The 72,089-nt window shown below is 42.1% G+C and overlaps 1 long non-coding RNA gene across 1 annotated transcript; it reads left to right on the top strand.

The window, feature by feature from the left end:
• The first annotated feature begins 31,932 nt into the window (after positions 1–31,932).
• Positions 31,933–54,204, top strand: LOC115646352. The gene is made up of 3 exons (XR_003999001.1): positions 31,933–31,944; positions 47,478–47,483; positions 54,014–54,204. It is a non-coding gene; the product is annotated as an uncharacterized LOC115646352 (long non-coding RNA).
• The last annotated feature ends 17,885 nt before the right edge of the window (positions 54,205–72,089 follow it).

The raw sequence follows: 72,089 nt of genomic DNA, 5'->3' as shown, positions 1-72,089 counted from the left end.
GGGTGGGAGGGGCAGGAAGTATAAATGGTAGCCCAGAAAGCTCAGTCGGGAGGCAACCACTGGAGAGACCTGTGGCCTCCTGTGGCTTCCAGAGCTGGGAAGCAGTGGACGGTTCTGAGGGACAAGAGGACTGGCCTGAGCCAGTGGGGCCACTAGCTGATTCAGACATAGAAGAAGCAGACAACTGGCCCAGACTGCCCAGACTGCCAACGGAGGGAGAAGATGACTGTCCCAGACCACCAACAGACCAGACCCCCAAATACTTGCTCGTGGTCCCAGAAGCCGATGTCCACTTTGACAATTCCTCACAGCAACAGGTACACCAAGAAGGGGAGTGTGGAAGTGGACTGGGGTAGCAGACCCTTCTCTGGCCACAACTCTGATAGAGGGTGAGTCAGCATGTTGCAGCGTGGATCCCCGCTGATCCAGTGACAAAGTGTTTTCTCACTGTTAGGGCCCTGGGCCAGGATGCAGTTAAGTGGGTGGGCCTGTGTCCCCCCTGCCACCCTAACCCAGGATGGGAGTCTCCCCTTCCCCAAGCCAGAAGCCTGAGCCCCAGGCTCATTGTTGCCCCACCTTGATCCAGGGCTGGGGCCAAATGACTGTTTGTTTCCCACCCAGCCTAAGCACAGGCCTGGGCCCCAGCTGCAAAGGGAGGCCACTTTGTTCCCCATGTATCAGTGACATAGTGTGGCCAATGTATCAGTGACATAGTGAGGCAGGGTGGCCTCCCGAGGACCCTGAGTGGGATGGCTCCCACAGTGAGCCACTAGAGCAGCAAAATGGCAGAGGAAGTTCAGTGTTGATAAATGCAAAGTAATGCACACTGGAAAACATAATCCCAATTATGCCTATAAATGACGGGGTCAAAATTAGCTGTTAGCACTCAAGAAAGAGATCTTGGAGTGATTGTGGATAGTTCTCTGAAAACGTCCACTTAATGTGCAGCGGCGGTCAAAAAAGTGAACAGAATGCTAGGAATCAATAAGAAAAGGATAGATAAAACAGAAAATATCATATTGACTGTATATAAATCCATGGTATGCTCACATCTTGAATATTCTGTGTGGATATAGTCACTCAGAAAAGATATATTGGATTTGGAAAAGGTACAGAAAAAAAGAAACAAAAATGAGTAGGGTATGGAATAGCTCCTTTATAAGGAGAGATTTAAAGGACTGACTTTTCAGCTTAGAAAAGAGATGACTAAGGGGGCATGTGATAGAGGTCTATAAAATCCTGTCTGGTGTGGAGATAGTGAATAAAGAAGTGTTATTTATTCCTTCACATAACACAAGAACCAGGTGTCACCCAATGAAATTAATAGGCAGAAGGTTTAAATCAAACATAAGGAAGTACTTCTTCACACAACACGCAGTCAACCTGTGGAACTCATTGTGAGAAGATGTTGTGAAGGCCAAGACTATAACAGGGTTCAAAAAAGAACTAGATAAATTCATGGAGGATAGGTCCATCAATGGCTATTAGCCAGGATGGGCAGGAATGGTATCTGTAGCCTCTGTTTGCCAAAAGCTGGGAATGGGCGACAGGGAATGGATCACTTGATGATTACCTGTTCTGTTCATTCCCTCTGGGGCACCTGGCGTTGGCCATTGTCGGAAGACAGGATATTGGGCTAGATGAACATTTAATCTGACCCAGTATGGCTGTTCTTATGTTCAGTTTCAGTGCAAAACATTAAACAGCTCTAAGAAGAACACTTGTCAACAGGCAGAGTGAATGACTGCTAGTACAGGGAAATTTTAGTTCCCCTTGTATTCATTTTAAATAGAAATTACAAGCTTCTTCCCACTTAGCTGTTGCATATGTAACCAGCAATATATGGGGCCAGAGTAGCATGGTTAAACAAATACCTTCTAAAGTACAAAGTCTGTTAATGAGAGCCAAGCTGTGAGTCATAGAAAAGAATACTTGCATCAGTAATATCACTAAGTCAGGGATTGGCAACCTTTGGCATGAAGTGGCCAGCACATCCCTAGTCCCGCGCCACTTCCCGCAGCCCCCATTGGCATAGAGCGGCAAACTGCGGCTGTGATCTGCCGAACCGTGATCTGTCGAACCTGTGGATGCAGCAGGTAAACAAACTGGCCTGGGCCCACCCAGGGGGCTTTCCCTGACGGGCACGTGCCAAAGATTGGCAGTCCTTGCACTAAGTCATTAAGCAATCATGCATGATAAATCTTATAAAAAATTGCAGAGAGAACCACATTAAAAAAATGATCAGCTAATTCTGATATGAAAACAGTAAGAAATTGTTCAGACAGTGACAAACACATTTACATCTCCATAGGGAGACTGGCGTTTAGGGCACCTGGAAAGGGTATCTGGATTTCACCATTTTTCTACTAGTCATGAACCTGGGAGCAACTGAGGGCTTGTATAAAATAGAGCACCTTGTGATTCCCATAGGGGCTGTTTGATTGCCCACTCACCAGAGTGTAGCATGCTTCAGCCATACCCCCTTCTTCTCTTGTCATGTGCATGGAAGACCATACATTAGGGAACCAAGAGCAGGTGGCATGGGCCAGCTACACCAGTTCTGTGCCACCCATAGATTTTGCAATGAGGATCCCCAGTATGCCCTGTTAGTGCAGCTCTTCTTCACTTTGGCACAACAGTGCAAAATGGGACAGAGCAGGGGTCAAGGATCTGTATGTCATTGTATGTCAAGTGCATGCTCACCCTTGCTGAGCAAGGCAGATATAATATGTTTAACACTGCTCTACAGCCAAAATGCTTCTGAAATAAATGTAGTCCAACTTTACTAATTCTGGGTCACTGAGAACGAAAATGATGCTTAAAATTGTTGATTGGCTCTAGTTTTCAAGATATGCTATTGGGTCAGTATATACAACCCTTGACTTGGGAATGGCGGAGGATAAATGAGTTATAAAGGGAAGAGATCTCAATTTAAACCAGAAATGACTAAAATACATCTTTAACTGGATCTGTGAATAAATCTATGACTGGGTTTGGACAGTACTTGCTTTTTAGGCAAAACAATGAATGATGCAATCTGAAGCTGGTATTGCATCATACATGATATGAATTGCATCATGTTATTCCTAGAAGTCATGGATGATGCAATCATAACGAAGCTTACATCACTCTACTGAACAATTGCCCTATATCAGCTCTAGAAATCATACAGTGTCGTGCTCTCTTATTTGTCAGTGTTTGATTTTGCAAAGGGACACATTTCTGTTTAGCCAAAGTGAACAGAGATGCCTCGTACTTGTGTGAACAGTGCAGATAACTTCTGCTATGTTTGTGGTGAAGTGACTTTTGCATCACAAAAGCGCAGTCTAACCACTATGGTTAAGAAAGCCTATCACCTTTATTTTGGCTGCAAAATTGGAGATCAGGACAAGAGGTGGGCCCCACACATTTGGCTGCAACACTTGTGTAACAAATCTTCGCCGTTAGTTGATCCGAAAAAGGAAATCTATGCCTTTGCAGTGCCAATGATTTGGAGAGAGCCAACAGATCATACCAGCAATTGTTACTTCTGCATGGTGCCTCCAGTTGGGAAAGGTATGTCAAAGAAGAAAAAGTGGACTGTGCATTATCCAAACATTCCATCAGCTATACGCCAGTACCCACGGAAAAGGACTGCCGGTTCCTGATGCACCAGAATCATTCTCACTTGAGTCGACAAAGAGGAAGAGGATGAAACTTCTAGTCCTGAACCATCAATGTCACAGAAACCCACATTTTCTCCCATCCTCCTCCTCTGAACCACACCTCATAACACAAGGGTGAACTGAATGACCTTGTCAGGGATTTGGAACTACCCAAGAGTAAGGCAGAGCTGTTGGGCTCCAGACTACAGCAGTGGAATCTCCTGGCAGGCTATCAGGGCAAATGGAAACCATCAATGCTTGCAGGCTATTGCTGGACAGTGACAAGAGATGCTCCATTTAATGAATACAAGAGACAAGCCAAGAAGCACCAAGTAGACACTGAATAGGACTAAACTATGTACATAATAGTTTTTTTGCCTTTGTTTCATAATAAATTTTATTTATATAACCCTTTTGCTGATTTTTAAAGTGTTACATAAACAGGACAGGTGAAATATTATCATGTAAAGCAACCATAAACACATGAAAAGACCTAGGTTTACAATTTATTATTCAAACTCTACTAGCTACACAATATACATAGACATAAAATGTAAAAACTTAAATATCTTAGAAACAGCAGCCAATCAGTTGTTTTAATTGTCATATTTGAATTCAGCACATCAAAATACATAATAAATATCACATTTTATCTCTAAAGCAGACGACTTCTCAAAAATTGTAGACCAGTGTAATTAATGGCATTATAGTTACAGCTGTTAACCAGCCAAGACATATAGGGGTTCGACTCTCAGATATAGTTAGTGGATGTCAATCTGTCAAGAGTGCAAGTGTCTTTTTATCTTAAAGACTGAAGAGATCTTCCTGGAGCTGATAGGCTACATTTAACACCTGCATCTGCATCTAGAGAAAAAGAGCACCATAATTTCTCTTAACTTTGTTCAACTGTAAGTGATCTCTCTCATGCCATCCATCTCCACCCTCTGACAAACAGAGGCTAGGGACACCATTCCTTACCCATCCTGACTAATAGCCATTAATGGACTTAACCTCCATGAATTTATCCAGTTCTCTTTTAAACCCTGTTATAGTCCTAGCCTTCACAACCTCCTCAGGCAAGGAGTTCCACAGGTTGACTCTGTGCTGTGTGAAGAACTTCCTTTTATTTATTAAATCTGCTGCCCATTTCATTTGATGGACCCTAGTTCTTGTATTATGGGAATAATAATAGTTTTCCTTATCTACTTTCCCACATCACTCATGATTTTATATACCTCTATCATATACCCCCTAGTCTCCTCTTTTGCAGCTGAAAGTCCTAGCCTCTTTAATCTCACCTCATATGGGACCCTCTCCAACCCCTAATCATTTTAGTTGCCCTTCTCTGAACCTTTCTAGTGCCAGTATATCTTTTATGAGATGAGAAGGCCACATCTGTACTCAGTATTCAAGATGTGGGCATACCATTGAATTATATTAGGGCAATAATATATTCTCCATCTTATTCTCTATCCCCTTTTTTATTATTCCAAACATCCTGTTTGCTTTTTTGTCTGCTTCTGCACACTGCGTGGATGTCTTCAGAGAACTATTCACGATGACTCCAACATCTTTTTCCTGATTTGTTGTAGCTAAATTAGCCCCCATCATATTGTATCAAGTATCAGAGGGGTAGCTGTGGTAGTCTGGATCTGTAAAATCAGCAAAGAGTCCTGTGGCATCTTATAGACCAAAACGTCTGTTAGTCTATAAAATGCCACAGGACTCTTTGCTGCTTTTATCATATTGTATGTATAGTTGGGGTTATTTTTTCCAATGTGTGTTACTTTACATTTATCCACATTCAATTTCATTTGCTATTTTGTTGCCCAATCACTTAGTTTTGTGAGATCTTTTTGAAGTTCTTCGCAGTCTGCTTTGGTCTTAACGATCTTGAGCAATTTAGTATCATCTGCAAACTTTGCCACCTCACTTTTTACCCCTTTCTCCAAATCATTTATGAATAAGTGGAATAGGATTGGTCCTAGGACTAACGTTTGGGGAACACCACTAGTTACCCCTCTCTATTCTGAGAATTTATCCTTTATTCCTACCCTTTGTTCCCTGTCTTTTAACCAGTTGTCAGTCCATGACATGTTAATTTATGTAAGAGCCTTTGGTGAGGGACCTTGTCAAAGGCTTTCTGGAAATCTAAGTATACCATGTCACTAATATTCATTAACCCAAAAATGTAGCTTATCAACTACAATGAATGGAGAAGACATTTTCTATGCCATAGGATTACTTTGAGGGTAAAATGGGGGATTTATTCTGTAGGAATGTATTAAGCCTCAGTTAACCAGAAAAATTCTTGGAAAACCTAAGATGTCCTAAATCAAATTTAAGAATGGTGGACCAAATCCTGTTCACTTCACTTATGCAAGTAGTTCCATTGACCTCTTTAAGACTTCTCACAAGGCAAGGAGGATTTGGCTCTCTACCAATATTTCTGAAAATTTATATATTCAATGGTATGCAACACAGTTTGAAAGAGACAAAATAGGTGAGGTAATACCTTTTATTGCAACAATTTCTGTTGGTAGACAGGGCAGGGTTCAAGCTTGTCCCTGCCACCAAAAGAACTTGGTCAAATAAACAATATTACTTGACCTACCTTGTCTATCCCATATCCTGAGACCAACACAGCTACAACAAACTTTCATGCCACACAGTTTGACATTTGATACCAGCACAGCCCTGAACTTTGTGATCCACAGCAGAATCTGAGCAGGTTTGCCCATCTCTATTGCCATGGACCACCTTTGAATGGTTACAGGAAATTAAGCATGGTATCACATTTGCTCATTTCAGCAATGACTAACCATAAATGTGAACTGTTCTGTAATTTTCTCATGTTATCAGTCTGGAAAGACTATTTCCTAGATTGCATTTATTTTGATAGTTGACAGCTTTTTCCCTCTGAAGTCCGTAATACCATTCCATGTCAGTCATCAGATGGCCCTCGAAAAAGAAATATAGCATTATGATGGCAGGTAGTTTGTAGGCATTCACATGATCATTGTCACCTATCTCATGAGAATTGCTGTAGATTCTCACAGTATCTCAGAGTGGCTCTGTTTTACTCAGTGAGGAAATATATGTCATCTTTGCACAGTACTCCACAAGAGAACAGACAAATTGATGTCTGTCACCACGCTGTGTTTGAACCACGCCTCCTCAAAACCTAACACTGCTAAATCCGCTGCAAGCACTGCGCTCTGTGGTTACTTTTCTTTGTTCCAGGTAAACCTCTCTGCTGTTAAGCAGATTATCATTTATTCTGTGAAACAGCATTGTTCTTGTGCAATGTAGAGGGCTTTTGTAGGGCTGAATCCATCAGGATTATATCTAAAACACCCATTATTTATAAGGTATGTGATCACTGTAATGATGTGCTTTTGAACTTTAGACACTAAGAGTGCACAGTACATTTCAGCAATAATGTGTGGGTGTTTTTAAGCTGCTGACTGCCATTAATGTTAATTGGAATGAGCAGTTAATCACCATTCCAACCCTTTGCTCTCCATGCAAATTTTCATGTAAGTCAGAGAATTTTTACTTTTTGTTTTGTTTTATTCTGTTTAATATATTTAAAATTAAATTAGCTATTTGACAATCAGCGCTCTTGTTCAAACAATTATTAGAAAAATAAAGCATGTCAGAGATCAAATCACAAAACTTCAGCTGTGTTTAAGTGACAGACAAGCTTTGCTTTACTAATCCAATTAATAAAAAAAATACCCTTAAGATATGTGTCTGCTGTTCAGTGGCTGGATTCATATTCAGGACTAGCTCCAAACCCGGAGGAATTTTGGTTAAAATGAGAACATTTACAGGAAAGTTTTGCATGCATACCAGCATTGTTGCTGCGGTGATCAGTCTGTTTAATCACATATTAATTTCTAAAGTGACTTGATACTGCAAAAAAAGGTTACTCACAAGTACTTCTAATTGTAGTACTTGTGAATAAAGGAGGAAGAGGGTAGATGGGACTTGGTGGGAGAGGGTATTGTATTTAAAATAGATACATTTGCCAAAAAGTCGATCTGTTAACTTGAATCTCCTTCCCCAAGCCCTCTCTTTGGGGGAGGTGGGACGAAGACCTTGTTTTCTCTTTTCTTTTAGTGCCACTTTGAAAGTAAATAATAAATAAAAAGGACAACCTGCAAACAGTACTCAATGTTCAGGATACCTGATTGCCACCCGATGCTAACTCTCTTAGCAATCTAGCCTGAAATAAATAGATACGATTTTCATGTAAATTTCATGTTGTGGTGAAAGCGTAATGAAATAAGATAACTAAACTAAGCATATGAGCTTTGGAGACCCAGAGTGGCTGAACTGGAGGATTAGTTGGAGAAGAGGTCAACATGGTTTTTGTAAAGGGAAATCAGGACTCACCAATCTACTAGAATTCTTTGAGAGGTTCAAAAAGTATGTGCACAAGGAGATCCCATGGATATAGTGTACTTAGATTTCCAGAAAGCCTTTGACAAGGTCCCTCACCAAAGGCTCTTAAGCAAAGTAAGCTGTCATGGGATAAGAGGGAAGATCCTCTCATGGATTGGTAACTGGTTAAAAGATAGGAAACAAAGGGTAGGAATAAATGGTCAGTTTTCAGAATGGAGAGGGGTAAATAGTAGTGTCCCCCAGGGGTCTGTACTTGGACCAGTACTACTCAACTGATTCATAAATGATCTGATCAAAAGGTTAAACAGTGAGGTGGCAACCTTTTCAGATTATACAAAACTACTCAAGATAGTTAAGTCCAAAGCAGATTGCAAAGAGTTACAAAGGGACCTCGCAAAACCGAGTGACTGGCAACAAAATGGCAGATGAAATTCAATGTTGATAAATGCAAAGTAATGCACATTGGAAAACAAAATCCCAATTATACATATAAAATGATGTGACTTAAATTAGCTGTTACCATTCAAGAAAGTGATCTTGGAGTCACTGTGGATAGTTCTCTTTAAACATTCACTCAATCTGCAAAAAAGCTCACAGAATGTTGGGAATCATTAGGAAAGGGATAGAAAATATCGTATTGCCTGTATATAAATCCATGGTACACCCACATCTTGAATACTGCGTGCAGATGTGGTCTCCCCATCTCAAAAAAAGATATATTGGAATTGGAAAAGTTACAGAAAAAGGCAACAATATGATTAAGGATATGGAACAACTTCCATATGAGGAGAGATTAAAAAGACTGGAAATTTTCAGCTTGGAAAAGAGGAGATTAAAGGGGGATATGATGGAGGTCTATAAAGTCATGACTGGTGTGGAGAAAGTAAATAATGAAGTGTTATTTACTCCTTCTCAGAACACAAGAACTAGGGGTCACCAAATTAAATGAAAGGCAGCAAGTTTAAAACAAACAAAAGGAAGTATATCTTCACACAATGCACAGTCAACCTGTGGAACTGTTTGCTAGAGGATGTTGTGAAGGCCAAGACTGTAACAGGGTTCAAAAAAGAACTAGATAAATTCATGGAGGATAGGCCCATTAATGGCTATTAACCAGGATGGGCCAGGATTCAAAACCATGCTCTGAAGTATCCCTAGCCTCTGTTCTGTTCATTCCTTCTGAAGCACCTGGCATTGGCCAATGTCAGAAGACAGGATACTGGGCTCGATGGACCATTGGTCTGACCCAGTATGGGCATTCTTATGTTCTCATATTCTAAACTGATTTTCTTGAGTTCAGGGAGGAGTTTTGTGGCCACGCTTTACATTAAGATCCCATTTATAAATTATTTGGAAAGGGTTAATAAATGTTTAATAGATATTAAAAGCTTGTTATAGCTATGAACACTACACATTATACATGTTATAAGCACAACAGTAAAAGGTGTTCTAGATATTTATAAGTCCTGGTTATAAGCAACCTCTAGAACTGTTGGACTCTATAGCAATCTATGAGATTTGATTAATCAATTATTAAAACATCTATTCATCATTTATTAACCCTTTATATATTATGTATTAGTACCTAAATATAAACTGTGACCAGTTTGGCTAGACGCCTAAGCTAGCATGCATCACTTCTCAGTGTGAAGTGAATTCCTTTCTTTGGCCTTCTGGCTGGGATACCCCACACACTTGAAACAAGCATTAAGAAATAATAAGGTTCTAGCTTCAGAAAAGAGAGATTTATGCAGAGGGATTTGCCCTCACAAGATAAACAAGGTATTATCTATCGTGTATAACCCCATTTTTCTTTTTCTCAATAGCTCATTAAATGCAATTGAGTAGATCTTCCAAAACAATGAAGATGTGTAGGTAGGATTCCTTTGATTAAATCTACAGGGGATATAAAAAGCTGTTTGAGTTATTACAGAGAAATGCACATTTTGTAAGATAAACTGGTAATGCGTTCTAAAAGTTTGGCACGATGCCCAAGAGGCAGTTTAGCATATCTCAGTAATGGGAAAGTTTCCTTAATCTCTGCCCAGGAGGAAGCAACCCTTTTCACTGAATGAGCTTTAATTTAAAAGGGAAAGGTCCTGTGCTGAGAACGCACTTCCCCTCTTTTAGAAAATAATCCATATAGCTAATGTGTGCCTGGAGACTATAGAGATTTCTGAAAAGTAATATCTGATGTCATGAAATCTCTCATTGTGTTCATAATGCTTGAAAATAATGTCTACTTCCATCCACTAACTGTAGTAACTGCTCTCTTTCTGGAAGCATGTAGTTTGGGACATAGAATCTATAATCCAATTTTGATATTTGCATGGTTACAAATGGTCTTGGGCAGAAAGGTCACATCAGGACCAAAGTAGCATATATAGCTATCCTTTAGATTTTCGCAATAAGAAAACCAGTAAGTAGGGCTGGCATCACTCTAATTTTCCTGGTGATCTGTTTAGTGAGGGGAAGTTCTTTGAAACCCATGAAAATCAAGTAGAGGTCCCTATAGAATGTGTTAATATAAAAAGATCAGGGCAAATATCTGTAATACCATTCAAAATGCTCTTTGCCAGAGACTGAAAACTATTTGTGTTAATTTTCACTTCTATGAAAACCCATATTGCTGCAACTGGACTAATAATCAGTGTGTGTGTGTGTGTGTTGGTGTGTGTGTGTGTGTGTGTTGTGTGTGTGTGTGTGTGGTGTGTTGTGGCAAAGCCCTTCTCCACTTTCGGCTGGGGGATTCCTCTCTCCCTGGGAATTTCCCCATACCCCTGTGTTTACTGTCCCCACCTTGTGTGAGAAGGGGTTCCTCCCAACCTCTCTGACAGGGGAGAGGGAGAAGAACCTCTTAGTCTCTGGTAGCTCCTCTGGGTGTAGTGGCGGCAGGCCAGGCACCTAGTTCAGTCTCTTCCCTCTGGCAGGGTCTTTTCTCTCCAAACCTTTGGGGCCCAGAAAGGTGGTACATCCTTTGAGCAGGGTTCCGTTGCTCTTCACCTCTGTACCTGTGAGGTTTGTCTCCTGGCATTTGTCAGTGTCTGCACCATCCAGCTTTCCATAGCATGCCTGCTTCCCACAGCTACTATCGTATACTCCTATCTGACAGGTTCTGGCAGGCCCTTGATTGGCCCTAGGTGTCTTAATTAACCAGGAGTAACCCCTGTTGAATTATCAGGGAAAAGGGACCTTCTTATCCTGGGGCTAATATACGGCCACTCTCCTATGGCTGTCTGGCCTGACCCCATCACTATATATATATAAAAATCAAGGACTGCTTTTTTTCCTTATAATTGATCTGGAACTCTGTTAAATGCTCTTAAAGTTTGCTGATCCTGAAAGCACTTGCATTGGTCCATGGAAGTGCCATTTGCTGAGATATCAGAACTTAATACTACAAAATTACCATCTTCTTTTCTTTCTATTTCAGTTTCAACTGTTTGTTAATGGATGGTGTAATAACCTGGCAACCCCATATTCACCACAGTCATATAATTATGACATGTTTTGAACAAAGTATGCCTTGTGAGATATCATCCTAAATATCTTGATCTTCTAGACATTAATATCTCATTGGATTGTACATGCTATCATGGTATGTGAAGTTATGAACGGTGGCTCTCTATGTCCTACTGGAATATGTAGTGAGGTTCAGTACACCCACAAGCAGCCTTTCAGGTACAAAAGTAAAAAGGCCAAACAATGTTAATGACTTATTGAGGAAATGCACACAAGCACAAGGATTACTCCAGAAACTGTGTGCAACAGAAACCTCTCTGAGATAGCACTGCACAATGGGGACTATTTGACCCAGGTCACAGCAAAAGAGCTTTCCAGCAAGTGGGAAGAAGATTTAAGAGGTGAAAGCAACATCATGACTGGGTCTAACTCCCCACACAAGAGAACACCTGGAAACACAGGAGGAACAAAGACTGAACTGGGAGAAGTGCTGGTCCCAGGCTAAAGGGATTTCTAGCCTTTGTAGGGAAACTTGGTGGGCTGCTTGTATCATCAGTCAGGGTGAAATATTACTAATTCAAATCCTATCTAGTATATTAGGCTGAGTTTGCCTTTTTGTTTAATTTCCTAGGTAATCTGTTTGGATCTGTTTGCTATCACTTTTAGTCACTTAAAATCTCTCTGTAGTTAATAAATGTATTTTATATTTTAACTAAAACATTGTGTGTTGTCAAAGTGCAAAGGGAAAAATCTCATCTCAGGAACAAGAGTTGGTGCACATCCACTTTCTTTTGTAGAAATGATGGATTGGGTAATAAATTCATACTGGTTGAGCTTTGACCAGGGCAGCCCAGTACAGCTCTGGGGTCCTAGGCTGGAGAGCTGGTGGGTATTTTGACTGGAGTCTCTCTATTGTTTGTTCATGCAGTGGCTAGCAGAGCATTCATGAACACAGCTAGGTATGGATCCTGCCTGTGGATGTTGGTGTGAGTCAAACTTGGAGGTTTCCAATTTGTCACAACATCACGATGTGAGAGGGTAGCCAGGCTGGTGAGTTGGAGGGCTCAGTGGTACCTAGTTCCAGGTTGCACCCTGGCGGGGAGACTCGTCACAGATGGTATCTCATGAACTAACATTGGAACAGCTCCCCAAGGGTTGTGGTGGAGTCTTTATCACTGACAATTTTTAAGGATACACCTAGGAATTATTTTAGAGAAGGTCTATGGCTTATGTTATACAGAAGGTCAGACTAAATTATCACAGTGGTCCCTTCTGGCCTTGGATTCTATGAATCTGTGTAATGCTAGAGACAGAAATTAATGGTTTGAAAACTTGTGACATGCTGAGACCACATATGAATACCTTATTCTGCATCATTGTTTGTGAATGCTTGTGAAATTTCTAAACTTAAAATTGTCACTATTCCATTGATATAAACATGTTTTTGGAACTTTTCTTTAACTAAAACTAGTAAAACCCAGATCAAAGAGTAAATTAAAATGTACACCTACAACAGAGATGTAGGCATGTCAGGCATGTGTTGGTCAGCAGACTTCCTCAAAAATGAAAAGATTGATTGAGGTCCAGAATAATGTACCCACCTAAAGCAGCAGCTCTCAGGTCCAAGAAATCAAACGAATGCATTAAGCAGTTAGGTCAGAGACCAGGAATGTGGGACACAGACCAAAAGCAGCCCATATAATTAGAATTTGACCAGTGTCTGACCTCATCTTTAAGCATAGCTGATGTCTATACAGACCATCATGACCAAGTGCAACCAAGATTGTTTCATTCTGGGATTATCAATCTTTGCTATTATGACAAAGATGGTTGCATTTTTCTCTATTTCATGCAGATTAACTGTGATTCTTGTACATATGCTCTTACGGTGAAATTCTAACCCCTGAAGTCAATGGTAGTTTTGCCATGGACTTCAATAGAGTCAGGATTTCTTTCCTCATGTGTTTATGCTTATATGTCTATACATGTTCAGTAGTGTATATGGACAAAAAACACACTTAATTTGCATAAAATGAAGCAGACACACACACAATACATGATGATGCCATGTATTATAAAAGTTTGATGGGCAAACAGAGTCCTTCATCCTTTACTCAGCAGTTAAGTATGTACTTTACAAAGAAGGCAAGGGCAGAGCCTTTGCTGCCATTATTTCTTTCTACAGGGTGGGAACCCAGCACAACTCCTACTGAGTTCAGCGAGGCCAGTATTTCATCCTAGCTACCATTCTGGGGTGGGTTTTGTTCCTTTCAAAATCACCCTAGAAATCTTACTATTTTCTTAATTTAAAGCAAACCACTCAACACCCAGAATGTCAAAGTTAAGGTTGCACATGAAATCTTAACTTTGCCCAATTGTGCATGTGCATTATGATAAATTTTTAATTACATGATCCTATACTATTATTTATTCAGCATATGTGCCATAGAGAAATTAAATTATGTTTAAATCTTTATAGACTGATAGCAATTGTATTGTGTGCAGTCCTCTTCATTTCTGCTTTAATAAGTTATTTTAAAATGCCCCTTCATTCTCTGCATATCATCTAAACTGTGCACTGAATGAAGCAGGGACTCTTGAACAGAGACTATTATGCAATCACGTCATGCAATACTGTATGAGTCTCTATGACAAAGTTTGGTTCAGCAGTTTATTTTGCCTTCTATTTAAGTATTGCTTTCTGCAGCTAACAAGAAATTAATAGTTTTTAAAGTCCTGAAAGCATTCCAATTCTTATATCCATACATTTTTCTTATTTATAAAATGTTATAGTTGAGCTCTTTCTGCAGAAGTGATTACAATAAAGGCAAAACTAAAAAAACATATAAACTCTTCCACAGAAATACAGGGAAAAGTTGTTCATCTCTCAGTAAAGATATTTAAAAATAAAATGAAAGAGTGAAGATTTAGGGCAAAAACAATTAAAACCACAGGACTGATATCTGTGTACATCTGTGCCCCTTTTTGTGTGAGCAGTGTATCAGGCTGTACACTCATCCTCATTTGTGCACACAAATTATTTAAATTTACATTTTGCACACACATGAAAACTGTAGCTAAAGGATGATAATTTTAAAGACTTTAAATATGCATAGTTAATGATCCCTACAAACTAACACATAGGCTAGTTCTTTGCTTTTCAAACAAAGGGTTTGTACATGTCCCTTCTGCCAGCTGGAAATGGCAGCAAGAAGGGCTGGGTTCAATATCTAGGGGGTTCCTTTTCAACAGTATAACACAGAACCAGCTCGAGCCCTCACCCGGTAACCTAGCGAAATTTCATACTACCCTCTGGGCACCTCTGAGAGGCAATTTTCCCCCCCTTGCAAGCACAGAGTCTGAGGTAGAAAGAGTTTCTTTGATGAAATTAACCTAGCATTAATCTGAGAAAACCACACAAGTGGTATTCATAAACATAAAAGCATGGGCAACACAGCCACCCCATAGTATGATGGGCAGTATCTTTTGCTTCCGGTTCTTGATTCCAACACCAAAGTTCCTGTAGTGTGCCCCCCCTCTCAGTTGTCCCTGGTCAGTGCAGACCCAAAATTCACAGGCGCATCTGCATGAATTCTCCTCCCGCCATGAGGAAGGGGGTAAGAGCCACCATGCTTGTTATGCTGGCCGGGCTCCCACCAGCTGCCCCTGCCGGCTGCCTGCTTGCTGCTCCCGCTGGCTGCGTCTGCCAACTGCCTGCTCACCACTCTCGACAGCTGCCCGTTAGTCACCTTCTGCTGCCCCCTGCCTCTCTGCTGTGACCTCTGCAGGTAAGTCTTTTAGTGATTTTTAGCTCTTAGCAGGCTGAGCAGAAACACAGTCCTACCACAACTGCTTTTTTGCTTTGATTGAGCATTTTAAATAACAGAGGCTCCTAATGAAACCTATTTAGCTCTTTCTTTTAAACAGGGGGAGGAACAGGTTAAACCAGACTGGGAGGGGGGAACCATTAGGGAGAGTCCACAGGTCCTGGCTGGGACACCTGTCCCCACCCGTCTTACTTTCACAGAGCTCTGGCATTCAAGCCCCTGGCTTAAAGAGGTCCTTTCAGCTAAGGGTGACCCCCTCATTGGGGCTAGGTAGAGCATAGTCCTGCTTCCCAATATACATACAATAATGACAACAACATTGGTAACAGCATTTCATAATACCATAAGAATGGCCGCACTGGGTCAGACCAAAGTCCATCTAGCTCAGTATCCTGTCTACCAACAGTGGCCAATGCCAGGTGCCCCAGAGGGAGTGACCCTAACAGGTAATAATCAAGTGATCTCTCTCCTGTCATCCATCTCCACCCTCTGACAACAGAGGCTAGGGACACCATTCCTTACCCATCCTGGCTAATAGCCATTAATGGACTTAACCTCTATGAATGTATCCAGTTCTCTTTTAAAAGCTGTTCTAGTCCTAGCCTTCACAACCTCCTCAGGCAAGGAGTTACACAAGATGACTGTGCGCTGTATGAAGAAGAACTTCCTTTTATTTGTTTAAGCCTGCTGCCCATTAATTTCATTTGGTGGCCCCTAGATCTTGTATTACAGGAATAAGTAAATAACTTTTACTTTGGTCTTGACTATCTTGAGCAGTTTAGTATCATCTGCAAACTTTGCCACCTCACTTTTTTTAATCCCCTTCTCCAGAATATTTATGAATAAATTGAATAGGATTGGTCCTAGGATTGACCCTTGGGGAACACCACTAGTTACCCTTCTCCATTCTGAGAATTTACCATTTATTCCTACCCCATTGTTCCCTGTCTTTTAACCAGTTCTCAATCCATGAAAGGAACTTCCCTTTTGTCCCATGACAGCTTAATTTATGTACAACTTTAATTTCACTATATCTTCATTCAGTACTAAAGTGATTTGTAACCCAACATCAGCCAAAGGTGATTACTTTGAGCAACACTGCTCTATCTGCTGGATATCTAAGCCAAGTAGGTGTGTTCATGTAAATACAAGCAGCAAAGAGTCCTGTGGTACCTTATAGACTAACAGACGTATTGGAGCATAAGCTTTCGTGGGTGAATACTCCAATATGTCTGTTAGTCTATAAAGTGCCACAGGACTCTTTGCTGCTTTTACAGATCCAGACTAACACAGCTACCCCTCTGATGCATGTAAATACAATTTGTTCCTGAAGTCTCTCCCCCTCCCAGCTAGCTGTCAGGGGAGAATTCATTCAGATCCTGCTTACATACATTTTGCAAACTATACAGGTACATATTGTTTTCCCCTAGGCTAGTTTGAAGAAAATTTATAATGAAATAACATTATTAAATGTTTTATTGTATGGGACCTGACTCTGCAAGTTGTTGAGCATCATCAACTTCCCAATGACTTTAGCTCAGCATATGGCAGAATTAAAGCCTTTTCTGATAGATTCATTGGCTGCCTTGATTAATAATTTTATTAACAGGTTTATGTTTAACCCTCTAGAAGTCAGGCTCAATCTAATTTTAATTTACAAAAAATTAAGCAATAAAGTTTGTGAAGATTGGCTTCAAAATATAAACTAACCATTAGAGGTTGTTTCTCATAGGGATCTCCCCTGAAAGTCAATTAATCTTTTTCCTCTCATAAAGCGACCTCTGAGCTGTATTCTCACCACATCCTCCTCCAAAATAAATGATTACCAGAGGACCTACCTCAAGTTCCTTCTTGTGGCAGCTGGCATCCCAATGCCATCTGTTGCAGGCAGTGAAATCTTTGTATCCCAAATACATACATACACAGTACGTACAGAAGAAGTTTCCCCAGCATCACCACAAGAAACACTTAACACACACACATGTAAGCCAGAGTAATTTTCCCCCACTCCTCCTGAAAGGTGGCATCCCATATGAGGAAAGTCGTTTCTCCCCACCTCCAGAGGTTGCCCTAAGGCACTGAGCCTCCAAGCCTCTCCCAGCAGCATCCTTGTCTCCACTGAGTTCCTGCAAAGACAACACAGAGTGGTTATTGCTGTACTCCTTTCCAGTGGTAGAATCCTCATGACTCACTAAAGGGCCCAGGGTAGGGACTGTGGGCAGGAAGTTAAAGTATCTTTGTATGCTCCTGAATGTGAAGATGGTGATGAAAGAAATTTCAGATTCCCATCCAATTAGCATCTGAAGATATTCAAATTCACAGAAAACACTATCCCCAACCAAACTGTAACTCTGTCATCAAATGAGAGCCCCTTAAAAACATATCTCAGAGCCTTAGGCCATGGCTATATGTACAGCACTGCCTCAGCACAGCTGTACTGATACCATTTGGTGAAGATGCTCTAGGCCAATGGGAGAGAGCTTCCTGTTGGGATAATAATGTCACCTCCATTGAGTGGCAGAATCTATTCAATGGGAGAAGTTCTGCTGCTGACAGTGCTGTGCACACGATGCGCTTATGTCGATGTAACTTATATTGCTCCAATGGGAGTTTTTTTCACACCCCTGAGCAATATAGTTATGATGACATAGGTTGTAGTGTAGATGTAGCCTAAATCCTACAGGCAACTTAAGCAATGTCTAAGAACAGACTACGCACACATATCTATCTGTCCACCAGTAAATCCCTTCTATACCAAATTCTATACCATACAATCCACCTGCCCTTTGTATTTTATCACACTTCTGACATGGACTGCAAAGCTGGCAGTTCACATTCTATCAATACAAATCTGCCTCTCACCTCTTATTTATGGGCTACTCACTAGAATCAGACCTCATCTCCACTAAAATTTGCCTGTTGTCAGTGGGAAACATCACCACCTCACCTTTTAACCTGCAAATGCAGTCTAGGAAAAAAATAAAACAAAACCCACCAATACCGTCTTGTAGCTATTATCCAGAGAGCCGTGATCTACACAAAGTATATCTACACAACAAAAATCTATCCCACTACATCAGTTTTATTAATCCTGATATACTGTACATTACTGTATGTTATTTGTCATATACCTGTACTGAAATAAGTGAATCATAATAGGCAGGGATATGAAATTCAGAGGAAAGGTTGATTGTGAATGAAAGGTCTATACATTCACTTTAGACTCATAGACTCATAGACTCTAGAACTGGAAGGGACCTCGAGAGGTCATCGAGTCCAGGTCCCCTGCCTCATGGCAGGACCAAATATGTCTAGACCATCCCTAATAGACATTTATCTAACCTACTCTTAAATATCTCCAGAGATGGAGATTCCACAACTTCCCTAGGCAATCTATTCCAGTGTTTAACTACCCTGACAGTTAGGAACTTTTCCTAATGTCCAACTTAAATTCCCTTGCTGCAGTTTAAGCCCATTGCTTTCTTGTTCTATCATGAGGCATAAGGTGAACAAGTTTTCTCCCTCCTCCTGATGACACCCTTTTAGATACCTGAAAACTGCTATCATGTCCCCTCTCAGTCTTCTCTTTTCCAAACTAAACAAACCCAATTCCTTCAGCCTTCCTTCATAGGTCTTCTTCTCAAGACCTTTAATCATTCTTGTTGCTCTTCTCTGGACCCTCTCCAATTTCTCCACATCTTTCTTGAAATGCGGTGCCCAGAACTGGACACAATACTCCAGTTGAGGCCTAACCAGCGCAGAGTAAAGCGGAAGAATGACTTCTCATGTCTTGTTTACAACACACTTGTTAATGCATCCCAGAATCACGTTTGCTTTTTTTGCAACAGTATCACACTGTTGACTCATATTAAGCTTGTGGTCCCCTATGACCCCTAGATCTCTTTCTGCCATACTCCTTCCTAGACAGTCTCTTCCCATTCTGTATGTGTGAAACTGATTGTTCCTTCCTAGGTGGAGCACTGTGCATTTATCTTTATTGAACTTCATCCTGTTTACCTCAGACCATTTCTCCAATTTGTCCAGATCATTTTGAATTTTGACCCTGTCCTCCAAAGCAGTTGCAATCCCTCCCAGTTTGGTATCGTCCGCAAACTTAATAAGCATACTTTCTATGCCAACATCTAAATTGTTGATGAAGATATTGAACAGAACCGGTCCCAAAACAGACCCCTGCGGAACCCCACTTGAAATACCTTTCCAGTAGGATTGGGAGCCATTAACAACTACTCTCTGAGTACGAGCAGCAAAGAATCCTGTGGCACCTTATAGACTAACAGACGTTTTGGAGCATGAGCTTTCGTGGGTGAATACCCACTTCCTCAGATGCATGTAATGGAAATATCCAAGGGCAGGTATATATATGTGTGCTAGCAAGCTAGAGATAATAATAATGTAATATACGCCATCATATGCCAGCAATGCCCCTCTGCTATGTACATCGGCCAAACTGGACAGTCTCTACGGAAAAGGATAAATGGACACAAATCAGACATTAGGAATGGCAATATACAAAAACCTGTAGGAGAGCACTTCAACCTCCCTGGCCACACTATAGCAGACCTTAAGGTGGCCATCCTGCAGAAAAAAAAACTTCAGGGCCAGACTTCAAAGAGAAACTGCTGAGCTTCAGTTCATCTGCAAATTTGACACCATCAGCTCAGGATTGAACAAAGACTGTGAATGGCTTGCCAATTACAGAACCAGTTTCTCCTCTCTTGGTTTTCACACCTCAACTGCTAGAACAGGGCCTCATCCTCCCTGATTGAATTGACCTCGTTATCTCTAGCTTGCTAGCACACATATATATACCTGCCCCTGGATATTTCCATTACATGCATCTGAGGAAGTGGGTATTCACCCACGAAAGCTCATGCTCCAAAACGTCTGTTAGTCTATAAGGTGCCACAGGATTCTTTGCTGCTTTTACAGATCCAGACTAACACGGCTACCCTCTGATCTCTGAGTACGGTTATCCAGCCAGTTTTGCACCCACCTTATAGTAGCCCCATCTAAATTGTACTTTCCTAGTTTATCTATAAGAATATCATGCGAGACTGTATCAAATGCCTTACTAAAGTCTAGGTATATCACATCCACTGCTTCTTCCTTATCCACAAGGCTCGTTATCCTATCAAAGAACGCTATCAGATTAGTTTGACACGATTTGTTCTTTACAAATCCATGCTGGCTATTCCCTATCACTTTACCACCTTCCAAGTGTTTGCAGATGATTTCTTTAATTACCTGCTCCATTATCTTCCCTGGCATAGAAGTTAAACTAACTGGTCTTTGGTTTCCTGGGTTGTTTTTATTTCCCTTTTTATAGATGGGCACTATATTTGCCCCCTTCCAGTCTTCTGGAATCTCCCCAGTCTCCCATGATTTCCCAAAGATAATAGCTAGAGGCTCAGATACCTCCTCTATTAACTCCTTGAATATTCTAGGATGCATTTCATCAGGCCCTGGTGACTTGCAGGCATCTAACTTTTCTAAGTGATTTTTTACTTGCGCTTTTTTTATTTTCTCTTCTAAACCTACCCTCTTCCCGTAAGCATTCACTATACTAGACATTCCTTCAGACTTCTCAGTGAAGACTGAAACAAAGAAGTCATTAAGCACCTCTGCCATTTCCAAGTCTCTCGTTACTGTTTCCCCCTCCTCATTGAGCAGTGGGCCTACCCTGTCCTTGGTCTTCCTCTTGCTTCTAATATATTGATAAAAAGTCTTCTTGTTTCCCTTTATTCCCATAGCTAGTTTGAGTTCATTTTGTGCCTTTGCTTTTCTAATCTTGCCTCTGCATTCCTGTGTTATTTGCCTATATTCATCCTTTGTAATCTGACCTAGTTTCCATTTTTATATGACGCCTTTTTATTTTGTAGGTGACGCAAGATCTCATGGTTAAGCCAAGGTGGTCTTTTGCCACATTTTCTATCTTTCCTAACCATCGGAATAACTTGCTTTGGGCCCTTAATAGTGTCCCTTTGAAAAACTGCCAACTTTCCTCAGTTGTTTTCCTCTCAGTCTTAATTCCCATGGACCTTACCTATCAGCTCTCTGAGCTTACCAAAATCCGCCTTCCTGAAATCCATTGTCCTATTCTGCTGTACTCCCTTCTACCCTTCCTTAGAATTGCAAATTCTATGATTTCATGATCAGTTTCACCCAAGCTTCCTTCTACTTTCAAATTCTCAACAAGTTCCTCCCTATTTGTTAAAATCAAGTCTAGAACAGCTTCCCCCCAGTAGCTTTTTCAACTTTCTGAAATAAAAAGTTGTCTGCAATGCAGTCCAGGAACTTATTAGATAGTCTGTGCCCCGCGGTGTTATTTTCCCAACATATATCTGGATAGTTGAAATCCCCCTTCACCACCAAATCTTGGGCTTTGGATGATTTTGTTCGTTGTTTGAAAAAAGCCTCATCCACCTCTTCCACCTGATTAGGTGGCCTGTAGTAGACTCCCAGCACGACATCACCCGTGTTTTTTACCCCTTTTAGCCTAACCCAGAGACTCTCCACACTTCCGTCTCCTATGTCCATCTCCACCTCAGTCCAAGTGTGTACATTTTTAATATATAAGGCAACACCTCCTCCCTTTTTCCCCTGTTTATCCTTCCTGAGCAAACTATACCCATCCACACCAACATTCCAGTCGTGTGTATTATCCCACCAAGTTTCAGTAATGCCAACAATCTCATAGTTGTATTTATTTATTAGCACTTCTAGTTCTTCCTGCTTATTACCCATACTTCTTGCATTTGTATATAGGCATCTAAGATACTGGTTTGATCTTGCCTCCCAGCTTTGCCCTGACCCTCCTTCCTCTCTGCCATTATAACCTGTGCTCCCTCCCGTTTCCAACCCATCTCCCAGGTCTTGTTCCCCACTTACCTGTGGGCTTTGCTCACTTGTCCCCGTCGAACCTAATTTAAAGCCCTCCTTACTAGGTTAGCCAGTCTGTGCACAAATAAGGCCTTTCCCCTCTTTGAAAGGTGAACGCCATCTGTTCCTAGCAGTCCTTCCTCGAATAGCATCCTGTGGTCGAGGAAGCCAAAGCCCTCCTGGCAACACCATCTTCTCAGCCAGGCAGTCACCTCCACGATGCATCTGTCTCTGCCCGGACCCCTACCTTCAACAGGAAGAATCGAAGAGAATACTACCTGCGCTCCAAACACCTTAACCTGTACTCCCAGGGCCCTGTAGTCACTCTTGATCTGCTCAGTGTCACACCTCGCAGTATCATTTGTGCCCACATGGATGAGTAGCATGGGGTAGTATTCAGAAGGCCAGATAATTCTCGACAATGCCTCTGTAACATCTCGGATACGGGCCCCTGGCAGGCAGCATACCTCCCGGGATGAACGGTCAGGTCGACAGATGGGTGTCTCCGTCCCCCTCAGCAGAGAGTCTCCAACCACTACTACTCTACGTTTCTTATCAGTGGTGGCAGCAGACCTCCCAGCCTTAGGGGTATGAGGCTTCACCTCCTTAACTGTTGGGAGTGATTCCTTCTCTCCTGTATCAAGAAGAGCATAACGGTTATCTTTTACCACAGCAGGAGGGTTCGCAGCAGCGGTGGAGCACTGCCAGCTGCTAGAAGTAACCAGCTGGCTGTGTCCACCCTGAGCCTCCTCCTCCACTGGTGTGTCAGATACACCCTGAGGCATCTCCTCCTCCACTGGTGTGTCGGTAGTCCTGTGAACTGGGACATCTACGTCAGCTGTCTCCACATGGATACTGTCCAGGAATTACTCATGGATATGGATGTTCCTCAGCCTAGCCACCTCCTCCTGTAGCTCTCCCACCTGCTGCCTGAGAGATTCCACCAGTAGGCACCTTTCACATTGGATGCCACCCCCAGCCTGGATATCAGTAAGTGGAAATTGCAAATTACAGTCTTTGCAAGCCCACACCAGAATCTGGGTAAAAGCATTCATGCTTTGGTGCTCTGTCTGGCTACAGGCGCAGGTGGAGGAGACAGAAGCAGTGCTGGCACAGGTGTTGCGGGTCCTCCTCACCATTGTAAGACTCCCTCTGTCAAACTCTCTCAAATTCCCGTCTGCAGCTCCCTGTCCACTCTGCTCTGCTGTAAACAGAAAGGTTTTGTATGTGGCTCAGTTTATAGGTTCAGGGGACCAATGGGTCACAGATGAGACCAACAAGGGACCCCCCTCCCTTCCTACTCCCCTTCCAAAACTCCCTTGCAAAACTCCCTGTTAGCAGCTCCTGGTCGCTAAGCGAATGTAAGTGAATGTATAGACCTTTGTGAACTGTTTTAACTGTAAGTTACTGGAAATCTATACTGTGTTGTCTAGACAACCTTTAATGATAATTTCCAAACTCTTAAACGCATGTTTTTAACTGCAGTGTTCTCATACTGCAGTTTAAGTGTTGACTCATTTAGAAACATTAAGTAAAATGTAGATAAGTGTTTGTCTTGGAATAACGACAATATATGAATATATTCAGTGAGTGGCTGGGCCTGATTCTCCATTTCATTGCAGTGGTGTAACTCCACTGAATCCAATAAGAGTATAAATGCATGGTAAGACTCATAGACTCATAGACTCATAGGTCAGAAGGGACCAATCTGATCATCTAGTCTGACCTCCTGCACAAGGCAGGCCACAGAACCCCACCCATCCAATTTTATAACAACCCCTATCCCAGGACCGAGTTATTGAAATCCCCAAAATTGGTTTGAAGACCTCAAGCTGCAGAGAAACCACCAGCAAGCGACCCGTGCCCCACGCTGCAGGGGAAGGCGAAAAACCTCCAGGGCCCCTGCCAATCTGCCCTGGAGGAAAATTCCTTCCCGACCCCAAATATGGCGATCAGCTAAACCCTGAGCATGTGGGCAAGAGTCACCAGCCAGCACCCAAGAAGGAATTCTCTGCAGTAACTCAGTTCCCATTCCATCCAACATCTCCCCGCAGACCACTGAGCAGACCTATCTGGTGGTAATCCAAGATCAATTGCCCAAATTAACGATCCTATCATAACATCCCTTCCATATACTTATCAAGCTTTGTCTTAAAGCCAGGAAAGTCTTTTGCCCCCACTACCTCGCTCGGAAGGCTGTTCCAGAACTTCACTCCCCTAATGGTTAGAAACCTTCGTCTAATTTCAAGTCTAAATTTCCTAATATCCAGTTTATACCCATTCGTCCTCGTGCCTACATTAGTACTAAACTTAAATAATTCCTCTCCCTCCCTAACGTTAACCCCCCTGATATATTTATATAGAGCAAGCATATCCCCCCGCAGCCTTCTTTTGGCCAGGCTAAACAAGCCAAGCTCTTTGAGTCTCCTTTCATAAGGCAGTTTTTCCATTCCTCGGATCATCCTTGTAGCCCGTCTCTGAACCTGTTCCAGTTTGAATTCATCCTTCTTGAACATGGGACACCAGAACTGCACACAGTATTCCAAATGGGGTCTCACCAATGCCTTGTATAACGGTACTAACACCTCCTTATCCTTGCTGGAAATACCCCGCCTGATGCATCCCAAAATCGCATTTGCTTTTTTAACAGCCGTATCACATTGGCGACTCATAGTCATCCTGCTATCAACCAGTACCCCAAGGTCCTTCTCCTCCTCCGTCGCTTCCAACTGATGCGCCCCCAACGTATATCCAAAATTCTTATTATTAATTCCTAAATGCATAACCTTGCACTTTTCACTATTGTATTTCATCCTATTTCTATTACTCCAATTTACAAGGTAGTTCAGATCTTCCTGAATAGTATCCCTGTCCTTCTCCGTGTTAGCAATACTCCCCAGCTTCGTGTCATCTGCAAACTTTATTAGCACATTCCCGCTCTTTGTGCCAAGGTCAGTAATAAAAAGGTTAAATAAGATCGGTCCCAAAACCGATCCTTGAGGGACTCCACTAGGGATTTGTAACTTTCTATGTTTTGAAAAGAACTATACATGCATGTAGCATATTGCCCTTACTCCTACTACTTCTGAGGAGTATCCCAATATCTGTTTTGTTGGTATGGATTGAATTATTATTATTATTATTATTATTATTATTAATTGCAGTACTCAACAGTTCAAACTGGGATCAAGGCCCTATTGTACTAGATGCTGAACAAAGTCTTAGAAACAGATAATCCCTGCTTTGAGTTGCTTACAGTCTAAAATGACAAAATCAGACAAAGGAAGCTAGTTTATATGCCACTTGAAATATTTTATTATACAACAAAGAGTGAATTGATTTAACAGGGAGAACAAGTAGTAGTTTGGAATGCATATTAAGGCTTTTAAACTCTTTAAATTACAAATCTATTGTATAAATGTACCAGTCTTCAGCAGGATGAGGAAATAAGAAATATAAAAAAGGAGAAAAAAACAATACTTGGGTTCTTTTAGTTTCTCCTGGTAAGGAAACTTCTGAACTTATACATTTTTCCCTGCATTTTCTTTAAGGTGAAAAAGTAAGGAAGAATTCTTGGAATGGAAGAAGATGTTTGGTTGGGGAGCTGCTGTTCTTACTCTTCCTTTTCACCTTTCCAAAGAGCCCACTCTTCAGATCCAATCAATCTGTCCTTGGTCCAGGACCCTGGATGCAAGGGCAAGGTAGCTCTAAGCCACCATTATGCCTTCCTACCCCAGTACTGTGGCTGGTTTGGTCCAGGGCACAAAATGGAGTCTCAAGGCTGTTCTAACTTGTGCTGATTACTAATGCTCTGCAAGGGACCTCTAAGGGTATGGCTACACTTGCACTTCAAAGTGGTGCCGCTGAGCGCGAAAGTTGCAGCGCTGTAAAGCATCAGTGTAGCCATGGTCTTAGTCAGCTGGGGATTCCTGAATAGCAGTAGCACTCAAGCTGTACAACAAGCCTCTGACAACAGCAATTTCAGGGAGTTGTAGCATAAAGCCAGCTATGGTATGGCTCTATGACACCAACATATTTCCCCATGCTGATTAGGGCAGTTTTATTGCCCCTTTGCACCACTTGGGAATTCTTGTGAGTTCCCAGAAGGAAAAAGCAACTCTCCCTGGCTTTGATCTTTCTGATTGTGGCCCTCTCAAAGGACCTGGGAAAGACTGACCACATGGAGTTCTCAGCTCCTTTCATCCCCTCCACAAGAAAAGTCAATAAGGATCATGCAGCTCAGAAACTGGAATGGAATGATTGTATTAAAGATCATTGTTGGCTTCCTCCTCCTGCTAATGCTGCAATGATTTGTACTAGAATTATTTATTTGTACATTGCTTTGATTTTCCTTTCTTTACATTCGCTCTTTTCTTTCCATTTTTGTTAGCTGTGTATAGACACATATATGGTCCCATTATCATCTGAACTTCTAAAATATTTAATATATTTCTCTTTTTGAGCTAGGGGAGGCACTGAAGCACAAAGAGACTAAGTAATTTGACCAAGGTAACACAGGAAATTTGTGGCAGAGTTTGGAATTAAAACCCAGGTCTCCTGAGTCCCAGGTTAGTGCCCTTATCATGGGAGCTTCCTTCCTCCTCCCTTGCTGATGAAAATGAAGACAAGGAAGCAGTAAAGAAGAAAAGGAAACACGAGCCTCAATCCAGAGAACCACTAAAGCCAATATTACACTGGTATGATGCTGGTGTAATGCCATTATACACCAGTGTACAAAGGGTGCAAACAAGTGAAGAGTTGTGTTTGATGGGATTTAAATGGGACTACTCACCTGCCTAAAGTTAAGCAATTACTTAAGCATTTGTTGGTGTGGGACCACAGTGAGGGAATCAGAGAGACGAAGACATTCTAAAAGCTATGGGGAAAGGATAGGAGGAGGCAAGAGAGGTTGGGAGACAGACAAATAATATGAAGAGAAAGTAAGAGAGGAAAAACAACTGGGAGAAGCACAGGGATATATTAATTAGTATAACTTACTATTTACATGTATAGATCTTCTAAGTTAAGTATATTTTAGACAGATGTTCTGTTTTTTCCCTTTAAACAAATCCTTCCCACTTTGTTCTACTCTAGCACATTGTCTTAGGAAAAACGTATTCTATTGTGTAAAGATTGATGACTAATTCATATTGATGAATAATTATTTCAGGCTGCATGGAAGAGTCACGTGAGTTGCTGGGATTTGCTGTGTCCCTTACATGAATATTGTGAGGAGGGAGTGTAAGTCATTTCCAAAAGAGCATCTTAATGTATAGTGACTAATATGCAGGGGAATCAATAATTTAGGAATGTAAAAAGCTGAAGTACATGAAAAAAAAATTATCCTCTATTTAGGTAATATTTTGTTCAACTTTTACTGACCTTAATTAAAATGCATGGAAAAACTAGCTCTGCTCTGTCAGTCCTCGGCAGTAGAATCTAATATTGATATTAAAACAGAGATATGAAGTAAGGGGTCATATCTGGTTAGGATCAGCACTTTTCTTTCTAGCTTGCTCCAGTGCACTTAGGCACTTTAAGGTTGTACATAGAAAGACAAGAAGGCTTTAAAAATAAAATGCAAATATCTCTGAAATTTACTAAATGAACTTCTCTTTGTTTTCTTTCCTTCCCCTTCCCTCCCTCCTTTTGTTTTTGTTTTGTCCACTGACATGCAGTATACAAGACATACACATATGTATAACAATGAACATAGAGCATTGTATATGCTTTTGAGATATTTATTTTGGAGGAAACAATTCCCAAACAAGAATCACTGTTCAAAAAACGTTAGCCATTGTGCTTCCCACAGAAGCACCCCAACTGCCCTGTGAATGTTTTCTCTGGATCGCTGATTTTTCACAAGGGAAGGAATATTTTAGTATTTTTATTAGAGAAGGAAGAAAACAAAACAAACCCCAAAAAGAACTTTTTAATTCTTTTTTTTTTTCTGGTCTTTTTGACAAAGCTCCAAATATGAGGAAATAAATCATCAACCTTAAGGAAAGCAACAACCTTGTAAAAAAGGGTCAGTATTAGGAAAGGAGGCACTGAGCAACTATCTAAAGAATGATTAAATTCAAACATGTATTGTGGCATGAATGACTTCAATGGATTTACACTTGATTCACACCAGTTTATGTGAGAAAAGAAGCAGACTCACTGGGTTTACACAGCATTTTTGGAAAGTTAGCTCATACTGCTCCCATTCGGAATGTTTAGATTGTGTGTGAATCAGGACTGCTATGCCTCCATTACTGAATTTTTCTAAAGAAAAACATCGTTGTTTTACGACATCCCTGTAGCTTCTTGCGCTTAGTCTCACTTTGGTGGATTTCTTGTCAGCTAAGGTGATGCAAATATTGCCAAATACAATGTGCCAGATGACATTAATGGAGCGATACCAATTTACACAAATGGGGGGGGGATTTTCAAAGGCACAAATATCAATTAGGGCTCAAACTCCTATTTAAAGTCAATGGAAGTTAGATGTCTATCTGCCATTTGTCTTTGAGATCTCCCCCTATATTGTTATGTGAAAATTAGCTGGACTTGAGGGTGTTTGTTCTTGTCTTTGGCCAGCTGATGTTTGCATGGTGAAAAGTCCTTTTTTGCCATTTCCACTGGTGTTGCCAGTGCCCCACTGTGCTAGGTGCTATAAAAATCACAAAGTAATACAGTCTGTGCCCCCAAAAGAGTGCTTTCTAAATAGAAAAAACAGACAGAGTGTAGGATGAGGACGGATACAAAGTGCAAAGAGGGTGATCATGTAATGATTGGGAGACGTTCAACATTTTGTTCTGTGAAACCCCATATCTATAATGGGCGGATGGTTTGAAGGATTAGGGCAAGGGGTAAGAGGGATGAGTTAGCATGCAAAGTAGAGTAGAAAAAAAAGAAGAATCAACTAAATGCATTTTCATATTGAAAACAAATAATTGAGTACCTAAGTCAGAGGAAGGATGGCCTGGGGCTAGGAAGACCCTGATTTAATTCTCTGCTCTTCCACAGACTCCCTGTGTTATCTTGGGCAAGTCAGTAAGTCCACCATTTAGGTGCCAATAACATTCTCAGAAGGACTGCTCAGCTGTGTAAGTCCCCAAGCTGCCAAAGATTCTTCCAGTGGACATGGTCAAAGCTGCCTAAGCACTGATGGTGCCCCACAGTTAACAATCTGCTCAGAGTCCTCACTGAAGCCTCAGTAGCCCTGAAGTGAGATTCTCAAACTAGGCACCCTCCCACCTATCTAGCCAGCATGGCCTAAGAGAAAGCCTATGACCAGATACTTATCACAAAATATAGCTGGTCTGACCAGGGAGATTCAGAGAGCGACTGTGTGTGTCCCAGCCTAGTGGTTAGGGCATTTACCTCAGACTCAAATTGAAATCTCTGCTCTGGCTAATTTAGAACAGAGACTTAAACTCAGGGCTCACCACTCCAGGTCTGTGCCATAGCCACCAAATTATTGGCTCTAATAGGATGGGTTACTCTCACTTTCTGAGTGGGTTGTGCGTTTTTTTTATTTTTTGGTGCGGAGGGAGGTTGCATGTACGAGAAAGGCCTGGATTTTGCCTACCAGAGCATGAGCTGGCTTGGCTTAGACACCTAACTATAGAATGAGAAACCTGAGCAGATATAGCGCCTCCCTCTGCCCTGTTAGTCAGGTGCTTAGAGGCCCAGGTCAATGGGAGTTAGGCACCTTAGTACTTTAGGCATCACCCCTGCTCTGCATTTCACTCATGTCTAAATAAGGCAGCTTCCTACTCAGCTTATTGGCTTCTGAGGCTTGCTGGCTTCCCTTCTTTAGGCACCCAACTCTCCCCAGGCACTGTATGTGGAGTCTGGGCACCTGACTTGAGGACAAGGATTCGGGTAAGTAGCGGGGCACCCAGGAGGTAGGTGTTGCAGTGTTCAGCATTACAACACCTACATTATTTTGTGGATTTGGCTCTTAGCCTATTGGGGCTTCTATATTGGTAAAATTGGGATAATAGCACTTCCCTCCTTCAGAGGAGTCTTTAAGTGAGAATTAATGCATTAAAGATTGTGAGGTGCTTAGGTCTATGGTGATGGAAGCCAGATAAGCTGATAGACATTTGGCATGCATTTTTTCCTGATTTGTAAAATGTAAATATTTGTGTGGGCATGCAAATTTTGGGAGCACAAGTAGGCATTCCTGCTTGAAAATGTGTCCTTTCGGAGAGTAAATTTAGGTTTGGAAGAATTCGATTTTTATTGTTGTAGGTCAGTAAACCTTAATTTCACTCTACACACACAGATGAAAAAATATTTCCATCCATAACAATCAAAATTTTAGACAGGCAAAGAAAGAAAAAGAATGGTCTGAAATCCTCCCCCATTGTCTATTTCCCCCATAATTTCCCACAACTGGGAAATTTTAAACACAAAAATTGAGGGGAGGGGATGATGCTGAAAAATCATCATTATCCACATCTGTGAAAATTGCAACAAATAAAAATGGAAAAAAGCTTACAATAAATATTGATATTATCCATCAAAATTGTAAAATTGAATTCTGGCAAGCCTAATAAACACACAGTATGTAAAATGTTTAGTTGGCACTTCAAAAGCTTTCTAAATCCACTTTGTACATGTCTCTGTATATACTGCAACATGTTCATGGATGTAAATATTTTCACTCTTCAAAATCTACATAATTACAGGGTAAGTAGTATTATCTGTTACTGTGCATGTGGTTCATATTAGGGCTTGACATATTTACTCATCTGATTATATTAATTATGTTTATTAGCAAAAAATAAATAAATAAGGCACATAATTACATTTAACTTACAGATATGGTGCCTTTTAATGCTGACTTGCATTTGTTGTGATTGTCATTTGTTCGTTTGGGTTACAACCTACAATATACTACCTAAGTTACCTTAAACACCTTGAATTACACCTTGACCTTAATTTTTAGGTACTAACAATAAGAATTTAATCTGAAAGTTATTAATTGGGATATTATATTAATAATTATTATATTAATCATGATGACAAGGCTAATAATATTGCAATTTCCTTTAAAAAATAGTTGACTAACATCAATTCTATGCACTTCATGATTCACTTGTTTCAAAAAGTACCAACTTTTGAAGGCATCCATAATTGGAATTATGATCTTCATCCATGTAAATACTAAAAAAATATTATGCGTGTCTGTGGCAGTGCCCAGGCTAAGCAATGTAATTTTTGAGTTGTTGCTAATACAGTTACTAAGATAAGAAACTAAGATATGACTGTAAATAGTACTTTCCCTGAAAACTGAGGCATCACCCTGGCCCAGAACAGAGCAGCTTAGAGCAGTGAGAAGTCCTCCAGGCAGCCTAGAGTGACTGCAGAGGACCAGCCAATCAGATGGGCTGCTGGAGCGACCAATCTGGGGCCAGAAGGGCCCTATATAAAACAAGCAGCTGAGCAGAGAAGTTCAGTTGTTGGGTGGAGCTTGAGAAGTAAAATCTTAATGTCTGGCTGGTGAGAAAAGCAGCAGGACCAGTGGAAGATCAGTGCGAGCAGGCTAAAGCCCAGGGGGATTGAACACAGAACCTGGCCAGGCCAGAAAGAGTACCAAGATGGGCCTCGCTGGTCTGGTTGAAGACTGAGTCCAGGGAGGCCTGGGGAACCACCACCAGCTGCAGGTATCAAGATGGGCCCTGGCTGGTTGGTTGAAGAAGGCAGTGCCTCTGGGAAGAAGCCTAAGAGCTATGGCCCCATACCAGGGCCATGATAAGAACTCGGAAGTGTATACCCCGGAAGGGGGAACAGTATGTATGGCTTGGCCGGAGGGCTGAGTTGCTGAAGACTGGTGAATGAACCAGTGGCCATGGGGGGGAATGCTTGCAACAGGTAGGTGCTACCCTGATATAAGACCAGAAAGAAAAGCAGGCTCACACCTAACCAAGAGAAAGTGGGCCATCTATGAGAGGTTTGTGGGTGCCTACCCTCCCCGCCCATGAAAAGAACTGTGTTTGCAGGTACTATTGGCCAGAGAAAAGGAGGCACCCATGGGAGGAGGGTGCTGACCTCATTACAGTGCCCAGGCTAAGCAATGTAATTTTTTAGTTGTTGCTAATACGGTCACTAAGATAATAAACTAAGATGACTGTAAATAGTACTTTCCCTAAAAATTGCACTTTTACTGGGCAGGAGAAGACTCTAATTTTACACTCTAGAGACTTATTAGAAATACCTCTTAAGAGATAAGTCACATATCGCCCACCAATCACTGGCAACTTGTACATATTAAGCCAATCAGATTGGAAAGAAAGGCAGATGAACTACCTAATAAACAATAAAATCCAGGTAATAAAACATTCATATCAATATGGTGGTGAGTTGGTAGCCAGTGAAGGTTGATTAACAAAGGGGTCATACAATCTGATTTCTTATTCTTAAAAAGGACACAAGCAGCTGCATTTTGGACAAGTTTAACTTTATAGCCTCTATTCTATAGCCATATGTTTTGGCAGCCAATTTGGACAGTATAATACTGAACAAGATCTGGCAGTACTGTAAAGTAAATTGGAACAACATTACATAGATTAATACATTACTAACAGTTGTACATAAACTGGAGTGTTTCTCTGCCTTGAAAAGAAAATTGTTCAAATTTAATGAAAATAAATATGCTTCTCATAGCACCTTTATGTTTGGAAGACAACAGACCAGAGTAGGACACAGTGAAAAAGAAATGATAGAATTGAGCTGTAGATTACGAACCTGCCCCCTGGCTCAGGACTATGTTACATGCATTTCAAGACCACAAACCCAAGAAATTTCACTTAAAACCAGGTAAGATTGCTAAGGAATGACTGTGTGCTCAGCTATAACATTTTTACAAAACCAAGCACCTTAAAGCAGTGTAATAAATAGTTAAGGGCATCATAACTCTCATACTGTTCACATGGTAAACATTGTTGCCTTACATCTATTGCTTTACACTGTCTTTCTTGGATAAAGGGGCCCTAAAACAGGCAGAAACAGCTCCCAAGGAATACTGGTGCAAGGGGATTCCTTGGCTGCCATATAGATGCCAGTGGAAGAGGTGAGTCAGAAAAGGGGAAGGGAGGTGTGTCAGAGTATACTAAACCCACACTAGAGGAAGGGATCAAGGACCAGCTACTGGCTGGTGGGCACATCACATCACACCTGGAAAGAAAGCTAGACTTGGAGGAGAAGCATCAAAAGAGAGTGATGTGACGTTATTGATATAAACTGGGACCATATAGAATATGGTTGCAACCAAGGTTCTGTAGTGGCACCAAATCTTATGTAAAGGGGGTCATATAAGGTGTCTAAGACCAGGTTACGGATTACTGGTTATGATTATGCTGTCTGTATGTCTGTATCATTTTGGTAGTTGAAGTTATGAATATTGGCTGTATGCTGTCTGTATTTCAAACTTGTGTTGTGTTACTGGGAAAGATCCCAGACAAGTTGGTGTCAGCTCTGTTTAGCCTGCTTGATGGCCCATTAAGGACCATCACCTACACAATAGTCCCATCGAGAGAAGGCAGTTATGCCCTGTGACTCAGCAGGGTGTGCAGAAACTGGCCCATGTGACTGCAAACTCCATTTTGCTGTAACTTTCCACAGCAGGAACAAAGGAGTGTTCTTACACCTGGAAAAGCCTATATAAGGCGGAGGCCGCATCTCCATTTTGTCTTCAGTCCTGCTTCTTACCTCTGGAGGGACTCTGCTACAAGCTGAAGCTCTACACAAGGGACTGATGACCCATCCCAGCTGGGGATGTATTCCAGAGACTTGATTTAAACCTGTAGTTTACTCCATCACTGCTACAAGCCTGAACTAAGAACTTTGCCATTACTGTATGTAATTGATTCCATTTAACCAATTCCAGCTCTCATCTCTATCTTGTTACTTTTATAAATAAACCTTTAGATTTTAGATTCTAAAGGATTGGCAACAGCGTAATTTGTGGGTAAGATCTGATGTGTATATTGACCTGGGTCTGGGGCTTGGTCCTTTGGGATCGAGAGAACTTTTTTCTTTTACTGGGGTGTTGGTTTTCATAACCATTCATCCCCAAGATGGGTGGCACTGGTGGTGACACTGGGAGACTGGAGTGTCTAAGGAAATTGCTTGTGTGACTTGTGGTTAGCCAGTGGGGTGAAACTTAAGTAATTTTTGTCTGGCTGGTTTGGTGCCTTAGAGGTGGAAAAAACCCAGCCTTGGGCTGTGACTGCCGTGTTTAAGCAATTGGTACTGAATTGGCACTCTCAGTTGGGTCCTGCCAGAACCACTTCGTCACAGTGGCGTAGTCGGCAGGATCCACAGAACCAGGTCAATTAAGCTTTGGGACAGAACCCCACGCTATCCAAATTTGAAATTTTGGAATTGAGAGTTTGGTTGGTTAAAGATCAGTGACCATGAGCCAGAAAGCATCAGCAAAAGCAATGAAACTGCAAGCCCTGATGGACAGCCTGCAGTTTGAATATGAGCAAAAACGGGCAGAAATTCGAATGAAAGAGAAGCAAGCCTTGGCCCAGCTGGAGGAAGAAGCTGCTGAAAGAGAGAGAGAAGCTGCTGAAAGAGAGAGAGAAGCTGCTGAAAGAAAGAAGGAGGCTGAGGAGAGAGAAGAAAAGGCTCGTAAGGGGCATCTGGAGCTGCTGGCTGCTGAAGAGAAAGTTTGACAGATGCAACCAGAAACTGCCAAACTTCAGCTCCAAGTCAAAAAATCAAGGGAAGAACAGCAGAAACTGTATCCTCTTGAAAGTCCAGTTTATAACAATGTTGGTATGTTGTATAACTCTGAGCAGTTGTCTAGGTGTAACCAAATGTACCCCAACACTGCCCCTTTTATGTCAATGCTGTTACTGTGGGTTCAGTAGAAGGTGGCTCCATAAATTGTGCCAGTGCTATGTACGAGAGTGTTAATGAAAAATTCATAGAGAGTGTAAAAGTCAATGGTAAAAGCTGTTTAGGGCAAATTATGGCATCTAACATCACTCTTGTTAAAGCAGATCTGGTCAAAGAGGAAGATTATTTACCAAATCAGAGTGTGAATGTTGTAATCCTCTATGAGTTTACTGTCCATGTGCCTTTAGCCAGAATCCACCTCAAATGGAATGGGGCTAAGCATGAAGTTATAGCTGGGGTAAGGAAGTTATTGCCTAAAGATCTTTTAATTGGGGAAAATGTTAAAGCTTTGTTCAGTTCAGGTAGCAAGTCACAGGACAGGAATGATCTTACACCTGTGTCTATTGTGGGCAATGGTTTGCCTGAGGAGGGTTGCTTCCAAGGTTTGTCTGTGCAAAAAAGCAGTGTGTCTGTGAATGGAGTTTCTGAATGCCTGTCTAATGTCTCAGAAGTGAATCTGAAGTTAGATCAAGAGCAAAAAGATCTCATTGGGGAGGAAAATGTTTCTCAGGAGCAGATTCAAGTAAATGGTCAAGTGGAAGCCCTAACTGAGGAAGGAAAGGGTAGATTTGTAATGGGTAATGGATTGATGGCTAGTACAGCTTGTAAAAGTAAAGCAGAAATGGGTAACTGTGGTTTGCTGGAAGTAGCTCAGTGTAGTGAAAAAAGCAGCAGCTTATCTGTCGGAAGTGGCAATGTGCCTGGTAGGAAGAGTTTGGAGGAGCCTAGGCAGCCTTGTAAGCCGATGGCTTTGTCTAGTGAGCAGTATGGGAAGACAAGGATAGTGAAAAATGAGTGTCCCTATCCCTTACCTGTTTCCTGGGTGGAGAAATGTAACAGAGAAGGAAATGTGCCTGTGTCTGTCGGGGTATTGACTTGCCTATGGAGGAAGCTACCTCAGTCTCCAAGCAGTTGTCTCTAAACAGCCTGGTGTGCTGGGACAAGGGAAATGAAATCCCAAGCTGTGTGTCTGGTGGAGGAGAATGTGTCTCCAGCTCTTCTGTGTCTGAGCAGCAGACAGGAGGTGCCTTTCAGCCTGTGATGGTTGTGGGTAATTCAGTTGTCTTGGAGTTGGTTGTAAATACAGCTAAAGCCCAGGAAGGGAATGGTCCTAAGTTTGTGTCTGCTGGGGAGAAGGCCCTGTAACTAGGGTGCATCCAGTTAGTGTCTTAGCAAAATCCCAGAGACCAGACAATTCTGGTGCTTGTAGTTTGCCAGTTGTTAAAGTGTGGTTGGAAAAGGGTGTAGCAGCTCTGTCTAATCAGGGTGATACCCTAGCCAGGGCACAAGGAGAGCAGAAAGGTGATTTAATTGTGTTATCTACTGACAGTTTAACAACTTGTAGCAAGAAGGAAAAGATTCCTGAACCTGTTCATGGCCAAGAGAAGGAGAAGGCTTCTAGCCTGTTAGCTGGAAAGTCTATAGGTTTGCCTGGAAGGGGATTGTGTAGGAATCTGCCTGATGGACCAGAGGTGATTCTGGATGTAAGTGAGACCCAGAAAGAGTCTGTGGGTGCTCAGGAAAGTGTCCTTTAGAGCAAGCCCTGGGTGAAGAGGGTAAGGGCAGAAGTTCTGAGAGGGGTGAATTGTGCTTAGGAAAAGCTGCTTTACAGGAAAGAAATCCTCATGGTAATCTGTGCAAGCAGTTTGGTACAACCAAGGGTGTAAAAGTGATTTAATCAAGGAAGTTTCAGTTCCTAACAGCCAGAAATTTTCTGTTGTAAATGGATCCACTGACTTTCCTTTTGAAAGATCCAGTGTGGGTAGCTTTGAAAAGGTCTCAGATAGAGTAGAAGCTGTTAAGAAAATTGAGCAGCCCTATAACCGAGTGGCTGTGTGTAGCCATCTTGTGGGAAGACAATGATGTTGGAGCAAGGACTGTCTCCTGCTAATTTGTAAGTGAGCAGTCTGTGCTTCAGGGCTAAGGACAGACTGAGGGTATGTCAACACTTACAGTTTTGCAGCGCTGGTAGTTACAGGCTGTGTTAGTACAGCTGTATAAGGCCAGCGCTGCAGAGTGGCCCAACATTTACAGCACTTGCAGCGCTGTTGGGAGTGGTGCATTGTGGGGCAGCTATCCCACAGAGCACCTCGTCCCATTTCGGCGCTGTGGCTTGTGGGAAGGGGAAGGAAGTGTGATGTCTTTCCGCTCCTGTTCCCAACGCCCGTGGTGCTTTGCTACACCTTCCGAGCAGTTTGGCGGCATTGTGATTCTACAGCGCTTTTTTCTGCGATTTTGTTATAAATGGATCCTGAACAGCGACGAACCTTATTGATGAATGTTGCCAGCACATCGTGCTTGGCAGTGGCGCTATTCTTCAGCATGCAAAGTGAGAGTGACAGTGAGAGTGACAGTGACAGTGAGGAGTCAGACGATGCTATTGAATCGCCTCACTGTGAAGACAGTAAATTGCTTGTGGCAGTAACAGACGTGCTCAGCTCTGTGGACCGGCGCGTTTGGGCTCGGGAAACCAGCACTCAGTGGTGGGATCAAATCGTCCTGCAATCCTGGGATGACGAGCAGTGGCTGCAGAACTTTCGGATGAGAAAAGACACTTTCATGGCACTGTGTGCTGAGCTCGCCCCTACCCTGCGGTGCAGGGACACGAGATTGAGAGCTGCCCTGCCCGTGGAGAAGCGGGTGGCTATTGCAATCTGGAAGCTGGCAACTCCAGACTGCTTCAGATCGGTGGCAAACCAGTTTGGAGTGGGAAAGTCGACCGTTTGAATAGTGTTGATGCAAGTTTGCACAGCCATTAATCGCACCCTGCTAAGAAGAACCGTGACTCTTGGGAACGTGCAGGACATTGTGGATGGCTTTGCAGAAATGGGGTTCCCTAACTGTGGAGGGGCAATAGATGGGACGCATATTCCTATTCTGTCACCACTCCACCTGGCATCAGAGTATGTTAATCGCAAGGGGTATTTCTCCGTGGTTCTGCAAGCGCTTGTGGATCACCGTGGGCATTTCACTGACATTTACTCAGGATGGCCTGGAAAGGTGCACGATGCACGCATCTTTAGGAACAGTTCCCTGTTCAGGAGGCTGAGGACCGGGACTTTTTTCCCAGACCACAAGATCACAGTAGGGGACGTCGAAATGCCCACTGTGATCCTTGGAGACCCCGCTTACCCCTTAATGCCCTGGCTCATGAAACCATATACAGGGAAGCTTAACAGGAGCAAGGACCAGTTCAACTACAGGCTGAGCCGGTGCAGAATGACTGTGGAGTGTGCTTTTGGCCGTTTGAAAGCTCGCTGGTGCTGTCTTTATGGGAAGCTAGATTTGGTGGAAAGCAGCATCACCGCTGTTATATCCGCTTGCTGTACCCTCCATAATATTTGTGAAGGGAAGGATGAAAGATTCAGTGAGGAATGGACCTCCGAGGTTCGACGCCTAGAGGATGAGTTTGCTCAGCCAGAGAGCAGGGCTAATAGGGAGGCCCAGGAAAGGGCTTCAAGGATTAGGGATGCTTTAAGGGAGCAATTTGATGCTGAGAGCCAACAGTAATGTTTGATGCATTTGATGTGCTTTGCTTTACCTTGGTGTATAATATTTACCACTTCCAGCAACAATATAACGTAATGAAATAGAAAAAAAAACTTTATTCAACATACAGTACATAACAGGCAAGGGGGTTGGGATGGTGGACTGTACATTCACAGGTTTTAATATGTCCTTTTTTGATCACTATTAAATGTCTGCTGCACTTCAGGATTACTATGCTGCAGAATAATGGGGGTGGAGTGAACAGGGTAAGAATTATAGTTATCAGGGCTGGTAGGTGATCGTACAGGTGTTGGGGGCAGCTGGGGATAATAAGGAACTGGCTGCTGGAGAAAGGTGTTTTGTGGAAATACTGGGGAACAAGGAAGAGGGCTTTGGGAGGGCTTTGGGTTACCACGGTACATATTTGTCTGCATGGCTACAATAGACTCGAAAGACTCAGTTTGGCGAGCCAGAAGGCTTATCTGCTTTGTGGTTTTTTTGGCAGACAATTCCTTTCTCCTGCTTTCTGTTTGCCTCCATTCATGTACACTCTCCATTCATAGGTCTTCTCTCTCCATTCCTGTGTCTTCCTACTTTCTCTGTTGTAGTGGCTCATAACAGATTTCATCAATTCCCCTTTTGATTTTCTAGGATTCCGTCTCAAGTTCTGCAACCTACGTGAGGCCGGAGATCCGGCTGCAGTAGTCAAGGTCACTAGAAAAAAGAGAGATAGAACCATGTAATACACAGAGGCTACATTGTTTATTATCACACGTTGAAGGACTTTTTAGACTTTTGGTAGCATCCTTCTCACATACCTCACATAACACAGAGAGGGCAGGCAAGCTAAGTCATGGCGAGCAATGGGGTGAGTGGTTTTGCCCCGATTTCCCCTTGGGAGTGGGAATTGACCATTGGGTCACTGGGGTTTATCAGCAATGGGTACAGGAGGTAGCTGGTGTCCTGAAGAGGGGACAGTAGTGAACAGGAAGGTGGTGAGCTAGCTGCTTGGGGGGGGTGTTCTTTGGTCCGCATTCACGCCGTCCTGCTGGTGAGGGGGGGTAAGCAACGCGGTGCTGGAGGCCTGCTTGGAGGGGGGGTAGGGAACACAGGAGCACACCGCGGTGCTGGATGCCTGCTTGGAGGGGGGGGTGGGGAACACCGGAGCACACCGCGGTGCTGGATGCCTGCTTGGAGGGGGGGTGGGAAACACCGGAGCAAACCGCGGTGCTGGATGCCTGCTTGGAGGGGGGGTGGGGAACACCAGAGCGCACCGCGTGGCTGCCTACGTGCTGGGAGGGGGGGGTAAAAACAGAGCGCCATGGGCTGGGGAAATGCGAACCTGGCGCCCTGCACTCAATTATCCCTAAACTCTCAACAGGGTTTCCTACTGCCAGACATATCACCGCTGCGTGTTACCTGGGAAGAGAGGGAGGGTCTTCTACAGGAATGTGGATACCGCCCTGGCCCCTATGCAGCTTGCCTGTGTGCAGCCATGGTCTCCCCACCCCTCGCTGCACAGTGGATCGGACGAGTTAGCCTGACCGGGACAGGGACCACGGTGGCTCTCCCGATCAATTTGAGAAAGCAAATTGCAAACGCTCTTGCAGCAACATTTCAAGAGATTACCGATGCAGATTACAGAGACGTTATAGATCAAATCAATGGGCTATTCCACGTTTAGGCATGCATGCAGGCAGCCATAACCAAAATCCTCCTCTCCCAAAACATAAAAATCTACTTACCCCGAGCACGATCCTCAGCTTCTTCCTCAACATCAACTTCCAGCTGCTGCGACTGGCTAGCCTCCTCCTGGATTGAGAAGAGCTCCTGGCTGCATGTGTACTGGGACTCCGGGGTGTCTCCCTCCACGCCAGTAGCCTCACTGTCGCCATCCTCTACAACTTCCCCCACTTCTCTCTGCTCTGAACTCTCCATCGTGCTCCTAGGATTGGCAGTGGGGTCGCATCCAAGTATGGCATCAAGCTCCTTGTAAAAACGGCAGGTTGTGGGGGCAGCTCCTGAGCGGCGATTTCCCTCACGGGCTTTGCAGTAAGTACTCCTCAGCTCTTTAATTTTGACCCTGCACTGCAACGCGTCCCGTTCATGGCCCCTTCTCATCAAGGACTGCGATATCTGCCCATAGGTATCATAATTTCTCCTTCTGGAGCGCAGCTGTGCTTGCACAGCCTCCTCTCCCCAAACAGTAATGAGGTCCTGCAGCTCTGCATTGGTCCATGCTGGGGCTCGCTTGGTGCGTGGAGGCATGGTCGCTGAGTGATTGATTGATTAATTGCACTCCACACCTGGCTGAGCAAACAGGAAGGGGATTTTTAAAATTCCCGGGACATTTAAAGGAGGGGTCAGGTGAGCCCAGGGCAGTGGAGTTTGCATGATTACCAGAGAGACTTCTAAGGTATGCTGGGATACCTGCTTATGCCACGGAGGTCAATAAAAACGCTGGTGAGTGTCTACACTTGCTGACCAGCGCTGGTGATCCAGCGCTGGATCCTCTACACCTGAGGCTCGACCGGGTGTACGGCCAGCGCTGCAAACAGGGAGTTGCAGCGCTGGCCGTGCTGTGCAAGTGTGTACACATCCTAAGTTGCAGCGCTGAAACCCCCTCACCAGCGCTGCAACTCTGTAGTGTAGACAAGGCCTATAGTTGCTGGTGTTTCAGAGCTAAACGGTTTTATGTCTGAACAATTGAGGAGCAGGGAAGAGCAAATGAACTCTCACCCTCGAACCCTTTAAATGTGTGTGGTATCTCTGTAAGACAGAGTCCAGCCTTGGAATTGGTGGCAGCTAAGAAGTTAAAAGCTGGTGTTTGTGTTAATGCAAATTACCTGGCTGGCAGGGAGAAGAACTTGCTAATAGCTGTTAGCAAAGAGAGCCCACCCCATCGGCCAGTAAATTTGGTTAAGCAAGAGGAATCAGGGTTTGATCCTGCAGGACAAGGAGAAAAGAGAACTGAATTTTGCAAAGAGAAGCAACAGGTTAACCCTAAAATGCCCAAACTCCAATGGTATTAATCCAAGGGTGTGGCATGACAAACAGAATTGTAAATGGACACCTGCAGTGAATTTGTTGTTATTGCTAATGGTGATTTTTGTAACTAATGTGTTGCTATTACCAAGAATTGTAAGAATGTACAATGTGCCCAATCCTTTGGAAAGTCCCTTAAACGTGTTGAAAGCTGTACACGAGAACATACTTTATGTTAAAAGGCCTTGTTATACTGATGTTTCACTGCTAGTGCCTGTAAACAGTCTTGGAACTTTTCACAGGGGAAAAGACAATCCAGACCTAACGTGCACTAGGAAAAGGGAAACTGAGGCACACTACCATATTGCTTTCATGGCTAAATGACAAGATTCCTCTACTGTAAACAACATTAATATCTATGTTAATTTGATGTTAATTGGGTTCCGAACATTTGCCAAAGCTAGTATAGATAAAATAGTTAGTTTTTTAGCTCTTGGCAAGATCATATGAGACATACAGGAATCCTGCTGCAAGAGCAGATCCGATCCACTGTTGTTCAAACTGAGTTTTACTTTGAGTTTGTAAAAAGATTCAATCATGTTGTTATTAAACATGACTTTGATAAACCATTTCTGTTATACACTAATATGGCTTCTAGCCCAACACTAGCTGTAGTAAAACAGACCCAGGGATGGGGAGCTCTTGGGATGCAGTCAGTGATGTCTGTGTCATCCCTTCCTGCATCAATTTTGCGTTGAGGGTGTGACGTTATTGATATAAACTGGGACCATATAGAACATGGTTTGCAACCAAGGTTCTGTAGTGGCACCAAATCTTATGTAAAGGGGGTCACATAAGGTGTCTAAGACCAGGTTACAGATTACTGGTTATGATTATGCTGTCTGTATGTCTGTATCATTTTGGTAGTTGAAATTATGAATATTGGCTGTATGCTGTCTGTATTTCAAACTTGTGTTGTGTTACTGGGAAAGATCCCAGACAAGTTGGTGTCAGCTCTGTTTAGCCTGCTTGATGGCCCATTAAGGACCATCACCTACACAATAGTCCCATCAAGAGAAGGCAGTTACGCCCTGTGACTGAGCAAGGTGTGCAGAAACTGGCCCATGTGACTGCAAACTCCATTTTGCTGTAACTTTCCACAACAGGAACAAAGGAGTGTTCTTACACCTGGAAAAGCCTATATAAGGCGGAGGCCTCATCTCCATTTTGTCTTCAGTCCTGCTTCTTACCTCTGGAGGGACTCTGCTACAAGCTGAAGCTCTACACAAGGGACTGATGACCCATCCCAGCTGGAGATGTATTCCAGAGACGTGCCTTATATCTATTGCTTTACACTGTCTTTCTTGGATAAAGGGGCCCTAAAACAGGCAGAAACAGCTCCCAAGGAATACTGGTGCAAGGGGATTCCCTGGCTGCCATATAGATGCCAGTGGAAGAGGTGAGTCAGAAAAGGGGAAGGGAGGTGTGTCAGAGTATACTAAACCCACACTAGAGGAAGGGATCAAGGACCAGCTACTGGCTGGTGGGCACACCACATCACACCTGGAAAGAAAGTTAGACTTGGAGGAGAAGCATCAAAAGAGAGGGAACCCAAATGTAGGAGGTAGAGAGACCTTTCATTCGCAGCTCCTAGAGAGGAGCACAGCAGAAAGCCAGTTTGCTTTAGGTTTCCTGTGAATGTGAATCAGTAATGCAGATGGCTGAAGAACCCAGGTGAGACAGAAGACCTAGTGCCACTCTTTATTTCTGTTACTTTAGTTATCTATCTTTTGTCATGTTGAGACCTGGGACCAGGGGTCTGGTCCTGCAAGGAACCCTGCTAACAATATGAGTCCACTGAGCAGAAGGTGTGCAGATGAAGGAAGTAATCCAGGGAAGAAAATGGAGACATTTTAACCATTTGCTAGAGGGTTCTGTGGGGGGGGAACCCAGGGTAGAGATAGGAGTTTTGTTGCCCCACAACCTCACCAAAGAGGCTAGCATGAAGACCTCAGGCACAAGCACTAAGAGGACTGAGCTGATGACCTGATGTGAAGGATGGCTCTGTGCACCTATTCTCAGCTGCCCCCTAGTCTCAGGGGCGAGTATGCAATCCAAGTGTAAGTCAGAGCAGTGCTGAGACATAGGGGTACGTCTACACTACGCACTGGATCGTCAGGTAGTCATCACAATAAAATCAATCCCCGATCGCTCTGCCGTCAACTCCAGAACTCCACCATGGTGAGAGGCGGAAGCGGAGTCGACAAGGGAGCAGCAGCAGTTAACTTGCCGTCATCCTCACGGACAGGTAAATCGACCTAAGATACACTGACTTCAGCTACGCTATTCACGTAGCTGAAGTTGCATATCTTAGGTCAACCACCACCCCTAGTGTAGACCAGGCCTTATACAAGGTGTCAGGCAAGCACTCATCTTCTCTGAGAATACGAGAAGCACATGGGTGGCTTAAAGCCATATCTGTCCCTACAATGCCTATTCCTGCACCAAGTAGAGAGATAGAGGTGCTGAGAATCCAGTATGTTATTCTTATCAAGTGCAAAGAAAAGCATATTATATGATATTACAATAGAGCCCATTGTGGTTAGGGATTACCCTAGTGCTCAGGAGTCTTGAATTCAATCTCCTGCTTTGCCACAAACTTCCTGTTTGAACATTGGTAAGTCACTTAGGCAGCTGATGGAACAGAGAGACTATCTGTAAAATGGGATTAATAGCACTTCCATTCCTCACAAGGGAGTTGTCAAGATAAGTCTATTGAACTCGGTGAGAGTCTCAGACACTACATTAATGGAGGCCATATAAGAACCTCAAAATAGAACCAAAATTCTGGACATTTTAACAATCTTTAGTTTTTATTTTTAACAGTTAAATTCTGGCATTCACATATTGTGTGGCACCTGCAAGCTAGGAGTAAATGACCAATTTCATAGCCAATCTGCCATTCTTTAAAATGCAAAGAATATGCAAAATGGATTCCAGTGATAGGTGAGGCAAAATATGACACTCCTGACAGTTATGTGTGATATAAGCAAAATAAAGAGACTGAATGAATAAATGGCATGGGCTCATGGAAGAAGACAAGCCGCCCCCTCCCCCTCCCCCCCCCCGGATTCATCAATGTTTGATATAAAGACTAGTGCTGCAGGAGTTTTTTTTTAAATGAAAGTGTCAAATGCCATCAACTACATGTTCAAACACGTTATTTGGCAAATAATTTTGAGAAATGAACACATGAGGAACATATGATCTATTCATGTACAATTTGTGAACAAAAATAGATGTGAAATTATTCCTTATACATTATTTCCCTAGCATTTATTATTGTCATGATAAGGTTTATATTAGCAATTAGATATGTAAGAACTTTTGAAAAAATATTATCAAGAACCTTTTTAGGTACCAAAGTGCATGTCTGATCTTATCATGAGTAAGGAAATCTTCTCTTTAATGACATTAGGGAATCTATTGCTTTACAGAAAGAGATTAAAATTATGTCTTAGCTCATCAACAAAGCCTGATGACTGTTCAGTTAGCGACCTTCATACAGTAAAATGAAGGGACTTTTCAAATATGCCAAGAAACTCATCCAAATATTTGCTTCCCTGCACAATGCCAGTAGATGATAAAACTGTAATGGGTATAAAAAGAGACCAAAAACAGAAATGGGTGTAAAGATACGTTCAATTTTGTAGGCAGAAATAAAGATAAAAGTAACAAAGTTTAAATAAGTTGACTGGTGTATCTGTATTAAACAGACCATACATTTAGGTGTCTTGGTAAAATATAATACACCGTAAATTATAGCATGAATAACTACTATGTTAAGGGTTTTTTTAAGGCTATAAATTTATTCCAATCACTAATCCAGGACCAGATCTTGGAAATATTTGCTGAGCCTGAAAAGCATTTGCATCTATTTCTAGACCTGGCTGATCATAAATTCCCTAAACCAAGGCTTGGCTTTGAGATATATGGCTTGTTACTCCATTTTGATATGCCAATTTTACATCAGAGTAATTCTATTGCAAAGGTTGGGGCTTATTAGAAAAGGGTGGGACATTTGTTGCATTAATAGGTGGAAGAACAGAAAAAGATACAGGAAATGGAGTGTAGAGAGAACATGAAAGAAACATTGGGGCTGGCATTGTTGGCTGAGCAAAAGGAACATGACAAGAAATGAGATATAAGAAAGAAAAGTTTCAAATTGCTCACACAAGGTTTTAGAGAAGGATCAAATAGGGATATGATGGGCAAAGAAGTAAATTTTATCAGCTGTGGTTTGGACAGTTTGAAAGGTAACCATGCTGGCATCAGTAAGGCCAAAGAGGAGGAAGATGTAGCAATCAAAGAAAAAGAAGACTACTGCATTAACCATCAGGATGGAAAGGAAGACTTTGAAAGAGGAAGCAGCAAGATATGAAGACAGATATATTCCTGTTTGCCATAATGTTAAGATTTTCTGTGCAATTTTTGGCTAAAGGCTCCATTGTAGACTATGGAAAAGGTGGTGTGGAGGGGCAGATCTCAACAGGGGCTTCAGAGGTGTCGTGCCTGGGGTAGACACAATGGGTGAGAACTCCCATTGACTTCACTGGGAGCAGGATTTTACCCATTGGCTCCAAGAGCCCTGGAAGAGCAGACTCAGTGGTACTAGGGTATATATAGCATGCACTCTTCATTACACATGACCAGCTTTGCTGACCAGTCTAGAGGCAGGCAGTGTCATGGCCTCTCCTGGTCCTCTTTCTTCATCAGGCCAACAAAGCAAGGGCTTTCACTCACAGTACAGACACAGTATAATGGATGTGTCTGTACTCCGGTGAGTCCGAGGGGGACTAGAGAGTTCATTTGCACCCTCCCTCTCAGTCTTTCAGTCCCCGGCATAATCAAACCCTACATTCTCAGCTACACAATTCTATTGTAAGGCCAAACAACTTCATAAGGGCCGCTGATCCAAGATAGATATAAAACAAGAATACTAAAACATAGCTTGAAACTGTTAGATGTCAGGTGATTCAGCTGACCAGGCACATTCCTGTGATGAAACATGTGGCTTGCAGTGCAATATATTATTGAGGTCCCTTGTAATTCTGTGACAGTTTAGATAGTCTTAATAAAGGAAGGAGATCTGATATCAATAAATAGCGAGATGATATCAGAATCTGTGTGGACATAATCGGATGACACTACCAATTAACTTAGATTATGCATAGACACCCTGGGCTGGGGGTGAGGGCAAGAAGAGAATGCTAAGCTAGTTTGAATTCAGAGGCGATGCGAGGGAGGGGCAGGAATGATCACATGCCCCTTCCCACATGCCTGGGGGAGCACATTCCAGAGGGAATAGGGAGTTACAGCGTGCTCAGGTACCTGCCACAGGTCAGAAGGACAGTATCTTGCCTGTGCTCTGAGGCTGCTTGCCCTGCTCTGCCTCAGGGCAAGTAGCTTAGGGGAGGGAGAAAGGGAGGGAGCATGGAGAACTGGGGAGACACTAGAGATTGTCGTGAATACCATAATGGGGATGGAGGGCAGCATAGGCCAGGGCTAGGAGTCTGGTAGGGGGTGAAAAGAACAACGAGTACTTGTGGCACCTTAGAGATTAATGAATTTATTTGTACATAAGCTTTCGTGGGCTAAAACCCACTTCATTGGATGCATGAAGTGGAAAATACAGTATGAAGATATATACATAGAGAACTTGAAAAAATGGGTGGTGCCATACCAACTGTAATGAGTGTAACTAATTAAGGTGAGCCATTAGGTGAGCTATTATCAGCAGGAGAAAAAAAACTTTAGTGATAATCAAGATGGCCCATTTCCAACAGTTGACAAGAAGGTGTGAGTAACAGTAGATGGGAAAAAATTAGCACGAGGAAACAGTTTTTAATTTGTGTAATGACCCATCCACTCCCAGTCTTTATTCAAGCCTAATTTAATGGTGTCTAGTTTGCAAATTTATTCCAATTCTGCAGTTTCTCATTGAAGTCTATTTTTGAATTTTTTTTCTTGGAGTATTGCAACTTTGAGGTCTGTAATCAAGTGACCAGGCAGGCCCATTTTTTAATGTTATAATTCTTGACGTCTGTTTTGTGTCCATTTATTCTTACGGGTAGAGACTGTCCGGTCTGGACAATGTACATGGCAGAGGGGCATTGCTAGCACATGATGGCAAATATCACATTGGTAGATGTGCAGGTGAACAAGCTTCTGATGGTGTGGCTGATGTGATTAGGTCCTATCATGGTGTTTCTTGAATAGATATGTGGACAAAGTTGGCAACGTGATTTGTTGCAAGGACAGGTTCCTGGGTTAGTGTTTTTGTTGTGTGGTTGCTGGTGAGTGTTTGCTTCAGGTTGGGGGGCTGTCTGCAAGTGAGGTCTTGCCTGTCTCCCAAGATCTCTGAGAGTGAGGGATTGTCCTTCAGGATAGGTTGTAGATCCTTGATGATGAGCTGGAGGGGTTTTAGTTGGGGGGCTGAAGGCGACGGCTAGTGACGTTCTGTTAAATTTCTTTGGTGGGCCTGTCCTGGAGTAGGTGACTTCTGGGTACTCTTCTGGCTCTGTCTTCCCTTCAGCAGGTGGGTATTTTAGTTGTAAGAATGTTTGATAGAGATCTTATAGGTGTTTGTCTCTGACTGAGGAGTTGGAGCAAATGCAGTTGTATCTTAGAGCTTGGCTGTAGACAAGGGATCGGGTGGTGTGAGCTGGATGAAAGCTAGAGGCATGTAGATAAGTATAGAGGTCAGTAGGTTTCTGGTATAGGGTGGTGTTCATGTGACCACCGATTATTAGCACTGTAGTGTCCAGGAAGTGAATCTCTTGTGTGGACTGGTCCAGGCTGAGGTTGATGGTGGGATTGAAATTGTTGAAATCATGGTGGAATTCCTCAATGGCTTCTTTTCCATGAGTCCAGATGCTGAAGATGTCATCAATGTAGCACAAGTAGAGTAGGGACATTAGGGGACGAGAGCTGAGTCTAAGTCAGCCATAACAATTTTGGCATATTGTGGGGCCATGCAGATACCCATAGTAGTCCTGCTGACTTGAAGGTATATATTGTCCCCAAATGTGAAATAGTTGTGGGTGAGGACAAAATCACAAAGTTCAGCCACCAGGTTTGCCATGACATTATCTGAGATACTATTCCTGATGGCTTGTAGTCCATTTTTGTGTGGAATGTTGGTGTAGAGAGCTTCTACATCCATAGTGGCCAGGATAGTGTTTTCTGGAAGATCACCAATGGATTGTAGTTTCCTCAGGAAGTCAGTGGTGTCTCTAAGATAGCTAGGAGTCATGGTTTTTTCATGAGGTTGATGGATTTCCACTTCAAACAGCTAAATGCAGGGCCAGGGGCTAGTGGTGGTGGGGGGTGTTTGAGGAAGAAATAAACTCATGGGGGATGGGAAGGCTCAGGGAGGAAGGAAGGGGGGGCCACCGTGGACACTGGGGATGATCATGGAGATCGTTGGTGGGAGTACGGGGGGCAGCATACACCAGGGCTGGGAGTCTGGTGCAGCAAGGAAACAGCCATATGGTCTGGATGGATGGGCGAGTGTCCGGGTTTTTTTTAAGATTGAAACAAAGAGAAGCACTGAGCACCTCTTTGGCTTGTAGGAAAAGAGTGGGGTAGAGTCTGTATGTAGTGGTAGCCCAGGGAGGAATGCTCATTCACTCCATTGCCCTCCCAGGTCAGAATTAAAATACCCTGTATTTCCTCCTTCACATGATGAATCCCTTAGGATTAATTATGGTAGGACCACAATTCCCAGGGACTTTCTGTTCATGCCATGGTGTCTGCAGACAAGTGAACTTCACCTTGCTAAGGCCCCTACTATTGGGGTTATCAAGAGCAGCTCAAGGCCATGGGCCAGCTGAGTTCTCTGGGCTGCGGTGTAACTGCTTGAGCTCTATGGTTGGATGCTCAAGTGGTTTGAACTGGGACTTCCTAACATGCCCAGTGCCTCTTCCTTGTTTCCTTGTCCCTCTTCTCAATGGGCAGGTCTAAACTAGGAGAATAGGCAGTGTTTAAAAACATATTTGCTAAAATGCTTCAACTATGACATTTTTCAATACAATCTATTTCCTAGTCTAGACAGGATGGGTCAGTGTCATATACCCACATTCCATTCTTCCCTCAGATATAGGCTTTAAAGAGGGAAATTGCTCCATTGTATAGTAAGCAGGGTTGTAGGTGTGTTTTCCAGCAATGTGTCTTTTGGTTTTCATTATTCACCTTCTCTCATAGCTTTGAGACAGAATCAGTTGCCGACTACAGACTCCTCTGAGAGGCACAAACCCCACTCCTGTTTTGCTGGGAGTGTGATTTGTATCTAACGCTGGAAGAGCTGTACAGCATGCTTAGCTGATGGACGGCTTTCACGCTATGCCATTAGCAGCACATTCTGAGGTGCACCTCATTACATATGTAAAGTCTTTTGGCTGAAGAAGTTTGGACAGGTCAGGTGGTTTGTTTGCATTAGCACTCTGGTTTCTGTAGGTCTACAGCATATGCGCCCTATGCTCATAGTAGTATTTTGGTGGTCTTGCTAGTAACAAGAGAGCCACTTCCAGCTCACATTGGAAATACGGAAAGTAGCATTGATGGCAATGTTTTCACTGCAAAGAGTTTGCCAAGAAAGGATAAGGACAAATTGTTGTTAGCTGCTCTCTACCACCAGGTGCAAAGTACACAACAGGTGTGCACCAGTCCTGAGTGTCACCTTACTGCACCCATCCCTGCAGTGGCTGAGTGTTACATGGATACATACTTCATTATTATTTCTATTACAATACATGGATTCTTAATAGGGATTTATAAGTTACAAGCTCTGAAAATACTGTATATAGAGTGGGGTTTTAGATGGTATGCTGTATTGTATACAGTGGTGGGTTGGAAGGTATGACATATTGTGTACCTGTGGAGTATTGGAAAGTATGCTATACTGTATTGTGTACAGTGAGGTATTGAAAGGTATGGCATATTGTTGCACTTTGAAAGCTAGGGGTATAATTAATCTGTTGTAATTCCACTAAAGCCAATGAAATTACACCAGGGGTAAAATTGGCCTAGTAGATTTAATTCTTTTTCTGTAGTGCTGCAAAAATATATTATGTCTTGCATTGTTCCAGAAATCCTCAGCAAACACAGTTAGTTATTGTTTGTTCCCTGCACTTTAGTGTAACAAAAACTAAAATTAAAAGAGAAATTTAAGGCTTAAGCCATAAAGCAAGCAGGTCAAATGTATAATTGGAATGACTGAGCAACACAATAGGTGTCCAAAAGCTGGGCTGCTAAGGAGAACCTGATGTCCGGTGGAGAGATGCAATAGATCTGCTCTGCTCCCAGAGCCAAACAGAAAGTAGCAGGTCAGTGGTGATAGAGGAGTTAAACCTAGTCTAAGATGATCACACCTATTATCTGTCCTTAGTATTACAGACCTAAGGGACAGCTCTCTGCTTATGCAGCACAGAGTGAACTTGAAACAGCCAAAGGAATCTCCCAAGTGGCAGTGATGGTCCTGCTGCCTTCTGCATCTGCCATCTACTGTGCTGGAACTCACTGTGTGGCATAAGGGAAAGCAAAGGCATCTCGTAGGCAAGGAGGAGACAGAGCATTTGAGGGAAGGGGAGGAGGCAGAGCAGGGCTCTTATATACCCAGTTCTCAGCTGGCTTAAGGTCCTTGGGGGATCTTTCTACTTGGGCACAGTGGAGAATTAAGCCCAAATCTCTGAAATAGACCAGAGTAATGGATCACTGAAATAAGCATCTTGGCCTGGTATCCTCATTTATATAGCTGTTGTTACAGGAAAACGGTTTCTTACATTTTTAGCCCATGGCTGGTCTTTTTAAATAGGTACTACAGAAGTAAAGATGGATCAGCTGTCTCTTTGGTTTGATGGGGATAAAGCAGTACAAGGGCATAAAATTCTCATTCACTTTAGCAGGGTTCGAAGCCAGCTAAACAGCAAATCAATGACACACTTTTGTGCACTGTCTGAGAAAGACCTTGCTAATTTGCTTCTAAGTCACCATTCTATTGTCCAATTTGCCTGGTGCTCTCCCTGGACAAAATCTTCCTAGCAGTGTACTTCGCTGCCTGCTTGCACGCTGTGAGACAGTGTATGTTTCTTGGCAGCCATCTTCCATTGAATTTCTCTAAACTACAAAGTGCAGGTAGAGTGACCATATCTCTGAGCAGCTTCAGGAATTTTTCTGGGAAATGCAAACTCCTTGGAGGGCTAAGCTGCTGCTATTATTCAGAGCTTTCGCCCTAATGGAAACACTTCCATTCCGTGCTGTGTGATGGTCTGCTGGAAATCTTTGCCATTAGAATCAGGAAAAGTCCTTGACATGGCCTATGACATTAATATGCATCTAGTGTGCTAATATAAATCATTTGTTATCTTCATGATTGGGAATGTGAATGAGGGATAGGACTTCACTCCAAACAGTGTTTTTTATTAAAATAAAGATGGATTATTGTTCTATCAAAACCTCACTTGGTTTGGCTGTAATTATAAAGTCGTATGCAGTTGTGTTGGCGTTGTCTTGGGGTTATATTTACTCACAAGACCGAGTCTGGCACTTTATTCTGAGGTAGCAGTGAGCACCCCAAAGAAGCAAATGATAGAATGCATAAGAATTTCTATGAGTGCTCTTTTTAAAAGAATCTCAAGTGTCAGAGCCAGCAACATACAAATCAGCCTAAATCCTAGCCATATATAAGGACAACTCTCTTAAGATTTTTAATGCAGGTACAAAACATATAATCACAGTTTTCTTCATGTGTAGCTCTCTTTTAGAACACTCTCCATCTGCTATTACATAGTATCGTAAAACATGACCTCAAAAGTAGCACTAGAAACCAAAACTCTTTTGTCTCATGAGCACCTGCCTTGAACCCTGCTGCATACTGCCATAACCTTTACATTGTGCCCTCTACTATCAGCAGTTACTAGTTGCCTATGTTTAATGAGTCACACATCTATATATTAATCATTAATCCTGTTTCAGCAGGAAACAAAATCACTGTGTGGGGAGAAGGCAGATAATTGTATATGGCAGTATAAAGGAACTCTTGAAATAAAATTAGTTAAGAGATGAGAGCTGAAAACTAAACCTGTTCACCCAGCAAAGCTAATACAATATTCCCTGAAAGACAGTATAAAAGGCATTTTGCTTCAAGAAAGGGATAGAGATTCAGTCGTTTCCCAGAATAGGTCAATTTGTAATGAATAGCAACATAGCTAGTAAGCTAATAATAGTTCACATCTGGCTACATCAGAGAAGCTGAGGCTGTAAATGAGAAATTCCAAAAAAAGAAGGAGGTCCTTGACAGTGGAGATTGACCTGTGATGTAGCATGTCAGAGAAAGTCTGTGACGGGGTTCCGACTCACCAACGCTGGCGCCTCCCACTGGTTGCTCTGGGAATTAGCTCTTCTCAGCCACGGAGCACCCTTGACACGTGGTGTCTCACCCGTCACCTGCTCTGCTGCCCTGGGACCCGTGTTGCTCCCTGCCCAGCGGCATTCTCTTCAGGACACTGCCCTCCAGCAGTGCCCACTACTCCAGTCTCACCCGCTCCCAGGGGCAGGGGAGAGTTAACTGCACTCCTCCATCTTGCACCTGCCTCACTGGCCAACCACAAACCCAAAGTTCAGCTCAGGGCAAGTTGCAATTTGTTTTGGTCACACGCCTCTGTGGCCAGGTGCAATGTAAAGGGGGTGAGAGGGGGACACAGGCCCACCTGCTACTCTGGGTCTCAACCCAGAGACCCTCTAGTGGTAGCCTCTTTCTGCCCTCCTTCACTCCCCTCCTGTCCACCTATTTTTCCTGGGCCACTTCCCTTTCAGCTCCATGCACCTTCTTGACCCTTTTTAGCAGGGGCTGCAGCCTGGCAGGTAACTGGACTGGAGCTCTCCTCTGCTCCCGCAGAGCCTGCCCAGGACTGCTCTGTCCAAGGTGCTCTCTCTTTACCTCAGGAGCCAGTCCTCCTCCCTTGCTAGTCAGGGAGTGACCCCCTTCCCCTTGGATAGGGCCTGATTGGCTGCCTCTCCCTTTGCCTTGATTGGCTCTCCACAGGCCTTTGCTGATTGGCAGCTGGCCTGTGCAGCCTCTTCCGCCTGTTCCAGCCCTTTTTCTCAGGGGGTAGGGCAGCCGCCCCACAACAGAGTGTGATATAGCATGGCCAGAGGGCAGCAGGACAGTGATCGATGGGAAATATGTAAGCCCCAGGATGATGAGAGCCTTATTCCCTGTAGAGGGAAGAGAGGCTGCTACAGATTAATTAGAGCACCTGAAACCTATTAAGCTAATTAGAGCACTTGAAGCCAGTCACCTGATTAAAAAACCCTGATTCAATCAGACGGGAGAGGAGTTGAAGCAGAGTGGTTTGGTGTTGGAGTGGAGGGCAGTCTGGAGAAGTGCTGTGGCAGGCCAGAAGACCAAGACCCTAGGTAAAGGGAAAGCCGGCTTGTGCAGAGCAGAGGGACTCTACAGACACAAAGGGTTGGGAGAAACTTGGCCCAAGCAGAGAGAGGGCAGGAAGCCCCACAAGCTGAGGGGCCGGAGAGGGAAGTAGCCCAGGGGAAGGTATTGCTAGTTCAAGTGACTTACCACTATCCCTAGGACCCCTGGGCTGGAACCCGGAGTAGAGGGTGGGCCTGAGTCCCTCCTTCTCCACTCCTCTAGGACATTAGTGGAACAGTTTATACCCCAGTTCACAAGTGAGAAACGGTGCTCCGAACCCCCACAAGAGGAGAAAGCGCAGGACCCATCATAATAGTGCCAGCAATTTGACACACGAGCCATAGGATTTTAACAGGCTAGAGAAACTGACAGATTAACTTTAGCTATGTCTAGATGGTTTAGATAATACTTAGTCCTGCCTCAAGTGCTAGACTAGAAGATCTCTTGAGGTCCCTTCCAGTCTTACACTTCTATGAGTCTATGAATGTGAGCATTATATTTAATGATTTATGTAACTTCAGTGGCCTGGACACTCAGCAGCAAGACTTACATATACCTGTGTTTTTTCTCACAGTATTCCCTTGATTTTCTAATAAACTTAGTTAGCTTTAACATGTTCAGGTCTTATACTGTTCTGAGGGGATTTACTACTGTCCATCCTTGGAGAAAAGGAAAATAAAATTCTGTTCTCTGTGGAGCAGCAGAAAGGAGTTATGAGGAAGCCTAAACTGGAGTCTTCAGCCAGGCATAAGGCAAACGGCTATCCATTCCCCAAGATGTGTTACCAAGATGTTGTCTGAACCCATAGAAAACCTGATGTGTATGGAGTGGGATGGAATAGGGATGGAAGTTTACACAACAAGGGATGGAGGCAGGGTAGATATGCTGAATATGCTGTTTAAATTACTCCCTTCAGATTGAGAGCCCTGCTTAACTATGGGCATCATACATGTAGCATGATCAAGTTCTGAATCCCTGTGAAAATCAATGCCACAGACAGTATTGTCCATTTTTAGACAGATTCATATATATCTAGATATAGATATAGATAAAGATATCTATAACTCTCAGTGGAGGTGATGCCCAGATAAAAGTTTCAGTAAATTGAAGCAACAGCTACATATAGATTCCCTATTACATCAAAATGGAATGCTTATGTAATTAACCTAATCAATCCTTTTTCAGGATCAGATCAACATAGAAAGGACTGTATCTTATCCATGAGGGTGGAGGGTCCCAAAGCCCAGACTCCAGCCCAAGTCCAAATGGCTACACAGCAATTTTTAGACCAGCAGAGCAAGCACTGTGATCCTGAATCAGCTGAACTGGGCCAGTAACTTCATTCCTGTGCAGGCATTCCTAAAGTGGCCCTAGTATATGTTAACATATGTATTACCAATATGATTATTTACAGTCTGAGGAAGCATTCTTAATACATTAAGAATATATTACTTACTTTTCTTTATATGGGATTCTGCTCTCATTGTCTGATTTTATTTATACCATTATCATTTATACATCATGAAATATCATTTAAAAGAAAAAACAATCCTATATTATGCAGCAAAATAACTGAAAACATATAGAAGAAAAAAGTAGAAACATTTTTAACCAGATGCTTGTTCAAACACATGTAAAGATCAATCTCCTACTTTGCCTATTTACGCAAAGGTAAGAGAAAATCTTTGCTAATGAGTCCTGTGATTATTATCACTGAGTTTGTTTAGAAGAATTTCACATATGTGAGAGTGCATGAAGTAAGCACACCAAAAGAAGCATCAGCTCGAATAACAGCTTTTTCATCATCCCTAAATCAACAAAATTCTGACACCGCTTTGCACATCTGAGTTACATCATTTTTAGGTTCCCCCTCCCCAATAGATGAAAGCTCTCACACCAGAGGCTACGCTTGCTAAAGCTTGTTCACGTGTGATATGAAACCCTAACTGAAGCATTGTCATGGATTACATGCATAAGATTAGAATTCTGCTGCCATCAAGAGTATTTTTCCTTCATAGCAGGTCAAAGGCATTAATAAAAATTAGATTATTATCATGGCACATTTTAGCTGTAGAAATATGCACATCAGCTTCCACATGCTTTACAGAAATCTCTCCAAATATCAAGCTACTGTTTACTTACTAATTGATTGTTATGCTATTAAGCCAAACTATTTGACCCATAGATTGATGTTGTTTGTCATTTCTTTTAGAGAAATGTTCAGTGTGGACACTGTAGTAATTCTAAAAACCTACAACAAGGTGTACATCATGTTTTCTTCATTTTTAAACCACAATTTTTACAGGCTTATTTTTCTTTTGCAAACAGAAATTTCACATGCCAAGGAGCTATTTCCAGATAAGTTAACTAATGTGATCTTTTTCTGTCCTGGACCTCTGTGGATCAGTTGAATGGCTTCTATTTCTATTGGACTTTACAGAGAAAATTGAGTGGATGCACAGCAATTTCATTCAAACCACAGGAGCAGTAACAATGCTGGAGGGAATAGGCAACTTATTTTCACTGAATACATTTCATCTGGGGTCACTTTCTTAGCATCTTCTTTTACTGAGTGCATTGAGTAAGCTTTGCTAAAAAAAAACATCTGTGAGATGGACCTTGCTCTTCTTAACTGGCTACAACCATTAGAAATTGCTTGAACCCATTATTGACAGAAATTGTTGATGTCTCCCCTGAGTGCAAACTTCTGAAACTCTTAATACCATAGTCTAGCCCTTTCTCAGAGAGGAGGTGGGGGAGACTGGATAGCAAAAATCACACCAAGTAATTCCTAATCCTCAATCTTCCTTTCCTGGGGATAATTATTGAGAAATGGTGGCTGGCCAACTGCAGCGACACCTGACTTCCTTTGATTTTTTTGGTTCTTTATCAGTCAGGGTTCACACTCTGCTGTGGCACAGAAACATTATTGATCTTCTCAATGTTTATATATCACCTCAGGTCAATGGACAGAGGACAGACATCCCTGATTGATATTACTAGATCTGCTGTCAGTCTTTAACATTGTTATTTGATTATGGAACCCAGAGGGAGGAGTGGATGGAATTGACTTCACACAGAGCACTGTTTTGGTGTCAGCAAGGATGAAGGTCACAGGGGCACTGCTTGATAAATGTTCTTTCTCCCTAAGGGCTAGCAGCTGTGGAGTTCCACATGACTATCTTGTAATCACTCTTGTTCAGTATTTATGTGAAACTACTTAGAAGTCTGATGAAGAGGTATGGGCTGTAATGCCATCAACATAACAATGACACTTTTTCAACAGACTATGGTAGAATTGTTTCCCTGCTCTCCTAACATCTGGCAAAGATAGGACCTGGATGAAAGCCAACTGCCTCTGGCTCAATACAGATAAACTGTCAGTGATGCTGGTCAACTGAGGAAATGGTCAAGACAATGTCCCCTTCTTCAGCTGAAGGTATCTGCGCACCTGTCATCATAGACTCAGTATTTTATTGGATTCTTCCTCCCTGCTCCTTGATACTCAAATATCAGCGGTGACCAGGAATGCTACCACTTTCCTCACATACAAACCTTACCGTGACAACACGTCATTTTGTCGCTCAGAGCTACTGCACCATACTGTAACTGGGGCCAACCTTTAAGATCACTCAAAAGCTCTAGCTGGTACATCATGCAATTATATGCCTTTTAGGTAGAGTAGACCAGAAAAAAGCACATCTACCTATGTTCCATACCCTCCACTGCTTGCTAATTCTCTTCTGCGTTAAATCCAAAATGCTGCCCATGACCTACATGGCCCTAAACTATCTGTGTCCCAGCCATTTCAGAGACACCATTTCCCTTGTATGCAGTCATTAGATTCAGAGGGAGCACTTGGGCTAGATACCCTGTGGTGAAAATAGAGGTAAGTGGAGGCAAGGCATTGGCATTGACAGTCCCTCACCTCTGGAATTCAGTCCCATCAGAAATATGAAAAATCTTTGGGCCCCCATCAGAAATATGAATAATCTTTGGGCAAAAGATATGATGCAACAACAGCAGGTGCTGGATCCCTGCAATGTTTAAAATGGTGACTCCAGTATTCTGAGTGTCATCAAGGAATCTGGCTGCTACAGAGGTCACAGATTATTAGGACTCCCACCAACATACCCTTTCATGTGATGCTGTTTGCTTCTTTCTAACTTTAGCAACATATGTTAAGACAAGATAATTATATGCACCTTACAAATCTTTATTATAATAATAATTAATAATAGTTTCCCTGTGTCAGATGTAGAGTTACTTCCTTGTAAGCACATGGATATATATTTATTAACCAAGTTTATTGACTGTTCATCTGAAATTCAGTTTCAGACATAGCCTTCCGGAGTAAGCTGTACAATGCTGGTGACCATAACATAACATATAGTGGATACTGTTGCCTCAGAAAGAGTGCAGAGCAGAGCAAAAAAGGATCTAACCAAATAAAATATAAAGAAAAGGGCATTGTGATTATTTTAATTGGAAAAGAGGGATCTGAAAGACCATGCAACAGAAGTTTTCAAAATAGCAAGACAGACTGCTAGCATAATGTGCACTAAGATACATTGTTCATACCAATAACAGGTTAAAAATCCATGGAATATAAATCCAAAAATTAGGAACAAAAATGAAATGCAAACAACAATTTCATAAATAAGCTGATGAATATAGGGACTAAGAGTAACATTTTCAAAATGCTTGGGAAAATGATCAGCCAAAAAGTATGTATGAATCTCTAGGAAATGTGGATTTTTTTTTCCCCTGAGGAAGGAAGAGATTGAAGAGTCTGGTGAATAAGCAGTAAATTGGGATTCAGAACAGCGTAAATAGGCAGACAAATTGGACCAGATGGCCCTTTTCTTTTTCTGTCATAACTTATGTTCTTGGAACTTGCAGAGCCTAAAAATGATTCAGGAGACAAAATCTCTTTCCTTCCTTAATTGCCAATCGTTGATGCTTCTGGCTTTACATGCACCTTTACCCAGCCCTAGTAATTACTGAACATGAAAACACATTCCACCTTATGCCTTATGTGGGAGGAATTGGTTTACGTGGATAATCAGTTCAAATCCAAAATGACAAAGAAGTAAGGAATGGGCTGGGGTATTAGATACAGCACTTATCAAGGGATGATGCATAAAGAATACCACCCTGGGCATAGCCCTGAGAATCACTGTGAGGCAGAGACACCTTCCTAAGGTACAGTTCCCTCCTTGCTTCTCCCTAGTTCTGAGGTAGTCGTATTTTGCTATTGCTTGCAGTACACATCACTATCTGTAATTGTTGTTCATGATACAGGATATGCCAGCAGTTGCTGGGCAGCACTGGCTGAGTTCTCGTGGCTCACTGAACAGTTCTAAAGCTAGATCCCATCAGTGACCCACACATGAAATGGTCTATGTCTATTTATCAGGAAATAAGTCTTGGATCTGTTAGAACACTTGAGGTGCTACGTACAATGATCACCCTTAAAAACTAGCTCATTTTGCATACGGTAAATGGATTTGGCCAAATTTTTCACAAAAAAGGGCCTAAAGTTAAGCTCCTAAATCCACATTTAGGTGCATAAGGGTGGGAGTTTTAGAAATGCCTAAGGCCCAGATCCTCAAAGGCAATTAAATCAATGGGAGTTAGGCACTTAAAAAACTTCGAGGATCTAGACCTAAGTGTCTTCGGAGCACAAGTCCCACTGAAGTAATTGGAGCGCTATTGCAAATTCCAGCTTGAGGCACATTCCTATGGAGTTAAGAGTCTAACTTTAGGCCCCTATTTTTGAAAATTTGGGGCATATTTACCACAATATTTGAAGCATTCTCTATATTTCTCTATTGTGTGCTTACTTTGGCAATACTGCAAATACTGAGGTAAGCTGTTAGCTACTAGCTAGAACATTGTCTAAGGCAGGGATAGTCAATAGGTAGACTGTTGGTCAAATCTGGACCACCAGAGGCTTTTGAATGGACCCCCAAATCCTTTTATTTACCTATTATCATTATTGTTATTTTTATTAAATTATTTTCTCTGGAGTCTGGACCTTGACTATACCTTGACCGAGAAATTTGGACCTTGACAAAAAAAAATTGACTACCCCTGGTCTAAGGCAACTGATAAGTTTTTAAGAGTGAGTCATGTAGATGATAATAATAATTAATAATAGTAATAATTTTTAAAGGTGATTTGGTGATGCTTCTGCCCAGGTGCCTGAATTTTATTGTCATCAGTAAGAAAGCTTTTTTGGTGACACACTAGTTGGCATGAGATGGATTAGCAGGATGGATGAAGGAGATCATGAGTTAGCTCTCCTATAAGACGCCATAGCCTTTTTGTCTTGAAAATAAAGAATGATTAACATAGAGAAGAGTTGTTGCATCTGACGAAGTGGGTATTCACCCACAAAAGCTCATGCTCCAATCAATCTGTTAGTCTATAAGGTGCCACAGGACTCTTTGCTGCTTATAAAGAAGAGTATCATCTTTCCATGTGCCATGTAAGGTTTTTCAGCTTGCTTCTCAAAATATGTGGCCAGCTGGCTCCAATGCAAAATATGGGTACCATTCCAGAACCCATTGTATTAGGCACCTAGAAGTTGTAATGACATCCCTATGGATATAGGTTACTGGTATATTTAATAGTGTGTTGCAGTTTAGGATGCTTTTTTTCTTTCCTCATTGTTATACTGAGCCACTGACAAATAGTGGATTATAGCACTCTGTAGTTTCACCTCTTGAACCTTAAATTTCCATCTGGGAGACATAAAAAAAAAAAAAAAAATTGGCCTTGCCCCTAGTTAACAATGTGCATTTACCATTTCTTCTCAAGATGTGGAATTACCATCCCAGCAAACAGTTTGAAAAAGAGAGACAAGAAAAAGATACTGGCCTACACATTTTGCAGTCCCAACAGTATCAGTGGAGTTCAGCTAACTGAAACAAGCAGAGGACTTGGCCAATAATTAGAATTGTGCAGATTTTGCACCAAGAACATTTCTATAAAAAAAAACAGAATTTTGTGGGTGTTCAAGAATAAAATTTTCATAGGAAAAGATTAAAATCTATTTTTAAAAATATCTGTCAAACAATTTGCAAAGTTGGCAGAAAGATCAATTTATTACCAGCAAAATTACCTTTCATTTTGGACAACATTGAAAATCCAAGTTTAAACTGAAACCACAAAATGGTTCATTCATTCAGTCACTAAACATAGAATTTATTGCTGGTTTTGCAGTGAAAATTTCTTATTACAGCTCTCCTAAAATATCTTTAGCTATGATCACTTGGACTGAAGCATATTTCCTTAATTTTATCTTTGCTTTCCACAAAGATTGTCCCCCTGTAGATAAAAATGACACTTCTGCATTCTACACTCTGGTTTGCAAAGCAATCTTTATCTGGCACTTATACTCTGTTTAGCAGGCATAACACCTTATGAGCCGGCATGCTGCCATCCTGACAGATGGGTTTGAGCATAGGTGTGAGGCAAGCCAGAGAACAGTATGTGCATCAGGTTTGTGTGCTAAGGGCTAGATTCTCCTCCCATGATACTGAAAGGGCACTCTGTGCAGATTCTAAGTACTTGATGATGAGGGGATATGCCATCATTACCCCATCTTGGTTTAGATTAACTTTGAGGATCCAGAAATAGCTTCTAAAACTATGTTAGGTGAGCTTTTGACCTTTGTTAAGTCACGATTAGAGGACAAAGAGTTGTCACCCCCTTTTGGCGCTTTGCTGAAGGCACTCATGAACCTCATCCAAAATGCTTCTGCAACACAGCTGAGCTCCCTGCCAAAAGACAGAGCATGACCTTCCATAAACTTCTACATCACAGAAGCTGGTCTGCTCAAATAGGCTTTAGCAGTATTTTACACTATTGTATACTCAGTTAAATCTGTTACACAAACTAAATGGGAAAGAAATATCACCTTCTTTGATTATCACTAAATAGTTCACAAATTAACACTGAACTGCAAATGAGGAAATAATGTGTCTCTTTGAGGATACCATATGCTTTGTGTTTTAAAGTATGTGATGGAATAGTTAATGTACAATGAATGCCATCTGCTGACTAATATAGAGTATTTACAAGGGCAAATAGTCCTGATAACTGTGCTTGGTAAATGACTATACAATTTAATGCAACAGAATTGGACAACAAGCTGAATCAAGTCCAGCTTTTTATTTTTCTTCTTCTGAAGCCATTCTTATGCTGGGGGTTGGGTAAAACCTTATTGAGGTAGGTGGGCATAACATTCACTCTTCATCCAGCATAAATGTAAAAGCAATTACATTTCTTTATGGAATAAAATACACCTCTACCTCGATATAATGCTGTCATCAGGAGCCAAAAAATCTTACCGTGTTATAGGTGAAACTGTGTTATATTGAACTTGCTTTGATCCACCAGAATGTGCAGCCCGCCCTCCCCCCAGAGCACAGCTTTACCGCGTTATATCCGAATTTGTGTTATATCGGGTCGCATTATATCAGAGTAGAGGTGTACCTGAAACAATGAGAGTTATAGGTCACATGCAAGCCCTGTGAGGAATTTGAGCTATATGTGTGGAAGTGTTTCACTGAGGGCTGAATGCAAACTGAAGAACTTGGTATTGTTTGAAGGAGCTGTCTATGTGTGTGAGAGAGAGTTGCAGCAGAAACACCACAGAAGAACAAGAAGAAAACAGCAAGGAAGCCCGAGAGACACACTTGTAGTCTGACTGAGAAAAAGCCAAGAGAGTGAGCTTTTGGGAAGAGTACTGGTTGGAAAGGGTCTTGGAACTGCGAGCACAGATACTGTCTCCTGTTGTTTGGCTCCTACTGTGTTCAAGGAAACAGGACTTTGTACATTCTTTTAAATAAAAGGATTGCAGCAAAGAAATACCTGCAATCCATCATCAGTTTCTACTCCTAATGGAAACAACCCACAAGACACCGACTCTTGGCTAATATTCAGTCTAATTAGAAGTAATTAAAAAGTAACTGCTGTGAGGTTAAATAGCATGTTAAATTTAATATTCTAATAACATCATGGGGGCACTTAAATGAGAAGTAAATCAGAATAAAATTGCTTCTACTGTCATCTGTACTGGTGCAAAATATGAAGGGTTTGGTTAAATTTCCCATAGTGCTGAGAATATTCCACATGATAAGTCTTTGTCTTTGTGGTCCTGATCCTGTAAGCCCCTGTATGTGTGACATTCATATTGGTACTAGTTCTGCTCCAGAATGTTAGTGACAGCGGCAGACAGATAGGAGTTCTGCATGTGGAAGTGTTGTGCTATCAGGTCTTTGTTGTGTGTATCTTGTCTGAAAACAAACTGGGTTTATGAAGGCACGTAAAGTGGCAATGATTTTGAAAGGGAAAGTTTTTCTTTTTAGGTCACAGCAAGAAGTACAAATGATTCTTTTAAGGAGATTATCTACCATAGAAAAGAGGCCTAAATGCCAAAGAGTAAAACAGATTATTGATTTACAATTTCATCATTTTAATATCAAACTGAGTAGCAATGGAAAAATCTAGTGCACCTTTACAGTAGGCAGGAATAAATAGATATTCAGGGACCACCTCTACAAGCACTGGAAACAATCACACCAGAAGCAGTGACTTTCCAGATTGTGGTATATCAATTTTGTTAGCTTGAGTCCTTTCTAACTGAAATTCCTTCAGCTGTATTATACCCTGTAGCTCCCACTTACTTGAGAACAATATGTGCCAGCTTGATGGACAAACCTCAGAAAGTTCAGCAGTTCATTTCTGGTAAGCATTCAAAAGTTTAGATTTATCCAGATCGAGTCATTCTAAAAATTGCATCGCTCATGAGCTCCCTGGTATTCTCTGGTTCCGGTAGATTGTAGTTCATTCTTTCACTTACATGCCCAAAACTAGGCCAGAATATTCTGGATTAGTAGCAATTGTTGCAGTTCAGAGCTGCATGAAACTTTGACACTTCTCAGTCTCTTTGAGTGCAAACCCTCCAGGTACAGGTTCTGAGCTTTCTCCTTTCTGGGGCAGAATCCTGTTAATTTCCTACTCTTTAGAGCAGGTTCCCAGTGTGCACTATCCCATGCAACAACCATAATAGTTCCACAGGATTGACTGGATTTGCCTGCCTTGCAAAACTTCCTTTCAAGAGCTGTGATCAGTGTCTGAATATAGTGTCATACAACGGACTTTTCCAAACAAAGTATTGTTTAATCTCAACAGTAGAAACACAAAAAAGAACAGGAGTACTTGTGGCACCTTAGAGACTAACAAATTTATTTGAGCATAAGCTTTCATGGGCTAAACCCCACTTCATCAGATGCATGCAGTGGAAAATACAGTAGGAAAATACATATATATTATATATATATATATATAGATACACACACACATAGAGAACATGAAACAATGCGTGTTACCATACACTCTATAATGAGAGTGATATGTTAAGATGAGCTGTTACCAGCAGGAGAGAAAAGAAAAAACAAACATCTTTTTGTATTGGTAATCAAAATGGCCCATTTCCAGCAGTTGACAAGAGGGTCTGAGTAGCAGTAGGAGGGGGAAATAAACATGTGGAAATAGTTTTACTTTGTATAATGACCCATCCACTCCCAGTCTTTATTCAAGCCTAATTTAATGGTGTCCAGTTTGCAAATTAATTTCAATTCAGCAGTCTTTCGTTGGAGTCTGTTTTTGAAGATTTTTTGTTTTAATATTGCGACTTCTAGGTCTGTAATCGAGTGACCAGGGAGAATGAAGTGCTCACCAACTGGTTTTTGAATGTTATAATTCTTGATGTCTGATTTGTGTCCATTTATTCATTTACATAGAGACTGTCTGCTTTGGCCAATGTACATGGCAGAGGGGCATTGCTGGCACAGCATAACAAGAGAAACAACAGTCTGCATGCATGTTATCCCAACACCTCCACTTCTGGCTCTGGATGGACAGTCTGTACCCTCTCCTGAGCTCAGGAGCTCAGATGTTTACCCACTCTGAAGTTCTCTGTTTCAATTTTCCCACAGGAAGCTCCCCGAATGTTAGAGGCTGGGACCTCTCCAGGCAGGACGAGTCACAGAAGTAAACTTCAAAGGAATTAACACCTGCATTTTCCTTTTAAGTATTGGTGAATGGTGTTATCTGAAGCCTATCGTCTCCCTCTCTGTTTGCATTACTCCTTAAGTTGCCATGATACAATAACAATCAAACAAACACACAAACATATACTATTCATAAAATATTACAGCCATCTTCCAAGTCCTTCACAGCAGTCACTTCAATGAACCTGTGTATTTGCTGTGCTTTACACCTACCTGTATTTTCTGCTGATTGCTGGGAGCTAGGGCTCCTTGCTGTCTGAGCAGACTCTCCTGATCACATTGGTGGATGCAGCAGTCCTACCAATCACTCATTTCTTCCTCATTATCACAGATTTCATACAGTAATAGTGGCACATCCCTTGTCCCTCTGTGCTGTCTTATGATTTAGACTTGGCTGCAGCTCCATCAAATGATATTCAGCTATAGGCTGAGTGGTGGCTTATATCACCTTAGATGTAGTAAATTTTGCATGCAAACAGCGTATTTGGCCAATAGTTTGGAAGGTCAGAATTCCAGTGAACTCCTCTATGAAAGAATACACCCACTTTTGATATGACCATACCCTGTTTGTGGTCTGTGCACCAGGACATGAATAACACATTTGCCATTTGCTGGTTTCGCACCCTAATAGAATTTTTGTGGCCATCCCATTGGTGCAATAGATCCAACTCTGCGAAGTAGCCAATAGCTCCTGAGAGGGGCTGGGTGCCCTAAGTTTCCAATGGCTTCATCAGGAGTTTATGATGCTCAGGTTCTCTCCAGAGGTGCTTAGAACCATTCAGGATCCTGCAGTCTGTTAGTTATTATAGAGTAGTGGGTGTGAGGCGGAGTGATGGTGTTCAAAGCACAAAAGGAATAAAGTGTCATTGCTGGATAGTGTCACTGCAATATTAACTCAAATTCTTTATCAAGTCTGATTCTGCTTACCATATATACACAGAAACAGAAGTACTTTTTAAATAACGTAGCTTGAGTCACTACTGTGACTCACTATCCTAAGTTATCCATCCACTTTATCACTGCTGACAAAGATTAGTGATTCCTTCACTTCTTCAGAACACTGAACTTCCCTGAAGTGCAACTCTTTCCCTGAATCAAATCCCTTCTTAGGATTTGGGAAGACTCCCTTATTTGTCTTCCAGGTTCCCTCTCTCCAACCCCTAACAGATTCTACAACTCCCTCTGTCTAACCTTCATCTATCTTCTTCCTTTGTAACCACCAATCCTTACCACTCCCTTAAAATCCCTTACCTTCCCTGATATTGCCACTTGCATTTTGGCTTCTCCATTCAAAGGTAAATACGTGATTTTTGGTACCCTTTGACTACAGAAACCTGGAAGATCTAAATAAAAGAGCTGACCAAGTCCATCAGACCTCAGACCCATCACAAATAAACACATAAGGCTTGATGGAATCATGAAAAGGAAGGGCTTTTGTTTGTGATAGTTCAGAGTGCAGTTTAAAGGGAAGAAATTGAGAATGACAGTAAGTGAATGCCCAGAGGAAAGGAGGGATGAGAAAGGGAAAATAATCTTGTAGGACTATGGAGTGAATTTCCAGAGGAGAGTAGGCAAATTTGGACTCTGGCTGTCTTTTACAAAATGCTGAAAAAACCTTCCTCTTTGAAAAAGTCTTTTCACCATAGCAAGGATGATACACAACTTTAATTCTCAAACACTTGCTCCAAAAAAGAAAAGACAACTGAAACAAACAAATCAAACAAAAGAAAACAAAAAGCTTACTTCAAGCAGAGTTTTTACCCCAAGAAGAGAGGTGCTAAAGACTCCATGAAATCCATTACAGACTTCACTATTGCCATCAATTTTGGAAGTCTTAGATGCTATGGTGATGGATGGCAGTATTAAACCCTAAGATAGATAAAATCTTAAGATGTCTGATTGGGCTGCACTTACCCAGATCTTTCACTATTACTAAGACAGGCTATTTGTCCCAAGGTTTTTTGATAAAGTTATTATTTTAGTTACTTCTGCCAGCCCATAATGGAGGTGCAATGAATTTTTACAAATGATGTTCTTTACAGTATATATCCAGCATAATGGAAAATGGGAGAATAACCTGTTCTTTTAAAGGTTACAAACCATACAATGTAAGAATGAGTAATGCGCCTTATCAAAACTAGTATTTTATTTTTTTAATGTATATGCTATATATTCTGCATGTTAGTTAAATTTTCTGTCTTTACATACCCATAAAACACTCATGAAGGCTATTTAGCAGTTTTCTAATGTAAAATAAACAATGTTTATTAAAATATTCTGTACCTTGGCTTCCCCTTTTCAGGCAAAATTTATGATTTTTCCATTTCTTGATGTGACAAAGCCATACTTGTTGTCATTTTTTTCCCCAGGGTAAACAACTAGCACTGATTGCCACCTTGTATATCAAGCTTTCAATCAAGCATACTTGCCACAACATGGCAGTATCTGAAAACAAACACTGATCATTTAATTTCTAGCTAGCAATTGTCACTTTAGTAAAATGACTGAAAGACTGAGTAAAGGGCTCTGTTTTTTACTTCTTGTCTGGTAGTGTTTTCTCTCTCAGATTTCTATCATTATGCATGCCTCAGATGTGAAAGATTAATTTATCACTCTTGGATTCTAGCACTTCCTTCATGACCATTTATTTAATGTTTACCTCATACTTCATCATTTCTTCTTTTTTGGATCTTTTCTTGTCTCTCTGAAAATGTCAGCATTCTGCTCAGCAGCACACACATTGGCCAACATAGAATGCTGTATTCTCACATTTCTCCCATTTTTTCCTCTTTGTTTCTCTTTTTCCTGTACACTTAAAATTCGCAAGCAACTCCCTAGTACAAGGATGCACAAAATGTAACACTGTTTTATCATTTACCTTTAAATTGTAGCTCTCCTGAAGTGCCCTTCCTATTACATGTAGCTTATTGTAACATGCGAGGTGATTGACTTGCCCCCAGAATAGCAGCAAAAAGGACTGATTTCCTTTCCTTTATTCTATGACTAATTTTGACCACTTTCCTCCCTTATAATACACAGAGAAAGCCACAAGAACAAAACTATCTCTTAGCCTCTGTGTAATGCTGCCACAGCTGCAGCTAGCAAAAGCATTTGAACAAGAGCCCCTTCAGTATACAAGATAGGCAGGGTTATTCTCCCCCAGGGTATGGCTACACTGAAATAAGAAACTGATGGCTGGCCTATGCCAGCTGACTCAGGCTTGCAGGTCTCACACTGTGGCTGTTCAATTGCAGTGTAGAATTCCCTGATGGGGCTGCAGCCTGAGTTCTGGGACCCTCCCACCTTTCAGGGTCCTAGATCTTTGACTCCAGCCTAAGCCTGGAAATCTATACTGCAATTAAACAGCCCCACAGCCCGAGAACCACAAGCCTGAGTCAGATGCAGTTTTTTAATTGCATGTAGTCTTACCCTCAGGGGCTATCAACTTTAAAACATACACACCTAACTTTAGGCCAAAATAACCCAGATCCATTGACCTTTACTTTTCATACACTATGTAGCAGGGTGGACTTCCACTCCTGCCTTGAAGGGCTTAAAACAGCCCTGGGGGAAGATTTTGGCTGGGAGCTACTAAGCCTGGGCTGATTGGGGAAAGTAGGCTCAGCTGTGGCCATGCCCCAATCAGGCCCAGCTGGCCCCTATAAAAGGCTGTGAGCCAGAAGCCCAAACAGTTTCTCTCTAGCTGTAAAGGGAGATGGGCCTGGTTGTAGGAAATTAGACATAGGGTATCTGAGTGAAGCAGGGCTAGGAAAGGCTGGGGAGCTCCATCCTGGAAAGTGCCAGGCTGTAGCCTAGCACAAAGCCAACAAGTACTGGGGGTTGTAGAGGGCAGCTGAGGGGTAGGCTAAGGCAGCAGGTCCAAACCCAACCTTGCCAGTAACAAGTAAGCTGATACTGCACTCTGCCCCAGGGCTCAGAAGATAGACAATGACTGGCAGTAGCCATATACTGAGGCAAGGTGGGGATAGAAGGTGGGGGTTTCCCAGAGAGGGGAGACCTTGAGAGAATGGGGTTACTGCCAGGGAGCAGTAAAAGGGCACTGGGTCCGGGAGGGATGGGGGGGCCAGAAGACAGGCAGATCACCAGCCTGCAGAGGGCACTCAGGAGCTGGCATGAGCTAATTCCCATGAGTTACCAGCAGGAGGTGCTGCAGGAGTGAGTCTGCCCCTCTACACCATCTTTTGGGAATGAAGAGCCATGATAAGGGCTGGCAGGTGTTTGTGGTCAGAGGAGAATTAGTTGGTATGAATTATTTTTTGCTTTGGAGTGAAGAGCAGCTGCTGGTATACAGTCTCTTTATGAGTCACAATTTTTTGATTTATGACAAATCTGTCCCACAGACCCTAGGACAGGTCACATTTTGTGTGTGTTAAAACTAAAAACCCTACATATTTCTTACAAATATACTGTCACTTAATATTTAATTTATACTAAGGAGATAACACTTAATTTCTGGACATATATAACATTTTAAAACATGGCATGTAAAAAGGAGAAGTTAATCTATCTGGCAAAGATTTTTAATTTGGATTAATAATTGTCCTGGGCATGTCCCCTTTCTGGAATGTGGTGAAGAAACCAGCCAAAACAATAATGATGCTGCTGGCTTCTTAGTGAACAGTCCTTATGTGGACAGGAACAGCATACACCTTGAAGACTGTTTCCAGAAAATCACTGGATCAACTGTAGGCAGCACAACACAGAACTAGAAGTGAAACCCTGTCAATAGCCTCCCTTTTCTTTCTCTACACTGATCTAAAACAATTCACTCAATAGTTACACATAACACTCTAATCAGAGTTTCTTAAGCACAGCCTACCTCTTATCACAGACACGTCTGTGTAGACATTTCATATTTTTACTGCTCTTTGTGTGTTAGCACAACAGATGCATGAGTTGGAACTGCTTAGCTCCATCGAGGTGTAGGAAGAAAATGGTCACTTTAAAATATATGAATCTTTGTATTCATTTTAATTAACATACTATGAATAAAAAGTGCTCTAGAGGTTTAAAATGCTAATAATCCTAAACATCTAGTCTGAGCTAAAATTGGCATTTTTAATGTCAGTTTAAGACCCAGCCATAACATCTCTTCTTTAGGCTATACCAGCAGCCATTTGCCGTCACCAAAAAGAAATTGGTTACTTTATAAAATAGACTTTAAATCTATTTGCAGCCTGCATGTAAGCAGATTTACATCCAGATTCTGATTCCATTTACAGTGGTGGAAATCAAGAATAATTCCACTGGCTCCAGTGGAATTATTCCTAATTCACACGAGAGCCTAGAATCGGCCCCCAAAGTCTATTTGCAGAGCTGCAAGTTTCTGTCTGTGGAGAGCAGCTCCCAGATACTTCAAAGGCAGGAGAATCCATGGACTTCTCCACAGCATTCTCTACCTTTGAAGTATTATGCATGTAGTGCTGCCCTCAGCAAAGAGGTTTCAACAGCTGTAAAGAAGAAGTATGCCACCCAGGGATCTTACATTCTTCTTTTTCCATTTCCTTTACTATTTCTTGTTACAGGGATTTTTACATATAAATCTCAGAAATTTAAAGATAGTGGGAGATAGTGATGGAACAACAAAAAAAGGCTTGGTTTGGATTTAGAGGTTTCAGTATGGAATGGACATTTATCCAGATTTAGCTAAATCTGTTTGATCTAGAAATTAGAGTTGAAATCTCTTAGCATCCAGTTTCGTGTGAAGAATGTATACTTCCCAGGTCTGGCCAACCCTGAAGTATCGTGGAACAGCCTCTCTCACAGGATCCAATTCTGTCCCCTTACTCCTTGAGTAGGTCCATTGAAATAAATGGGGCTACTCACAGAGTAAGATACAACTCTACATGAGCCAGGTTTCAGAATCTGGCCCACCAAGTTTTAGCTCATTTTTTAAAATTAAATCAAAAAGTTCAAATAAGCTTAAAGAAATAAACAAAAAAAAAAAACCAAACATCTTCAGACCTCAAGGATGGCTCTGGTTAATTTGTTTTGAATATTGGCTGAAGACTTAGGGAGTTTCTTAGCTTATATGAATTAGTTTGTTCATTCTCTAGTACAAATGATGTGTGACTATTATTGTGCTAACTTCATGATAGTTAAGACTGAGACCAGATTATTGTTTAAAAAGGTGTTTTTTCCCTAAATGTTCTGAATTTCTCTCACACATCCATATTGCCTTGTAAACAGGTGTGTGTAACTGTGGCCCAGTTAGCTAGGGTTAGCAATGAAAATTTGTTCAAAGGGTTCCCAAGCTATCCCCAAAAATTGATTTGTTAAAATTTCCCAGTTCTTACAACTTTTTTGTGCACACCTAGGGGTTCAAACTGTCACAGATCTGCTCCAAACCTATATCACTCGATCGAGTTTGAACTCAACTACTTTCCAGAATGTTTTAAAAGCACTATTTAAAAAGTCATGAGGGGTTAAAGTTAGCTCTGCAAACTGGCTTGAGCCTTTGATTATGCACTACAGTGATTTACACACATTTTGTGAGACTTGAGGTGCTGGGTAGTTCAAGGCACTGAACCTGAGCAAAGTTCAAGCAGGTCAAATTCAATTCCTACTGTCTGCATTCATCTTGGAGTTAGGGCCATGAAGAGGATCCTTTTGGAAATCTAGTCCTAAAAGCAGAGTTTTGCATAAGGGCCAGCAAATCAAAGTGCTCTCAAATTCACATGCATACTTTGTTTTGAAAATTGCTATGCCCCATCAAGGCTAGGGGAAGAATTAGTGGTAAAAGACTGGTGTCATCTACTCAAGCTTTCCTCAAATAAAGTCCCTGCCCCAGTTACTGATGTTAAGGTCCAAATTGTTATAAAATCCCCATACCTAGGCAGAGTGTTCTGAAAAACTGGTATGATACAAAATG

Source organism: Gopherus evgoodei, chromosome 1 (genome assembly GCF_007399415.2).
Source record: "Gopherus evgoodei ecotype Sinaloan lineage chromosome 1, rGopEvg1_v1.p, whole genome shotgun sequence".
Classification (NCBI taxonomy): domain Eukaryota; kingdom Metazoa; phylum Chordata; order Testudines; family Testudinidae; genus Gopherus; species Gopherus evgoodei.
Note: the sequence above shows the minus strand (reverse complement) of the source record. Positions and strands in the feature narration are given on the sequence as shown.